This window comes from Vigna angularis, chromosome 11 (assembly GCF_016808095.1).
Source record: "Vigna angularis cultivar LongXiaoDou No.4 chromosome 11, ASM1680809v1, whole genome shotgun sequence".
Lineage (NCBI taxonomy): Eukaryota > Viridiplantae > Streptophyta > Magnoliopsida > Fabales > Fabaceae > Vigna > Vigna angularis.
The window spans coordinates 5,408,997-5,478,289 of record NC_068980.1 but is presented as its reverse complement, the minus strand read 5'-3'; the positions used below and the strand labels follow the sequence as shown (position 1 = coordinate 5,478,289).

Sequence of the window (69,293 nt, the reverse complement as noted above, 5' to 3'; positions counted from 1 at the left end):
ATTTATCCACATAAATCCTAACCCCATTATTTTGAAAAATGTTGGGATACAGAGCAGACCACATAGCACACGTGACAACGTTAATATGAACACTGGCACTGAAATTCTACGGTTATGTCAGAAATTACTATAATCCATGTATCATGCACAATTACTGTGAAAAGATTAAAATTGGAATCAAAATGACATAGTTAAAAAGAGGGGAATAATTTACCTTTTAGCAGGGAAATAGGGAAAGGAAAACGTGGTGACGAAACGAAACTGCGCGTTTCTTTGGGGTTTCTGGGAACGTCACGTTGATTTGAAACCTCAAGCACTATAACAAAGGATTTAGAGGGACACGCGTTTCTTCAGCTTCCGTTTCGTTTCTACTAAACTTTCCAATTTATAACTATTTCTCATTTTGCAGTAAAAAATAATTCTTATTCATTTTTCTTTGGGTTCTAAATCATTTGGTGGCACGGTCACACTATTATGTGCAATTATATATAAACAAATTATAGTGTAGAAATTAATAAACTTCATTTTATACATCATACAAAAGCCATTTTATTAATGTAGTGATTTCTTTTTCCATATCACATGCACTTCTTTATTTACAAAAGATAGTCTTATGTAAGAACATTCATGGTGAAAAATTTTATTGTGAGAATTTTATATATACACAAAATTTAAGCCCAAGATTTTTTCCGAAAAACAATATGAATATAATGACTACGAAAAGGTCAAGAATGATATAAAACAATTATATAATGCTTTTTCGGTCATTAACCTAACTAGTTTAATTGCTTAAATGATGAGTGAAAATTCACAAAATTACAAATATTCTTTTTGAGAGACAATAGTACGTAGATTTGATAAATAGTTTTGTATATATTTATTTAACATCCATGATAAATATAGATATACAAATATAAATTTGCAACAATATAAGTATATTTACATATTATAAAACGTATTTCTTTTAACTTCAAGAGTATAATTCTTTATCCATTGACAATCGACTGGAAATCATGGTACATATGATTTTTAAAGTGGCCAGAGTTAAAATGAAAAAAAAAAACAAAACTTATATATATATATATATATATATATATATATATATATATATATATATATATATATATATATATATATAATGATCACAATGTAATTCCAAGATATGCGACTACTATAGCATCAATGGTTCCCTTTTGGGGGACGTAAAATCGCTTTAAGGAGCATTTGGCTTTATTGAACTTGATTTCATTTTGTCAGTGGTTTTCTTCAGTGTGATATTTAAGCCATCCAAGCAAAGCCCCATTTTCTGGTTGAATGTTGCTGTTGTTTTCTCTGATTGGGAGTTTTATCAGCAGTTGCAGCTGTTAGGCAGATAGTTCCCTAATGGAAAAATTTATATAATGATCACATTGGTCTATGTTATGAACACAAGTAAAGTCAATCACATTATGGTGAGAAGATTATTAAGCAAATATGCAGTGAAAAGGCCGTTTTGATTAAATGTAAGTAAGTTACAGTGTTCATGTTTTGCAAAATAAAACCTGTATTTTTTCTATCTCTTAAATGAGTGACATTTGCCTTCTTGACAAAAATAAATTTACTATTTTTATCCAACTTGCAAACAATAATCAAGTTGTTTTTAAGATGAATAATTAATTTAAATCTTAAAAAGGGTAATCAATATGATTGCAATTTTTTTTTTCTGAAAATGAATATTATTGTAAGAGGAGCCGTGAGACTGTCATTGACAAATGTACAAAATTTCATCCACTACAGCATTGTCTGCAGGAGCAAAAGACAACAAAATGGTAAAGGTTATAACTCCCCTGTCTAAAAAGGCAGAGCAGTGATTCCCTAAAAAAAGCTTCTTATCAGCTAGCTAAGATCTCCTCCTAAGAAAACTAAAAAAAAAAGTATTTCACCTATACAGCGGCCCCCTAGATTCTTTAGCCTGAAATAGTTTGCATTATCTGCAATCCATGTCACCGCTATAGTTGCGATGCATTGGAACATCGTCTGATGCTTTATCGAAGCAGCACATCAAAACAGGTAAAGATGTATCAGATGTTGAAGCAACGACATTCTCAGGACGGTATATCAGATGTTGCAGGAGTGACATCCTCAGGTGGTTTATCAGATGTTGCAGGAGTGACATCCTCAGGTGGTTTATCGGATGTTGCAGGAGTGACATCCTCAGGTGGTTTATCAGATGTTGAAGGAGTGACATTCTCAGGTGGTTTATCAACTGTTTCAGAACTGAGTTCCTCCTGTGGTTTATCAGTTATTTTAGGAGTGACACTCTGTTTTTCGCCTTCTCCATTTGGATCTTCGCCGTCTCTCGAGGTAGAAGTAACATTTTCTGTTGGTTTATCAGTTTCTTTAGGAGTAGTGACACTCTCTGAAGTTTTATCAGCTGTTTTAGGAGTAATGTCACACTCTGAAGTTTTATCAGCTGTTTTAGGAGTAGTGAGACTCTCTAATTCTTGATACTCTGTTTTAGGAATGAGAAGAGGTCCAGATGTTGTTGGAGCAGTAGCACATGCGGGTATTGTCGTTTTTCCCGCACTCCCTAGCTTGAAAGTGCCAAGCGTAAGCTGATAGACCAAGAGAGGTTCAGAGTTAGTCTGATCATTTTCTCTAAGAGTGCACCAAAAAATATGCAGGAAGAGACAAGCACGAAGTTGAACCAGTGAAGGACATTTTATAAAGTGATTTTAAAATTGCACAACAATGGTTATAGCTTAAAATTTTTTAGATTTCTTTTTTGTTTTAGAAAGAAAAACACTTATCTGCCACAAAATATATATGTTCTATATATATATATATATATATATATATATATATATATATATATATATATATATATATATATATATATATATATATATATATATATATATATATATATATATATATATATATATATATCAAAGATCTGATCAATATATAATTGAATTAACCGTAATGATAAATATGTAAAAACCTTCTTACATAAACAGGGGAAGCCACAATCATTGGTCCCACAACAGAACCTCCAAAAACTGTTCCACGACAATCAGATATTGTAAGGTTACAGTAGTTATGTCCTCCATGCACATTCTCCTGACCAGGGCCAAAGGTATAGTTTCCAGATAGTGACAAAATATCAAAGCAACCCTGCATGTACATCATACAAAGATGAAACGCCCATTTCATCTTTCTATTTTGTGTATGTATATAACACGCACACAAAAAATAATAAACGAAGAAACACAAGAAAAGAAGAAACTAACACATGTAATTGTTTATACCTCCCACGTCACAGTATCAGTACTTGGAAGACCGGGCTTGCGAAAGACAACGCTCGATATGGAACCCACAGCAGAAAGTATGCAAACGGTTTGAGAGGATCTTTTAGCAATTCTTGATACCTTGTCTACCAAGTCCTGCTTGATAAGCAAAAGCACAATAAATTCCTAATTAAGGATTCTAAATACTACAGAAACATGTAATGTAACATAGTATGATGTTGGTCGTGTTATCTTATCTTAAAGCCATGCTATATATGATTTAGCTAATCTAGGTAGATCCTAACTGTCTAAAACCAACTCAATCTTATATCTGAAAGTTATTCATTGAGTATATGATCAATCACATGGAGTGCTTCTTAACAAATAGGCATGAAACATATGGAAAAAAACTGTAAATATAAACCCAAAAATTGTTTGATTTTACCTCCCCAATATTCACAGTGATCTGGTAAGCGACTAAGTCTGTTCCAGTCTCTGTTTGCATGTCCACCACCAAGCAAATCAAGTTTTGAAAAATCACAGACTGTGGTCAGATTCAAAATACCAAGCAAATAAACAACAGTGTGATCTCGTAGTGGTGATTAAAAACTATGATTTATTTCATATACAGCGACATAAAACTATTGTCTATATCAGAGGTTGAATTATTCACGGTTCATACCACCTTGTGCCTTTTTCTTGATTATGAACATTAGCAACCAAAGAAGAATGTGTCACTTAAAAACATCCAATCAACTGGGTAGAAAAACTTATTACAGATTACAAGATTTTACTTCTTCGGTAGGTTACTGCTTTAAATCATTCAATAAAAATGTTTTACTTATCAAATTGACCTTCTCTGTATTCTTTCAAATACATCCCTATGAATTTCCCAGCAATTCTTGCAAGACCTTTTTCACTGCTCATCGTTGAAACATTGATGTTGGGCTCGATAGAGTTTTACAAGAAGAAAACGCAATTCTTAAACAAATAACATAAAGAATCTAAGATGTAATGCCTGTTTTATCTTTTCTTAATCACGAATATTTGCAACCAATCAACTTACCCAAAAAACCAAATCTGAAAAACTTGTAACAAGAACACAAGATTTGACTTCTTTGTTAAATTTCTTCACTATATCATCAAAGAAAAGTTCTAAAAAAAAAACGAAAACACTGATCACTAACTTATTAAATTGTATTCCATCTATTAATCTGCATACAATTCTTGCAAGACCCTTTTCACAGTATGATAACTCAAATATTGAACAATTATATATATAAAAGATGCATATACAAAGTAAATTCATGTTACCAACGTTAGAAACTGTATTTGGTGGAACTCCGGAAGGGCCAGGAGAAGGAGAACATGCTCGAAATCCGGAAGGGCTAGGAGAAGGAGAACTTCCTCGAAATCCGGAAGGGCTAGGAGAAGGAGAACGTCCTCGACCTCGATTTGACTTCGACCCTGGAGGCCTACCCCTCTTCTTCATTTTTATATCTGAAGACAATGCTGGGATTTTGTTTTTGGAATTATCTCTCCCTGCCATGTTACAAATGCACAAAGAAACCGATGAAATTGTGACGGTGAGAACTACAAAGCTTCAGAATATAACGAAGCTTTCATATATTTATAGCCATAGAGTGATGTTATTACCAGTGAAAAACGAAGGAATATAATCGGATACGTTTGAGTGTGATAGTTGCTTCGCGCCATTATAACTAACTTTTACAACAGCTTTAGATTAAATTTTAACGCTTCTTTATTTAGTTTTAACTAAAAAATTAATTAAGTTAAATGTCATGTCAGAAAATAAGACAAAAAAACGGTTACAACCAACCTCTGAATAACTGTTACAAGAGGTTTTTGTTTCTGCACGAGACTTTTCAATGGGATATAGAATGACATCACTTAATAAAAATACAACTATTTGACAATTCAATACATTAATATTTGAATTATGTTTCTTTTATATTTTAATATAAATTATTAATTTATATTATTATATAGTTAGAATAGGTTGTAAAATAAATGTATTTTGTTTTATATGGTGTCAAAGTATAATTTTTGAAAAAAATATCTAAATTGATCTCTACTTAAAGAGGCAGTAGAAGATGATATTTAACAGGTTAATGGTATATTAGCAGTCACAAGTGTTTTTTAATATCAACATAATTATAATATTCCTAAGTTTTATTTTCTAAATACTAGTCAGGAATGCAGCATGGACGATTGCTAATTAAACTACTGATTTTTGTTTTCACCAAGGAAATGGCAGAGAAAAATCCTAACCATGCAAACAATGTTTAGGATCTTCATGTCCATTAACCTTATTTTTTCTTATGTATTGGGATCAATTGTAAATGAAAAATCTGTCAATTTATTAAGAGATTCAGATCGTCACCAGATCAATGTCTATTTTTTCGTAATTTTTCCAAACCATGTACGAGGTTTGAGGTTGGCTATTTCTAACAGTTTTATTGCCTGCTTTAATTTTAAATTCCTTAATCGCTTTTAAATTTTATTTTTTATTTTTTAATATTTGATTCAGTAAAATCGTAACAGTCTCATTGCCTGCTTTAATTTCAAATTCCTTTTTACTTCTAAACTTTGTTTTTTATTTTTTAATATTCGATTCAGTAAATCGTACTAGCAATCATGATCCAAACGAAATAACTTGGAGGGCAAGAAAGGAAACCAGAGAAACACACAGACAAGCTTATGAATAAGTAATTACTGAAGAATTATTTCCTTCCAAATTGGGATCGATTCATTTTCAATTACAAAATTGTTGAATTATTTACATAACACTGGACATGAAATTAGATTGACAAAGTAAGAAATATAATACAAATTTAATTTTAGAATCTACCCAAGTCCAAACATGAAGGGGGTTTCCCTTATTTTTCAACTTAAAATATCAAACAAAAGGGAAATAAGCCCCTCTATTTCCTCCCTTTCCACTCGTTCATAACAACAGCATATGTACCCAGTTGCAACAATGGCGTTGATCAAGATATCCACCAATCTTGATCTGGGTATGGAAATTGCGAGCCAAAGATGCATCTTCATGTTACAAGTCACATGCGCCTTGCAGTCACTAACTCTTGAGAACAAAAGAAGACCAGAGGGATAAAATATAGTGAAAGTGCCGATGCACCTAAGCAAGCAAAGATATTTGCACTGCTCGTTAGTCTAAGTAAAAAGCATCTTTAACTCCTCAATGCGCGCACTTCGAACCTCTTGATCAGTCAAGGCACCAGAAATCATTCGTTGTTTACGTGCTTGTACTGCTTCCATTCTCTCCTCGACGGTCCCCTGCAATGTTAAATGCAAAACAAATGCCACATTCAAGTCAAAAATAAGTTAATACTTGACACCATGGTAAAAATTCACAAAATTAATGGGCCTGGTAAAAGTATATAATAATACAACCATGAAATAAGCAAGCTTTTCCAAATCGGGCTATTAAGCATACCTTCACAATAAACCGTTTAATGGCCACCTTCTTTGTTTGTCCAATGCGATGAATACGCATAACAGCTTGTTCCTCAACAGCTGGATTCCACCATGGGTCCTGTCCAAAGCGAAGAAATTATCTATAATTCATAAAACTGGAAAACAAAAATACTTTCCAGATGGCAACAATAATAATGTCACTATTTATCCACTGGATTGGTTATCCATAAAACATTCGGATAAAACTTTCAGAATTCTATATAGATGAAATTATTTGCTCATACGAAAATAGATTAAATTTCCGTCTTCAACATACAAAAATAATTAACTAAAGTAGAATACAAAAAAATGTCATACACTTGTACAGAAACTAGTAAAGGTAATGGCTACAATAAGTTAAACTTGATGTCACGCTAAACATGACTTTTAAATCTTAAATATTTAAATGATAATGTGATGCAAATAGTTTGCTGTGAGTAATTTATCCTAAATGATAACTAAAGAAAATGTCATGTGTTGTGCTCCTAAAATTTTAAAATTCTGTATAAAGCAACAAAAATACATGTTAGGTAAGTTGTAAGGGTAATGGATAGTGGTTATTTTAATTTTAATAATATACGGACAACATATATTATACACTCACTAAATATCACCAGTTTTGGTCACTATTTTAATTTTTACATGTGCATTAAATGCTGGTAATAATAATTTTGTCAAGGATGTTCACAGCCAATTTAATCAAAAGCTCACATCATGCGGTCCAAATCCAAATTTATTACACTATCCACGAGTGATTTGGCTAAGAAAAAGTTTGTGCATACCATGACAAAAGCATTAGAAGCTGCAGTTAGATTTATACCCACTCCACCAGCTTTTAGTGACATTAACAACACCTGATGCATGCAAGAAATAGGTACTGATGGTCATAAATAGTCAATGCATTGACCCAGTCTCTCTACAATGTCAAGGTAAAAAAAATTGAGAGGAAGAAGCTCAGGACCAGAGTCGTGCTGTCCTCTGAAAATTGCTTGATTACTTTCTCCCGCTGCTGCAGATTCAGAGTTCCATCAAGACGAACAAATGAAATGTTATTCCTGTAGATGTGAGAATTCACAAAGAAAGAAACCTCCTTGGTATTTTCATCGCAAAAATGTATTAAACGAATAGAAGGGTAACTGTGCTCGTAGCAATCATCAAAGCTGACATCAACTTAGAAAGGACGATAATATTACAACACAACATAGAATTAACTGAGTTTCTGTCCCACAGGAAAGCATATTCCCAAGAATATGATAATATTCGACCAGCAATAAAAATCTTACCGAGCGAAGGGGATCTGCAAGAGGTCCAGAAAAGCAGTCCACTGGCTGAAAACAATGCTTTTGGAGCCTGATGAGCGAAGATTTTGAAGTTCATTCAAAAGAGCAGTTACCTTGCATGACTCTACCCAGTTCTTCTCAATATCCACCTGAAACCGATTCTCAGTAGGGGCAGTGATTAGATCCTGCCTGTTGACTGCTTTCCTGTAAATCATAAAATATGTACCATGACCAACATTCATCAGAAAAATACTGCAATAAAGACAATATTGAACTTCCTTCATTCAAAAGTTAAGAAGATATCCAAAATTCTAATAGAACAGCTTGACAATACCTACAAACAGGACATACGCCAGAAGTAGCATTTCGCAAACTTGCCAAGAGGCATTCCCTGCATAAGCGGTGAGCGCAAGGGGTCAACACTGCATCTTCAAATGCTTCAAGGCATATTGGACATTCTCCTTGCTCCCCTTTACGTAGCTCCTCCACGACTTCTTGAACATAAGCCCGTGAAGGTGCCTCTTTTACTTCACCATCCAAAGCATTATATGTTCCTCTAAGGAAGCGTTTAGCTAGTTTGTTTAGATCCGCGAAATCTTGAGTATCACCTCGACTAAACAAATCAATTGGTAAAATGACAATAAGCTAACTTCTAAGGATTAAACAACTTTATAATACAAGGGTCAAAGAAAACATAATCACAGGAGTGTTTTCCAATCACAAGCTTCCCAACAAACATCAAGCAATGGTAAGATAATCATCCTACGGCATGTCATGTTTTATGCAATCAAAGACATCAAACTAGTACAAACACTTTATACACATACATACATATTGGAATTGAAGAAAAAATGTGCAATAAATCTACAAATGAAATAACATTTTCCAAATACTTTAGAGCATTGCACTAGTATCGTAAGATTCTGTTAGGACGTGGAGGGTTTATGAAAGGAGAAAGAGAGTAGAAAAATAAGAAAGAGTACTTAGCTGTTGAGCAGTTAAAGGGGGTGGGAAAAGGTCTATATAAAGGACCTCTTTTGTAGTTTTAGTTAGTTAGTTACTACTTGCATTGTATAGACCGGTTTTGAACCTCGTGAGGGAGGTTAAGCTCTCGAATTCTGGATTGTATTCTTGGTTCATTTGCTGTGAATACCATATGTTTCTGTTAGATATATTATATCTTTTATCTTTTAGTTAGTTTGTTATTATTTCTCATTTGTATTTTGGGCTTAGCCCATATTTCTTCTATTATAAATAGAGAACCCTATGTGCGTATTTAACACAAGGAAGATTAATCTCAAATATAGTTTTTCACTATATTCAACATGGTATCAGAGCAGGTTCTCTGATCCTCTTCTAGTGGTCTCTGCTGTCTGCCGGCGGCCGGCCGCCATGGCCGCCGGCAGCCCCTACAGTTTCAGTCGGCAATCCATTTTCTCTTCTTCTCAGTGCAGCCAGTCGCCTCTGACGTCGACCATCGCCGCTTTCCGCTGCCGTGCTGCTATCGCTGTCGCCGCCACTTTCCGCGGCCAACCACCGTCGCCGCCGCCGGCCACCACCGCAGTTTTAGCCGGTGACCTGCGGATCTGGACCATCTCTTCGAGCGACGGCCAACCACGCCGGTTTCGAGAGCCAGTTCTCAGTCACGCGCCGCCACGCAGCGCTTCTTTTCGGCTAGTCCGTCGCCGGTCGCCGACCGCCGTCACAGTTTCGACCGGTGACCAGCAGATTTGAAGCGTCTCCTCGAGCGACGGCCAACCCCGCCGGAGACAAAGACCAGACTCCTCTTCACGCGCCTCCACGCGCCTCCTCTTTCCGTCAGATCTCGGGCGCGTGTTCTGCACGCGCTGCCTTCCCAGTGTCGGAGTTTCACTGCGACACCTCCATAGCTCTCGCCGGACCTCCCTCTCTCTGTTCAGACCTCAGAGCAGCCATTGTTGCCATCTTCGTCTGTCTTCGTAACCGCCATTGATGGTCCAGGCACCGTTTTTCGCTGTCCAGCCACTGTTTGCCGCCGTCCGCGCCGTCTGCCGCTGTCTGCGCCGTCTTCCGCTGTCCAGGCGACGTCTTCCGCTGTCCAGGCGACGTCTTCCGCTTTGCCGCTGTTCGGCACTGTTTGCCGCTGTTCGACACTGTTTGCCGCTGTTCGACACTGTTTGCCGCTGTTCGACACTGTTTGCCGTTGTTCGGCATCGTATGCCGTTGTCCAGGCGTCGTATGCTTCCAACAACTGTAGGCCCCCATCACCTCGTCAGTTAGTGATGGCAGTCCCTGTAGTTTTGTCGCTTCCAGCCACTACAGGCCCCATCAGTTAGTGATGGCAATTTAGTCCCTATAGTTTTATAGCACTCAACCGTCGCTGTAGTCGCTACTGCCTCAGACAGACGCAACTGCATCAGTTCTTCTTGGGCTAGAGTTAGCCCGATCTTCTTGTGATACACTACTAAGTATCACCACTTGGGAGTTGTCCAGCAAAGAATTTTGGATCTCCAACATGTCTTTGGATCTTTGATGCCTTTGTTTCAGCATTGTAGCTTAATATTTTGTTTTGTTTTAGTGGTCCAGCAACTGTGATATTTCACATTTCCGCCCTTCACACTAAGGGGGAGTACGTTTCCAAGACACTACAAGTCACATAAATATGGGTGTAGTCCCTGCAGTTTTGTAGATTTCAGCTACTACTGTTGATCCCGTCACCCATCCATCATTGATGAGGATTTAGTGTAGTCCCTGCAGTTTTGTAGCTCTTAGCTTTCAGATACTATTGTTGATCCTGTCACTCATCCATCATTGATTGGGAATCAGTCCTTGCAGTTTGTCGTTGTCCACCACTGCTCTCCTTCATCCACTCTTGAAGTTGAAGTTTCACAAGCTGCTGTTAGTCCATCTATGTTTGCCTCACACTCTTGAAGACAAATCATCTAGTTCAACACTGAGTTCATCTATTCCAAGCTTAGTTCATACAATTTGTATGCTCCAGCTTGAGGGGGAGTGTTAGATATATTATATCTTTTATCTTTTAGTTAGTTTGTTATTATTTCTCATTTGTATTTTGGGCTTAGCCCATATTTCTTCTATTATAAATAGAGAACCCTATGTGCGTATTTAACACAAGGGAGATTAATCTCAAATATAGTTTTTCACTATATTCAACAGTTTCTTTACTCATTCTTGTGTTGTGACTCTTGGAGTGTGTTAGAGAGTGAGCGTATTAGGCTTCTAACCCAGATTCCTAACAGATTCACGATACGTTATGTACAATACGATACAATTCATCCCCTGTGCAATACAAAACTAGGTGGAACTTACAACTACATGGGCTTCTCCATGCAGCACCCTATTATCTCAATCCTTAAATCTAAATTTGTCCTATTCTTTGTTTTCATTGACTTAGTTTTTATTGTGTTAGAAATCACTATGACAAAGATTTCAATCCGGATAGTGAGGTGCCATTGTTTTACTGAAACATTTCAATGAATGGTTTTGGATACAAGAACAAGAGTTACAATTGATAACAACTTGAAAAGTTCAAGGAATATAAGGGGCTTTTTGGAATGGACATGGCAATAGATACTAGAAATAACAAACAACCTGATAACTAAATTACTCTCATTACCATTCTTATTTGGTTTATAAATTTTTAATTACATAATAATTTAGTACTTGTTTGTTTTGATAGCTCTTTGGTGGGGAAACTATGGAGAAGGTAAAGAGTTACAAAAAGGTAGCCATGAAAATTTTGAGCCTCACATGTAGTGCGATGGAGCTTGAAAGGAATTGGAGCACATTTGACCAAATGCAAGAGAAGAAATAGATTGGAACAACAAAGATTAAATGCTAGAGTATGTGAAGTACAATCTTCAACTTCAGATGAGACAAAATAGTAGAGAAGAGAAGGGTGAAACTTATGATCCCATATGTTTGTGGGATATTTAATTGGATGATGAATGGATCAGTATAAAATAAAATCCTTGTTTGTTCATTGATTCCTCATGGACGGATGTACATGAGTGTTTTTATGAAGAGGGAGCTCCAATAAAAAAAAGGAATAGAGGTAAATATTTCTATTTAGAATTTTTAGAATTTAGAACTTCAAAGTTCAACAAACTAGAACTAACATTTATTTGTTTTTCTTTTTCTAATGTATGTCCTAGAAACTTAAATGCCAAGACCGATAAAAGTGGAACATAGTACGAAATGAGTAAGTTGAAGACATTGAAGAAGGAGAAGAACTTTCAATAGAAAATGAAGATAACATGAGTGATGTAGATCTTGGAGAGGAAAAGGATGAAATATGAATGATTAGGATAGAATCTTTTTTGTTTGTGGTTGTTTAGTGTGTATAAGCAACAACCATGGTCTGCGGTAATTATGCAGTAGCAGCAGCAACAACACTTATTTTTTGGATAGCTATAATGCAAAGTTTGTTCACTAGCATATATCCATAGTTATAGGAATCTTATGTAGCAACCACACTGTTTTTTTTATAACTTTGTTGCTGAAATTGGGTAGTAAATACATATATATACAACCACTCTTTTTTACTGAGGTTTTGTTATTGATGGTATATGTTACATTTTTTAAGGTTTATGAATCTTGTGATTCACGATACGAAATGATTCACTCTTCAAAACATAACGATTCACGCTTCAAAACATAAGCTGATACTTAGTTTGTATCTCGATTCAACTATCATGCTTTAGACAATTGAATAATGCAAATATTCAGGGGCCACCAAACAGAATGACTCATAAAAACAGACCACATGGTTCCAATCCTATTATGAACCAACGTATTCCACCCTAAAAAAACTGTCCTCACTACCTCCAAATATATTACAGGAAAAAAATATAAACCCTCCTAAATATTCTTCAGTTTCAGCATGCAAAGTCATAACGAAAATTTGACAATTACTATACAGTGTTTCCTTTACAGTTCTTAACATGATTTTCACACCTCTACTACAAAACTATATGTCATAGCTTTCACGTATTCAGCCATTTGGACATTTATTTTACTTTCAGAGCATGTTTCCATGCTACGTCAATTATATAAAAGGACTTCCTAGATATCATTTTTGCTTTCACTTTTCAGCCTCCACAACGCTACCATCATCCAGCATGCCATTATTGTATTATCGTTATGAACATTTTGTTTAGTGTGCTAAAGTTTTACTATTCTCAAATTCAACTTGGAAACTATAACTAGAATATAGTATATTTCAAAGATCAGTTTGAAAACTAAACAAACCTGAACAATAAACTCTTTATATTAGCTTATGAACGGTATGGAGTTGGCCAAAACATTTTAAAAAATTTGAACAGATTAATTGTTAGCACAACACGTCCTTAAAAATTAATTAATCAGACAAGATGCTTACAATAACAATAACTGGTGCTGGCAGCAAAATTACCTCATTACAAGAAATGGATGATCACAACATTGCCGAAGACGTAGAAGTAACTCCAATATTGAAGCGTAATTATGAAGAACACGTCCTTGCTCAACAAACTGATCAAACTTTACCTGCATAAATTTCATCAACAGGTTGGATCAGTGTGACTTGTTTCAATGCCAAATAATAAGGTAAAAATATTAAATTAGAAATTCAGAATACCTTAGATCTTTTGAATAGAGCTCCATAAAAGTCCTTTTCAGCTTTTGTCTGTTCACAGTAAATTACCTGCATATCAGCTGGAGGCAGAACTAAAATGGGCCTGCAAAAAATGATAAGTTAATAGAATAAACTACATGTTAAAATAGCAAAGGTCTTTAACTAGATCACTGACTTGCCCTCTCGATCTGTACTATGTTTAGTTCTCCTCAACATAATTGGCTTCAAAATTGATTGAACTAACTTGAGCCCTCTTTCATCACCACCCTCAAATGGTTTCTGAATAAGTTTGTTCCACCTGGATAGTCATATAAAGCAAATTTCCAGACAGTCCAGTAGTTCAGCCACATACCCACTTGAAAAGATTGAACAATCAAGATAATAAACAGAGTAGTGAAAGTGATAACTTCTAATAAAATGTTTTCCCACTATAAATTATTTGCCTTAGATGTGTTAGGTTTCTGCGTAAGAGACCTAACTATTCTCACAACACCCACTCACGCCAACGCCAATAACAAGAGAAAACAAAAGAAATGTGTATAAACACTGTAATCGTATGTATTCACTGTAACTGTAAAACGAAAACAATGACAACTAGGGAGCCTAATCCCCCTCAACAAGGTCCAAGACCTGTTTACAAAACGTAAGAAAATGATTGACTGCCTCAACAGAAATGGGGAATGTTTATTTATACTTTCTCTCTACCCCTAACCAACTTTCCCGCTCTTTATATTCCTCCTATCGTTCGGTATTAGTGTAGATACCGTTCGGTCCTTCACTCCTTCCTCCCACAGTTCAGTATTAGTGTAGATACAGTTCGATCCTTCACTCCTTCCTCCCACCGTTTGGTATTAATGTAGATACCGTTCGGTCCTTCACTCCTTCCTCCCACCGTTTGGTCCCTTACCGTTCGGTACTCTTCTTTTTCCTCCTTTCATAAACTTTCCACTTCCTAACAAGATGACTATGTTAACAATCGTGACATCCAACTTGGCTCATACTTCGAACTCCAGTTTAATTACACAAATTTAGACAAAGAAACATTACTTCCAAGGTGTGAAATGTTTCGTCCATAGATGCCATTGTAATCAACCAACACAAGTTTGAAAGGCTAAGTAAAAAAGGATGGTCAATCAGACCACTTGTCTTAAGCTTACACAAGATTTATAATAAAAAAATCATAAACTGCATGTACAAGTCTTGTTACCATTGTTATTTTTTCAATCCTTGAAAGAAATAGGTCCAACTTCTAGAACGTATAATATTCTAAAACTTCCAAATTTGAATCAAAACTTCAATTTAAACAATATTTAACCTCCCCCCACAAAAAAAAATCTAAATCTGGCACTATCCAAAATCAAAAGATGGCCTTCAGAAATAAAAGAATAAATAAACAGTTCAAAAAGCCTAATCATGAAGAGAAAAGAGGAGAAAAGTACAGAACATTGGACATAATAAAGACAAAAAAAAAGAATTTACCAGGCCCAATGACCCCATGGCTCTATTCTCAGAAACCGCAGAAGACTGTAAATATCCTCAAGGCTGTTCTGTATATTAAAAAGGGCTCATGTCAGGATCCATAAAAACTACATCTGTCATGAGACTCTGGACTACTCCAAAATAAGCCAATACAAACACATAGGCAGCAGGTCAGATGAAAACTTTGAAGTAGAGACTCATTTGGAAAAGAAATCCCAAAATTGATGTTTTAGCTTTACTGAAAAAGTTTTTCATACCCAAATCATTTGGAATTGAAAAAAGAATAAAGTATTCCAAAAACTAAGGGTTTGACAGCATTGTAAGGTATGTGTACTCCAGACCAAGGGTTATACTGTTTAAACACAATTCCAACAAACAGCGCTATAATAAAAACATTAATAATGATGGTACTAAGATGTCACAAAGATTTTAGAATTTCCAGCTCCACATCTCAGCACAAATGAGCAAACCCTCATCAACCAGGAAACTACAATGACATGGATAGAATCTAATTATACAACCCAAAGATGGAAACTGCAAGACATAGTCAAAGCTAAATAAAGATTTTATAAGTTTAACCATATGAAGCGGCCTTGGTGCCAATTAAAGGTTTATGGCATATCAAGTTGATGCATCACATAATTTAGGATCAGTATAAAAATGTTTATTCAGGGTAATTTAATTAGTTAATTAATCCACATATACAAAAAATAAATTAGTCAGCCGTAAGATAGAGAAAGACTCCATTATAATGCACCTGAATTGGGGTGCCTGTTAGACACCAACGTCTGTCAGCAATAAGAGCAGCAGCTGCAACAGAAACTTGGCTCTTAGAAGATTTTATGGTATGTGCTTCATCAAGAACAACTCTAAACCACCGAATTGAGAAGAGTCCACCATTATCATCTGCATTCTGTACATAGGACAGATATTCACTAGTTGAAAAGTCTCGAGAGATGAAGTAAATAGGCGCATCAGAGATAGTATACAGGTTTCAACTACCTCACTGGAAAATTCAGAGGCCAAAATTCCATATGTAGTAATTACAACATCATTATGAGCGAGACTTTTTGCATCTTTTGGCCTACTTTGTCCGTAGTGAACATATAGAGACAGAGATCCAAGGTGCACGTGAGTTTCAATCTCAGCCTGGATAAATTGAAATATGTTCAGAAATGGAAAGCATTTGACTTACTCTATACATCCCACATCTGAATATAACGTGAAATTACTTTGAAGTGGAGAAAAGCAACAACAGAGCTTCATATTATAGACAACACTAATACCTTCCATTGCCCAAGAAGAGTCATCGGACATATTATCAAGTTGCCACCACTTGTTAGAGAGTTCATTTGCTTTGTTGGCTTATCAAAACCCGAAAATTTGGTTGCTTTCTTGGGTATGTTTGAAAAAGTGTGCACATTATCACTAACTTCACCAACTTCAGTAAAGGACTTGGCTATGGGTTGATTGCCTACTGATTCACCCTTTCCTGAATGGGCAACTAGAAGGGATATGGTCATGATGGTCTTTCCAAGCCCCATAGCATCTGCCAAAATCTTCAAATTCACAACAAAATAAGACATCACAAACGTTGAACAATGTGAAAGCAAGAAAATTTCCAGGGTTAATTCCTGAAGAAACATACTCCTCCTCTGGCCATTTGAAGGGTGCTAGGAAATTCTATTGTAGCTTCACCAGAAAATGCATTCAAGTAAATGATAAGCTCCCTCCTAACAAGTACAAGAACAAATACTTCATCAAAACCACTCATTGATTTTTCTATGAGCACATTAAACACGATTTTAAATTGTGATCCACAACCGCGATTGTGGACTCATCTAATGCATGTCCATAATTTGGTACCCACAATGAAAACAGAATTTCAAACCATGATATTAAATAACCACTGGCATACTTGTCAGCAAGGTGATATGCCTCCCAACATGGATGGAGGGTTGTTGCAGTCTCATCCATGCATTTTCCCTTCTCCATCTGGATCATCCAATAAAGTGCCTGCTTTTGATAAGGTCGTAGATTGCACTGAAGATTAGCAGGGGGGTCCATTTCCTGAACAACACTAAATGGTTACATATTATTGCACCATTTATATGCATAAGTAAAACAGTTCATGTTATTCTAAGAATATAGCACCTCTAACTCTTCACTTGATCCAACACCAACAATATTCTCAACCTCAATTTCAGAAATAGATTCCTCATTGTCGTTTTCATTGCCATTTTGAGAAGGATGCTCAAACTTGGCACGTGGTAATGTTACCTGGAGAGAATATATCTAGTTAAAGAAAGGTACCATGCAAAAATGGCTGCAGAAATAGTCACAAACCAGTTATTTATGTAGTTTTGTACCTTTTCACTGAGAGGACGCTTGTTGGAATAGAAATCGCCTGGAGTTAACTCTGCCTAAAAATCAAGTAATGGAAGTCAATATTTGAGTACAATTCTTCAGAGTTACTTGATAGTTACCTTATCCAACAATACAAGCTAACTCTGCAGGCATTAAGAAAATATCACAACTTTCAACCAAATATACCAACGTTATAAAAGACGTTAACATGAAACAGAAACACAGGACCAACAATCACCTCTTTAAAAGGGTTTAAACCCAGCAACCGAAACAGTGTTGGCAGCGGATGAAACACAGATTCATCCGTCGAGTTGGCAGCATCCTTGAGAGAAACCTGGTGATGCTTAGCAAACATTGAACTATTGATAAATACACTGAAAAAAATCCCAGAAGAAGGCAGAAGTCAGTTCTCACCATCAAAAACATTAACAGCAAACATAAGGTTTAGAAATAAACTTTGTCATAAACACTCCTCCAGAAAATAAAAAATATAAGGAAACAATGAAATAAGCTTTCTGGTAATAGAGTGAACTTAAAGTTGCCTCATTAAGTTCTTCAAAATTTAATTTTTATCTTGCATACTAATTATAGCTTATGAAAAACTCATTTCACTATGTAGTAAATAGGTTTATCTAAACCTTCCTACAAAGTGGTGACAAAATAAGTTGTAATCTGTGACCTGGAATTTCACATTGAACATTACTTACCTTACTGACAAAATAATAGAGTCCATGATGCCCAAAACTTGAGGAGCAAATTTACAGTTTCCCTCAATCCTAACCTTATGATCTCGCACGAGAGGCAAAAGACACCGAGCCCATTCCTTTGGTATTCTACCAATCTGCCAAAACCAAAAAAAACCAGTTAATAAAAACAACAGCACAGATTAATATGATCAAACTCCACCACCTCCTACACAACACAACCTCCCCAGCTTGTTCAGTAGAAAACCGAACTATCTCCGAACACGCCGCAGCCCGTCCAAACCCCTTTCCTGTAAAGGGGGAGGATAATTTCTTTGTCGGAAACTTGAAAATCACAGTCTCACCGGAATTTATACTCCTCCCTTTACACGTGGACAAACCCGTCATTTCACCGCAATTCACCAACCACCAATCATCACTGTTATTATCAATGCGTTGTTCACTGAAGCTAGGCTTGGTGACGATAGGAGTGGAAGGGGAGGGTTTTGGAGGAGAGACTGAAAGTTGATTATTGGGGCGGGTGGGATTGAATCTTGGGGCGGTGTGAGTGTCCAAGATGATGTTGATGGCCGCATTGACGTCGTTTTTGGCCATGTGGAGGGCTCTGATGATTTCCATGTCGGAGAATTCTGAACCCACGATGGATCTCACGGTGGACAGGTGGTGGTCGCTGACCTTACTTCCCATCGGAACCCTAACCCTAGGTTCTTGATTTCGCAATAAAGAGTTTGAAAATTTGATAGAAAAAAGAAATGGAGAAAAAATACACAGTTCTAAACTCCAAAAGACGCGCCAGAACTGAGTGACGGTGAATAATGAAGGACTCTGTTATTATTTTGGCATTATTTGTCTTGCATTCCCGCCATATCTATTATCTCATTTTATAATGCTCATATTAATTACACCCTACTTCACACTTTATTTATCACATTTTTTTTGTTATTGCCTCAAGATATTTTATTTTAATTTTAATTTTAAATATAAAAAAAATGAAAAAAATTATAATATTTAAATTTGTGAACAAATATTATACAGTTGTCTTAAAAATATCAAATTAAGTTAAGTAAAGTTTGAATATAAAAGTAAAAAAGTATTCATGTCCTATGATTCACAAGAAGAAAAGTTCATTTTTGTACTGTATTTAGTATTAATATTTAATATTTAATATAAATTTGTTTACATCTAAATTAAAAGTATTTTAAGAGTTTTTCCAATTAAAAATATAAACTTTTTTAATTAAAAAAAAAAACTCTCAAAAATAGGTTTAATATTGTATGTTTCAAGTGTGTGTGTAAAAAAACATAAAGATATGTGTATTTTAATACATGTTTTTGTATTTGACCGTCAACTTTATGGCACAAAGGAAACCCTTTCTCGGAATAAAATTTAAAATAAAAACTCAAATTGTTTAAAAAATATTTTTTGTTATATTATTTGAAATACAAACATACATGAAATACGTGTTTTACTTTTATAGATGGTGAATAAAGTATTAATTTGAAATATATATTATAAATTTCCCCACTTTTTCTATCTACCTAATTTTGTTCTGGAATATATTAGAAAAGAACAAGTACAAATTAACTTTTGAAATTATTTAAAATACCAAAACTATTAGAAAACACAAATTCCACATGTTATGTAAATGATAAATAAACTATCTCAAGCAACAAACTCATATATAATTAAAAGAAAACAATGCATCCTTGAAGATTTTCTAACATTAAATATTTTCTTTCACCTTGTTTGTATATTCTAGAACATGCTACATGCAAATGATAAATAAATTAAATATATTTAAAAATATTTAAAATACCAACATTATTAGTAAAAAGTTACGGATCATATGAATTAAATATCCACAAGTAAATAAGTAGATATTTAGTATTTTTAAAACAGGTCATTCAATTCTGTTTGATTATCATGGATTAGTCATGTAATGAGTCAATCTAACTCGATTTTCTTAAAATATAAATAAAGTTCAATCCAAATATGTTAAACTCTACATATAATACAGTCTAAAATTATATTAAATTTCAAATACAATTTAAATAGAAATAGAAGAATGTCTCGCTCGTAAATTTATGACTCGTGTTGAATATAGTATCTGTTGTGAGCAGCAACAAAGTTATTATTCGCAAGTCCATAAGGAGTATGAGAGATAGGTTTAGAGCTATTGTGAAGGACGACTCAAACTACTTTATTTTGGTGAACATGTATTCTTTTTGGATGAGTATATTTTGTATGGTAGAGTATGAAGAACGACACGTGCTTTCGAATTGCTTGATTGTGATATGTTTTGGATGTAACTTATAATTAAGATGACCTTGTGTGATTTTGATAACATTAATACAATAATGATGTTTATTTTTTATTTTATTTTATTGGTTGATTATTCAAATACTTTATTTCTATTATTTGTGTATTGAAATGATTGTATAACTAGTGTTACTACACAGAAACATATTTTTACAGATTTGATGTAATGATTTTGATTTAATATTTGATAATTTTCAAAATTGAAATACATTTTGGCATTAAATAAATTAAGATTTTTATTACTTTAGTTTTCCGTGCAATGGTATTAAGTTTTGAATTAATTGCAAAATAGAATGTTTCATTTTTTTACTCGTGGCATGATAAGACGAGTGTTACACACATGACATGACGCGGTGACTGGCTCATATGCGTAACAGACTGTTGCCAACAGTGGTGGTGAGATGATTCAGTTTGTTTTAACTACATTGCAACTGCAAATATAACCTTTAACTAATTTTCGCAGTGTTCGCTTGAACAGATTTTACTATTCAGAGGCGAATGCGAGCGATGAATTGAGAGTGAGAAGGTGTTCGTTTGTACGGATTTGCGAGCGACGAAATGATATGATTTGCGAGATGGGGTTATTTTTTTCATCCCGCTGAAACGAGGAGATTTGTGCTGATTTCTTCACAAATTACGTGTGTGCCCTCGTGATTTTGTTAACTTCACACTTTTGGTGTGCAACGCTCTTAGCCCTGGCTGGCGAGATTCTCTGCCATTGACACAACCATTCAAGACGAAGAACGAGGTTGATTGCAGCTTGATGTTGAGGACAACTTGATGCATGAAGATGAAGTTTACTGAAGCAGCAACGCTTGAAGAAGAGGTGGTTCATGGGCATGTATTCGGTTCCACGAATTTGGTAACCGGTTACAGTGGTAAGATAACCGGTTACAATGGTAAGAAGAAAATGAAGATGAAGTTGTATTCGGTTTCATCACGCGTATCCGGTTCCACTCCTTCAAGAAATTGCAGAGAAGAACATACTCCTTCAAGAAATTGCAGAGAACAACGTATTCAGTTCCACGTTCTTGTATTCGGTTTCAGCTTTGAAGAATGCGTGTGCAGTAATCGGTTGCCCCAACATTCTTCCTCCGTCGTGCATGGCTGATGCGTGTTGCAGGCTGATGCGATTTTGATGATGGTGGAGGTTGGAAGGATATAGCGAGCATCCATGGTGGATGATGATGAAGACAAAACTGATAGGGATGGTGGAGGTTGGAAGGATATAGCGAGCATCCATGGTGGATGATGATGAAGACGAAGCTGATAGGGATGGTGGAGGTTGGAAGGATACAACGAGCATCTATGGTGGATGATGATGAAGACGAAGCTGATAGGGAAATGGGGACCCAACTCTTGAAGAAGACTTCAATGACCACTTATTTTTAGTACGTTTCATGATTCTAATACTACTAGAGTTTTCTTTTGGGAGAAAATCTTTGCCCGTGTTAGTATACTGGATACAGATGCAGTGAAAAATCCCTAATTATGATTTCAATGAAGAACATTGTGGGTTTCGGTGATTTAATTATATTTTAGATTATTTATTTAAAAAGTGATTTTGACATGATGTTTTTTAGATATTGTTAAAACAAAATCTTTCAAATATATAACTATACAAGAGGATATAGTTTTCTTATTTGATATTTGGTTGCTGAGAGAGTAACATAATGTTAAGTTAAATAATATTCATGTAAACACATACAAATCTCGGATTTACTCATTGCGAAAGGTAACAAAAATTATAATTTTTTTACTTTTTAAAAATTAATTTTAATAATTATTTTTAATTTTTTATTCTCTATAAAAAAATTTACAATTAAATATAACATTAACAAATATAATTTTATATTATTTTAATAATTAGGGGTATTTTGGTAATCGATTACAACTCATTGGTAAACAATTACACGAACAAAATCCTGAAGTCTTTTGAAACTTCTGCATCAAAAAATACACCTATAATCGTTTACAGATGCTTGGTAAACGATTACACGAACAAAATCCAAGATTTGTACAGAAACTTGTATTGGAGGACTCAGTTGTGGTAACTTGTCAAACCTTTCCCTAGACATGAACAACCAAATAATTTTTTCTTCTTCATAAACATTTTTACAATTAAATATAACATTACAAAATAACATTTTATAATACTTTTATAACTAGGGGCAATTTGGTCATCTTCCTTTTCTACCAATTAAACTAATTTTTAAAATTTATCACATCAATCAAATCCTACACTAATTCTCATAAACTTTACTTCCAAATTCACTCTCAATTACCCACAAATCCACTCAAAAAAACAACTAAAAAATTACCCTCAAATCCACTCAAATCCATTCAAATCATCTCCCCCAATTTAGACAAAAAAGAAGATTAGATTATATTAATTTTTAAAATTTAAAACAAAAACAAATAAAAAAATGGGCTATGTAAAAAAAATTGAAAATAGCTCAAATGATTAAATATTTAAAATATTATTCTTGCTATGTTATCTCATTTTCTAAAATAAATTGCTATATCTTTTTATACATGAGTTTAATTTTTTAAATTAAAGTTCGGAAGATATATAAATTATTTATAAAAAGTTTAAACAATCTACAGATTTTTAATATTTTTTATTATAGATTTAATTATAATATAATTTATATATTTTCAAATATTTTTGTTATAAGTTGTTATTATATAAAGTTGAAATAACAAACAAAAATTGAAAATAATAATAATTTATTTTTAAACGAAATTCAACAAACTTAGCAGTAGATTTTACCAGCAAGAATACGAAGAGAATGTGATTTGACGGAATACTAATACTAAAAGTTAAAATGGTTAAATAAATAAATGAATTACAGAACGTGCGTTTGACTCGTCCGAGTGAAATCGGCACACGGACCCGACGTGGGATAACCACAACAAACCTCTTTCCTGGAGGGTGTAACACCATCACTAGCAAAATTTCCCTCTCTGCTCTCCTCTTTTTCTTCTCACAACCCTAACATCTTTACCGCAATTCTCATCACTCACTTTCTCTACCACCTTCCACGTCGTTTCGTTCCATCCCAACAAACCCTAAACCTTTCGTCAAACACAGAAAACTCTGCAAAAAACAGCAGAGACGCTTCATTCTCCTTCTGATTCCACGATGGAGCCTCCCGTTGTGAGATCTAGAGGTCGCCCGCGTAAACGGAGAAGAGAAGAGGACGGAACTGTCGCCGGCGATCCGAAAACGTTTCCTGAGGCGAAGAAGGCGCCTCCGGTTGCACTGGTTGGTCGATACGTGCTGAAAGAGTTCCGCGGGAACACGGTTCTTCTCGGCAAAGTCGTCCGCTACGAGAGCGGGTTGTACAGAGTCGTGTACGAGAGTGGCGGATTCGAGGACTTAGATAGCATCGCGATTCGTAGGATACTTCTCCTTGATAGCTATTTCGACGATGATTTAATTCGGAGGAAAGGCGAATTGGAGGAGTCGGTGTTGCCGAAGATTGCGGAGGTACGGGAGAGAGGTTCGAGCGAATTGCACGGCGATTTATTGGTTGAGAGCGAAGAAGAACGAGATGAAACGGACGACGAGTCGTGCAGCGAGGCTAGGGATTTGAGTTCCGATTCCGAAACGCCGATACCGTCTGCACCCACGCTGCCGCCTTCTTCTGGAACAATTGGCGTTCCGGAATCTTGCGTTCTGAATCTCCTTTCAGTGTACGGATTCCTGCGGTCGTTTAGCATTCGTCTGTTTCTCAGTCCTTTTACTTTAGACGAGTTTGTCGGTGCTTTGAACTGTAAAGTTTCTAACACGTTGCTTGATGCAATTCACATTTCGCTGATGCGTGTTTTGAGACGTCACCTTGAAAACATTTCACCAGATGGTTCGCGGCGTGCAACAAAATGCCTTAGGTACTTAATTCTATTACTTTTTTTTTAGTTCGATTTTAGCAGTAGATTTAGTTTTAAGGCCAAACATGGATGCAGTTGCTTTTGGTACTGTTTTCTGATTAGAGTTAGAGGTTATTGATACTGTATAAATTGTTTTATGTTTTATGACTAGTATGTCACGTGCCAGTTTATTTTATTGGCGGTAAAACACGAAGTGTTCTGTTTATGTCATCAATTTTCATCCAAGGAGGCCTGGAGACCTACTTTTAGTGTGATGATATTTTTTTTAGTGAAATTGGTGTCATGTCCCATTCGGTTTGACTGATTGAAAACAACCGTTCCATTTATGTTCCCATTTTTGTTCTTTGATGGCTCGGCGGAGGACACAGCTACCTTTATTCTACTGGTTAACTTGTTTTCTTCTTGTGTAGATCCCAAAAACATTTGTAGGAATCTTATATTTTTTGACTGTTAGGCCAAAGTGTTGTACTAGAATTTCAAATAAACGAAAATGTCTTTGTTTGAACCATCGATTAATTTTATGCAGGACAATAAGTCTGTCATTCTTTTAATTTCTCAATACACACACCATTGTATATGCCCTAGTGTTCTATTTGTGAGATTTCTTATTTTAAAAAATATTAATTGGGACATGTATTTTATTTTTCAGGTGCATTGATTGGAGTCTCCTTGATGCTTTGACTTGGCCTGTTTTTACGTTTCAGTATTTAGCAATTTATGGTTACACAAAGGGACCTGAGTGGAAAGGATTTTATAATGAAATTTTTCATGGCGAGTACTATTTATTGTCTGCAAGTAGGAAACTGATGATTTTGCAAATTCTCTGTGATGATGTTCTGGCATCTGAGGAGTTTAAAGCTGAAATGAACATGCGTGAAGAATCAGAGGTTGGGATTGATTATGATAATGAAGATAGCCTTCCTACTGAAATTGGGCCCAGAAGAGTTCATCCAAGATATTCCAAAACTACTGCCTGCAAGGATAGTGAAACTAAGAAGTATGTTTCAGAATTGAATGCCGAGGATGTCGATGGCAATGGAGATGAATGCCGCTTGTGTGGCATGGATGGAACCTTACTTTGTTGTGATGGTTGTCCTGCAGTTTATCATTCAAGGTGTATTGGTGTGATGAAAATGCATATACCGGATGGGGAATGGTATTGTCCAGAGTGCAAAATAAATATGATTGGGCCTTCTATTGCACGGGGAACATCACTGAAAGGGGCTGAAGTATTTGGAAAGGATTTGTATGGGCAAGTTTTCATGGGCACATGCGACCACTTACTGGTGTATGTTACATCTTTTTTGTGTTTCTTTCATTCCATTTATTATGCTGGATGAGTCCTTGTCCTATTTTGAATTTGTGTTCTGGTTTTTTATTTATCTGTTTTACTTTTTGCTGTCATTCCCAGTTCTAGCTTTAGATGTACTTGCAAATTTGAGGTTAGATTTTGATATTATATTTTTGCAGACTCGATGTCAACCGTGATGAATTTTGTCTTAAGTACTACAATCAGAATGACATTCCTGAAGTTCTCCAAGTCCTTACTGCATCTGAGCAACTTAGACCTATATACAATGGCATTTGCATGGCAATGTTAGAGTATTGGAAAATTCCAGAAAACTTCTTATCCATTTGTGTCACAAGTGTACCGAAAGTAAACTTAACAAATTCAAATACAGACGTGTTACTTTCTCCCATGATTGAAGAAAAGAATCAAGCTGTAAGTTCAGTGAAGGCAGAATACAGTTTAACATTTTCAAATGGAATTTGTAGTGATAATTTGGAACCATCTCTTGATGCTTCTTTGGTTACAAGTTGTGGTCCTGCTCCTGGAAGCAGGTACAATACGAGAACTACTGTGAATTTGAAGCTTTGTGAGGAAACTGCAATGAATTCGACATTTTCAATTGTTAACCATCAGTTCAATCCCAAGTTTGAAAATTCTGTTAATAAGTCAACTGCAGTCAGCCCTGCTAAGTGCACCTTTGTAAACAACCAATTTAATAATTATGGGCACACAAATGACTCAAGGCTGCCTATGAATTTGTCTTTGCAATCTAAAGGTGACCAATCTGGTTTTGGAAAGTGCAAAGGCAGTTTGACTAAGGATTTTATGTACACTGGTTTCTCCTATAAACCACAGTCATATATTAATTGCTATATGCATGGTGATTTTGCGGCATCTGCTGCTGCTAACCTGGCCGTTCTTTCTTCTGAGGATTCCAGATCAGAGGGTCATGTGTCTGATAACTTGGGCAAAGCAACATCTGGAAACACTTATTTGCTTGCAAAAGCATTCTCCCAAACAGCTTCACGCTTCTTTTGGCCAAGTTCTGAAAAGAAGCTTATAGAGGTTCCAAGAGAGAGGTGTGGTTGGTGCCTTTCTTGTAAAGCCCTTATTTCGAGCAAGAAAGGATGCATGTTAAATCATGCTGCTCTAAGTGCCACCAAAAATGCAATGAAAATCCTTTCTGGTCTTGCTCCAGTAAGGATTGGAGAAGGAATCATCCCTAGCATTGCAACTTATGTTATATACATGGAGGAAAGTTTACGCGGTTTAATAGTTGGGCCCTTTATAAGTGAATGTTATAGAAGGCATTGGCGTAAACAAGTGGAACGGGCCACATCATTTAGTGATATAAAACCTCTTCTACTCAAAGTGAGTGATTGTTATTAATTTTTAATCAAGGAGATTCTTTAATTTTTAATGTCTGGACTCTAGATATATTGCCTGCATTTCTTTCACTTGTTAAATGTGCAGATTTATAAATCATTTGTTTTTGGTTGGTTAATGAAATTGTTCTTTTCAGCTCGAGGAGAACATTCGAACAATTGCTTTTTGTGGGGACTGGGTGAAGTTGATGGATGATTGGTTAGCTGAATTTTCTACAATCCAAAGTGCTGCAGTTACTCTTGGAACTACACAGAAAGGTGCAACATGTGGGAGGCGTAAGAAACAGTTATCTATCAACAAAGTTACAGCCGGTGCTTGTCCTCAAAATTTTGTTTGGTGGCATGGCGGGAAATTTTCCAAATCTGTATTCCAGAAAGCTGTTTTGCCAAAAACCATGGCCAGAAAAGCAGCCCGACAAGGTATTCTAGTATATATTATACCATTCTCAACAGGAAGTAAATTATTAGCTAAATTGGATTGTTGCATCTTCATTCAGTTATTGATTCACTATGAACTGAAATGGAAATCGTCTCAAGTGACCCTAATTGGTCATTTTCTTGTTAAAATTATATTATTGTGTTAAATTAAAAATTATACAATATTGTTCATTTCTAAATGTATTTCTATATATATATATATATATATATATATATATATATAATATTACATAATTAATATTGTCAACTCATAATTCGGGAGTTTAGAAATAGTGGCTGTCAAACTTGAATTTGCTATAATTGAGTTGCCAATTGCATTTGAAATAATTTTAATTTGTATGGGAATAAAAGCACTGATACTGACTGTTTTTGGTATCAGGTGGTTCGAGGAAAATTTCTGGCATATTATATGCTGATGGCTCTGAGATTCCTAAAAGAAGCAGACAGGTTGTTTGGAGAGCAGCAGTTCAAATTAGTAGGAATGCAACCCAGTTGGCCCTTCAGGTCTCCTCTGATTTATATATATATATATATACACACACACACACACACACACATATATATATATATATATATATATATATATAGTAGTTATTTTTTTTCGTTAACAATTCTTTTTTTTGCATCAGCATGTTGGATTTGTCAATAACTTAAATGATATTTTTTGATCATTTGCACCAGGTTCGATATCTAGATTTTCATATCAGATGGAATGATCTGATTCGTCCCGAGCACAACCTCCTAGATGTGAAAGGTCAAGATACTGAAGCATCTGCTTTTAGGAATGCAAATATTCATGAAAAAAGAATTGTGGAGGGCAAAATTTTGTATAGAGTAGCCTTTGGAAGCCAAAAACATCTTCCTTCTCGGGTAATGAAACATGTTGAAGTAGAGCGAGGTCCTGAAGGAAAGGAAAAGTTCTGGTTTTCTGAAAAACGGATTCCTTTATATTTGGTAAAAGAGTATGAAATGCGTAATGGAAAAATGCTATCTGATAAAGAGTACATGTACATTACATCTCAGTTGCACAAAAGGCAGTTGAAAGCTACTTACAAGGACATTTTTTTTTACCTTACCTGCAAGAGAGACAAATTGAACATGCTATCATGCTCTGTTTGTCAGCTGGGTGTTTTAATTGGGTAATTACGTTTAGTTGTTACTGTTTTATTCAGGTGTTTGTTTACGCTATTCCTTTTCTTTTACATTAATTTTTCTAACACCACAATTTGTCTCGGTTTTATTTCAGGAATGCTCTCAAGTGCAGTGCCTGTCAAGGTAAGCTCCTTGTGTCATCCATCATCGTTTCATTTATTTTAGTATGCTGTGATGAAGTTTTTATTTTATTTTTGAAGTGAAATTTTTTCTGTTTCTTATGAAACGAATTAGTGTTTTCCATTGAATAAACACATGAATACCATATTGCCCGTTTATTTTGTCTCTGCTTATTTAGTTTAATCTTTTATTTCATACGGGCACAGGTTATTGTCACACGGGTTGTTCAGTGAGTTCAACTGTCTCTACATGTGAAGAAGTTGAGTTCTTGGCCACATGCAAACAATGTCATCATGCCAAATTACTTACTCAAAAAGAGTCTTGTAATGAGTCTCCAACCAGTCCCTTACTCTTAGAAGGACAAGAACAAAGCACTTCAGCAGTTCTGAAGGGATCAGGGCCTAAATGTGATGGTCAAGAATTGATGTCTTCTAGGACAAAGAATAGTCGATCTGACACAAAACGATTTGCTTCTGATTTCTCTTTGGAAACAAAAGGCCGTAGCAGAAATTGTTCTTGGGGTATTATATGGAAAAAGAAGAACAACGAAGATACGGGCTTTGATTTCAGGCTCAAGAACATTCTTTTAAAAGGAGGTTCAGGCCTGCCTCAATTGGAACCTGTTTGTCGCTTGTGCCAAAAACCTTATAATTCTGATCTAATGTATATCTGTTGTGAAACATGTAAACGTAAGTTTTTTACCAAGGTAATAAGTGCTGACATTTTTACCTACTTTCCTTTATTTATCTAATTTCTGAGTTTTACAGATTGGTACCATGCTGAAGCTGTGGAACTTGAAGAGTCCAGACTGTTTGATGTGCTGGGCTTCAAATGTTGCAAGTGTCGCAGGATAAAGTCGCCTGTATGTCCTTTCTCTGATTTGAGTTACAGGACTCAAGAGGACAAGAGGTCTTCAAGGGCTTCAAAGAAAGATTACTTTGGGGGAGATTCTGATTCTGGTACACCTATTGACAGGAGCACATGTGAGCCTGCAACTCCTATCTGTCCTGCAGTGGATTTCTCTAGACAAGACAATGATCCTCTGCTGTTCTCCCTTTCAAGTGTTGAGCTTCTTGCAGAACCCGAGTTAGATGCAAATTGTGTGGGCAATACTGTCTCTGGGCCAGGACTTCCTAAGATATCTAAACGTGAGAGGGAGAATAATGGTTCTTTTAGAGGTAATCTTCACGCTGAGTTCTCAACCAGCAATGAGATGCTTTCCAAATCAGTAAAAGATTTATCCCCTTCTGTCGAAGATGCCTCTGCTAACTGCAGTCTTCTGAAGGACCCCGAAATTGTAAATTATCATGAGTTCGTGGATTTTGAACCTCATACCTACTTCTCACTGACTGAACTGCTCCACTCTGATGAGAATATTCAATCTGAGGAAGCTGACGCTTCTCGGGTCTTCTCGGGTTGTTTGAAAAATTCTTCTTGTGTTCCCGAAGGATGCGGAACTGTTAATTTAGCATCCAACTGTGAGCCTACAAATTTGTTACAAGGAAATGTTTATAGTTGTCAGCAATGTTCACAAAAGGAACCGCTCCCTGATCTCCATTGTGAGATTTGTAGGATTTGGATTCATAGGCAGTGTTCACCTTGGGTGGAATCACCATCTCGGCTTGCAAGTTGGAGATGTGGTGATTGCCGGGAATGGCGATAGCAGATTTTGTTTGTCATCCTTTCCAGTGAGAGTTCTATTGGGCGGTAATTGCCAGGAATGGCGCTAGCATACAAATTTTGACTGCCAATTTTAGTATTAGTCATACGAGCTGGGTCAGTATGTTTGTGTGCATTGATTTGTTCGGGTGTACACGAGTTGAATGAATTGCCGCGGGACTTCTTGTGCCACTTTAGAGTTTAATTCATCTACAGGTCACTATGGATTTTGTTACCTGCGACTGAGATGGTCCTTGAGTAATTTTGACATCCGATACATGTTTACAACCCGTGAACCATTCGGTTGAATGTTCTGGGAGCCATATCGGTTTAGATTACTCAATAATTCCATTTCCTCCCACTCACTTCTATTACTGGATTCATGGGAGATAAGCATGTTTTTGTGTTGCTTATCTGACAGGATTATTTGTATAGATTGGATTCTCATTTTTTTGGAGGTCGGTCAAAAAGTGAAGCCTTCTCCTCTTGATCTTTAAGCTCAAACCGTAAGATGCCTAGAGAGCTACCTTTCCCTGGCCTCATCAATAGTCATTCTTTATACACCCTCTGCACTGTACAATCGTTTTCATTCAGCTTCCCTAGGCGCTTTAGGATTTCATAACCTTTTCCAAGATTATGCTACTATACTAATCAAAGAAATATAGGCTTTGCAAATTTAGTGTTTATTGAGTTTATAATTGCATTCGTCTTCGTACTACCAGGGAATTTAAGATCGGTCATCATTTTGTTAGGAAAATCGAACATTTCATATACATTCAATATTAACTACTTTTTCGAAGACCTGATGAAATTCCAACCTTTCTAAATGACATTAACTATTTCGAATTTGTATTGACATTTTAAACAAATCGGCAAAATCTTAGTTATATTTTCATTTTAATCTCAACTTATATTTTCATTTATGATATTTCTTGATTACTACTTAAGTTTTCGCTATTTACATTATTAGGGATTAAAAAATGATAAACATCTATTCGAATTCCATTTAGCTTTTGAATTTTTAACTATAAAGCTACGATTAATCATACAAAGGAAACTTCAATACATTTACTCGTGTATTTTAATATAAACATAAAATCCTAATGCATCGATAGCAAAAATGAGCTAGTCCTTACTCCACAAGCTATTATTGTATACGTAATATCAAAATAACAATTTCAAACTTACAATTGTTTCTATCAAAGGCAATATCTTACACGATATCAGGTGCACCGCAAACAAATCCAGATAAACTGGGAAAGGGGAAAAATATGAGAAAACTAAAACCCTTGCCCAACCGATATATAATCTCGCTTAAAGGACAATCACTTTGTGCAGAAAGAATCTCAAAAATGCCCACCAACCCAGAAATCCCTGCTCAAACACTCAGCCGGTAAACAAGCTCACTCGTAATTCCGCCAGCCCTTGCATCGTGATTTCGTATATCCACCTCACTAGCTTGAGGGAAACAGGGTTAGGATGTGTAGATGAGGTTTACAAATTTGTAATGATTAATGAACGAACACCTTTATGTTGTCATAAAAGAGCAGCCAGCATTGCCCCAGGATCCGTCAAGGATGCGGGAGCACTGCTGGGTTGAGCCACTGGAGATGCTGGAGCTAGCTGTGTCGGACGAATTGCGATAGGAGTGGGAATGCTCACTAATTGGTCTTTGATGAACTCCTTCAGCCTGCAACCCAACATTCCAATCATCAGCAAAAGATGCATGCAGAATCAATCTATTGAAAGCATCTTGTAAAAAAGTAGAAAACAAATCACGTACTCAAATGTTAGTGTTGGGTCCCCTGAAGCAACTGTCATTCGCAGCTGGGTTCTGTCAGCTGGGTCTGTCTCAATTCTTATCTGTGCACATCATTCACAATAAAGCTTTAAAACTACCTCAAGGTTCAACTAATGTAATCACTAACTTAATTTAATCATGAATGTCTGGAATGAACCTAAAACAAACAAGTTGTAATAACGACTACACTATTTGTAGGGACTGCGAATTGCAATGCAAGATATGTAGTTCAACATATGTACTTACTAAACAAAGCATTGCCCTAGTACTTTCTGAATAAAATGTTGTACTCGCAACGAGATTGTTTGGATTGGGATCCTAAAGCAGATAGATAGCAGAAACAATGTAGATTAGTAGTTGTTAAGAATACCAATAAAGATAAATAAAGAAATAAAACGAGAAACTTCAATATCATACAAGGCCAGGGGAAACTGTTATGTGGTAACTGCTGAATAAGTTTGCCATTTCAGGCAGTGGAAGTGGCCTAACACCTCTAACCTGCAAAACCAACAGGAAAGATGAATTTAAGTTTGCATGACCATACATAACAAGCCGGCAAAGCTATTACAAATCTGCCACAAAATTAAGAATAATAATCAAATTGGTAAATGATATCCAAACTTTACGTAATGCAGAATACATACCACTTCTTGAAGTTTCAAAGGTGGTCCAGGAAGTGATCTCCATTGAGGGAAAAACTCTTCAGCAGTTACAGATATAGGTTGGAGAAATTTATTTAGGACAGCAGGTAGGCGAAGTTTGACATTGACCTACGAAGCAACATATAAATATAAATTAATTAAAATAGCATTTGGTTGGAGAGATATGGAGGGGATGAATTTTTGTAAACTTTTCTTGTTCTGTTCAAGATGAGGAGAGAGAAGAGAGACAAAATCCCTTTTCATCAGTTTTGAAGAGCTAAGTGATTAAATAAATGTTTAGAGGACTAATTTAATAATTAAAATATTAGGACCACATAAAGTGATGCAAAAGGACTAATGTGGCGACACATGTAACTTAGGAGCCAAATGTTGTTCGTTTTTCTCTATTTAACAATGAGGAACTAATAGATAAATTAAGAAAAAAAAACCCTAACAATTTGGCTCTTAAGTTACAAGTATATCTCTAGGAGAAAGGCTGCAACCAATGTTCATAAACCTAAACCTAGGTGCACATAAAAAGAGCTTCTAAAAACGCTGTACAACAAAATAATATCACCTATTTAACAACTCCTCAAACTAGATCATAAATATTGTATGCACTATGCTTGGAACATATAAACTGAATTCTACGCTCTCTTAAAGTCCCAGTTTGAATGTCTGCAAGTAGGTTATCAGTGTTGACACAGTACCAAGTTCCTTGGACGACAATTTATCCATGACAAAATGACAATCAATCTGTGTTTAGTTCCTCGGGAAGCGTACAAGAAAATATGGAGTTTATGTGAGAGTTAGTGCAAGTGTTTAATATTAATTTGCCTCTATGTAGATGACCTACTAGTTTGTGAAAGCAATGCAGTGTAGAAATTGACAAGTTCAAAGTAGAATTATGATTTGAAAAAAGAGATCTGGGTTTGCTATCCTATTTTTTTGGGACTGTAATTCTGTCCAAATACTAGTTGATTGCGGTATACAGTTACAGAAGGAAGAAAGTGACAAGATACTCAATGCAACTTGTTGTATAAACAGATCTAGGGTTCATCCAAGTATTTCTCATTATGGGTTGTTTTCAAAGGATGGTAGTAATATTTGATGAAGTATTTGGCTACAGACAGGGTATGTGTTTATGATGTGTGGAACACCTATTTCGTAGTGCTCTAAGAAGTCAGTGGTGGGATTGTCTTCATGCCATGCGGAATACATTGCAACCTCAATGGGAGCTTATCAAGCCTTGTGGCTTGAGAACTTGAAATGAAGATTAGAATATAAGAGAATAAGAAGATGCTAGTAGACAACAAATTAGCCATAGGCTTGGCCAGACATCCTATGGCTCATGGAAGGATCAAGCATATTGAGACAAGATTTCAATTCCTAAGGGATCAAGTCAGTAAAGGAAAGGTGGAGTTAAAATATTGCAGTACTACTAACAGGTGGCTGATATTTTAACAAAAGCCTCTTAAGGCTGACAGATTCAAGTTGATTAGAGAGATGATAGCAGTGCAGCCTATTGATAATAATCTGAACTAAGGGAGAATGTTGTAGATAATTCAGTTAGTCTTGTGTTAGGTAGTTAGTGGACTGTTAACTAACTGCTGTAATAGTACTATAAACAATAATGATATATTGCGGCATACGTGTGAGAAATACAATTTCAAATTTAGTACCAGTTTCCTTTCCTTCAGTTTTGTGAGAGTGTTCAGTGTGTTCTAACATAAGTAGTCAACTGTTATTTTTTTTCTGACTAGCCTTGGACGCAGATGATAAACTCAACTCCATCAGAATTTTTTAAACTAGACAAATGAACCACAGGTTAAAATTTGAGTACCCTATCGTTACCAAACATGTAGGAGAAATCAAGAACAGCGACATCCCTGCTTGGATGGAGATTAATGACCTCAAGTGGGCATTGCACCTATACAATCAAAAGAGGGAAAATGTAAATTAACAAAATAACAATATTTGAAAGAAACCAACAGTAACAAAAGGATTCTCACTTGTGCCCGGGGAGGTATGGTTTCTGGTACTAGAGAGAGCTCCATCTTCAAATGTGTGGGAGGCAATATTAAAGCTTGAACAGAGACAAGAGGAGAAGTGTTCTTGTTTCCCAAGAAAAGAACAAGATGTCCAAGGTGAGCTCTCCATTCTGCCTTAATACCAATCTGGGCACATAGATATTTTAATCTAAGAACACAAGTTTAAGCTGCAAATATACATGATCAAAATTAAAACAATAAATAGAGAACACTAGAAAATAAATGAAGCAAATACCTGAATGTAGGGATCCTCGTATAGAACACCACTATCCTTCACGCACAAAGCATGAAACCTTTCAGCAATATTTCCAATTGGCTGCATATACAAAAGGTGCAAGTTATATTCCAATGACCACCAGTTATTTTATCCTTCTAATGTCGAACAGTAGCAAACAGAGTCTAGTGAAAAAGTAATTGTTACATGGCCTAAATTTGCATTTGTACTAGAAAGTTTTGCAATGAGTGTGGTTCATCATCAACAATAATTAACGTAGAAAAATATAAGATGCAGAAAATATAATAAAAAACCATATCCAATGTTTTGCATTAGTATTCAGTTAGCACAGCCGGTTAAGCAAAAGACTAAATTAATAGTTAATGCAAGGTACCTGCACCGAATTGGTCTGTTCTCCAGCAGGTACTATGGCTGTGGCTTCAACCACAGTTCCTTCCAATCCTGAATTAGAGCTTGACCGAGTGTGGATATTGATACTGGGAGGGCCTTCAATAGCCAATGGACCCAAGAGATCACCAAGGAAATCTCCTGAAGGAGGTTGAGAATCTACTTTACTCAAAGTCCCATTTTCCTGGGATAATCTTCCATCTGCTGAGGTATCATCCTGTTTAGAAAATAACAGGTGTCAAACTAAGCAATAGGACGAACAATTATACAGTTAAAGATGAAATAATGTTGACCAAAATCATTTGTGAAGATACACAAAGCAGAGCGAACAACTAACCACATTACTGCTCATGCTGGGAATTTTTACAAGGCTAAGTTGGCCACCAGGAGGAGTTCCATTAGCATGACTTTGTTCTGTTACAACCAAAGCATTTGATGTTTGAGATAGCTGTTGAGCTCGTAACCTTATGGCACTTTGTTCTGCAGTGTCAACTTCAGTGTCTTCAGCCTTTTTAATCAAAGCAGACTGAATTTGAAAAAGAGTAGAAAATCCATGAGTGTATGTCATAAGTGATAATGCAAATTTCAAACAAGTTGTCTCTGAATCAATATTGCAAGAAAACCTGTCGTTCGGGGAATTTAGGCATTTCGGCCAATATGTCCATTAGAGCTGCACCTTTTCTACTCAATGCAAAATATTCGACAGCTCTTTGCTGTATTTCAACTTCAATTGAGCTTTCATATCTAAACATGAGCAAATGGGTTAGAAGAACCTATGGCCTCATGAAAAACCATAGTAATAAGAAATTGAGCACTGAAGAGGTCAATCTCACTTCTTAAATATTGTCCATATCTGATTTTGTAATTCAGGGTCTGGTGGTTGACTGTGCATCAGAATTTTAGCATATGTAGACAAAAGAATAGAAATAGTAGAAGTCCTGAATATAAAGCACATCCCTGTAAGGTATCTTGAAAAAAATGGATTTCAACTGAAAATTAAATGAAGTAGAGTGTGATTCTCCTTACGATACAGTAGGAAGCTTCTCATGTATAATGCCAAATATTTCCTTTGGACTGCATCCAGGTCGTCTGGCTAGAAGGTGTCCAAACTCTCCAAGGATGTATGCACTGACCTGTTGAAGTGTATTCACATGAGATAGAAATTAAATAAATACCTGCTTTCTCATAGTGAATAAATCAAGATATAAATTATTTAAAAACTTTGATTTGCAAACAAATCAATTTAAAGTAAAATACTACATAAAATCCAAAATAACAGCAAGAAACACTTATCAGCATTCATCATATTCTGTAAGAGATTATGGAAGTTCCAGTTAAAGGAACCACTTCACAAAAATGTCGCTGTTTTTCTCTAATATAATTAAATATTTCTTACCCATTTTACAATTTAAAAACCCTCTTCAACAAGTAGAACTATGCAAAAATATCGTCCATACAAACTAGTAACAGATAATTAAAGAATGGTAACAAAATACAAACCTTAACCATTGTCTCGTGTATAGCAGGTTTGTCAAGATACTCTCGCGCTTTTGCCGCAGCATAAGGCTGAAAAAGACATCAAATGCCCAGTGAATGTTTTGTATATTAGGGAGCAGTATCATAGTCACCACAAGTTCCAATCATACCTGTAAATCTTCATTGTTTGTAACAAACTGCACCACCCGAAACCATATATCATCACTAACAAAATCTCCAGCCTTGTCAATTAATTGAAGAATTACATCAACGTACCTGTATAAAAAGGATGGCATGATATCAATGTGCATATTACATCAACAATAAGATCTAAGATAACTACGGATTTTTTATTGAGGGAATGGGGTGACAGATTTACTGTTTCTATTCTACAAATACTGAACAAAATTATATAAACAAAGTCTTGCAATCACTTCACAGTTACAGAAAAATGTTGAGAAATTATTGATGTTCATCTCACATGTTCATAAAGAACGCAATCTAGCAGTTTCTCTAAGCTGTCCCTACTAATTTCTAAATTAATTGCCTATATTTGCATCAGAAAATTTTTGATTGAAATTAAACAGGTTGGCTATTATTTTGAATTTTATAGTTATATAGTCCTTTTCTCCAGTAGATTTTTCATGAAAAAAAAGTCAGGTGAAAAAGTTGAATACTGGTCATCCTCCAAAAAAAAACAGAAAACAAGCCACAAAAAGATGAAAGGACACATCAATGGATCCAAACAAAAGATAAGTAAACAAGTATATCTCTTCGATTATACTGAATTTTTAATTTTTGATAAAAAGAATCCATCACATGTATGATAATGAAACCACTCTCAATTAATCATGGGGTCACACGAAGACACTTGGGGACTTTGCACTCGAGCCTATTGGGGTATTTTCTTCAAGATCAGGGCAAACTATCTGTTTATTTGCCCATCTAAAATAGCTGAATTGTTGTCCTAGATTTATTAGTGATAAGAATAAGGAACTATATACTGCACTTTTTTTTTAAGAATTCATTTCATTATATGCTATTCCGTATGAAAGTAACCTTTACGAGCAACTCAGGAGTTACATATCAAGAGGATCAATGATGAGATTGTTTGCTACAGTAACAGCGCTATTCTTTACTTCTTTAGTAGGTTCAATTACATTACCATGAAAGGTCTGGTGCAAACTTCTCAGCTAGAATAGCCGCTTTAAGTGACAATTCCTCACGCATTGCAAACTCTGCTGTGCTGAGATACTACAAAAAATTTGAAATCGCAAACTAATAATTAAATGTACCCAGTTAATAGCTAGATCATTTCATTTGTTTATTGTATCATGAGGGGGCTGTTGAGAAGGTGGTAGAGTTTACATTACAATATATTTTCAAATTACATGAATTAGTTTGGACCTAGTTGCATACCTGCAGTAGTTCTTCAACTATATCCTTTGCATTTGAAACATCACACATGCCATAAAGCAAATCTAGAGCACGCCTCCGAATACTGCATGTAAATAGATGCAGTTAAAAAATCTAGATTTAATAAAAATTGGCATTGAGAATTAGGGAATATGCTTTGTATCAACTTTTCATCTTAATGCACTTGTAAATTTTAAGAGAAACTAGTTTCGTAAACAGTATCAACCTTCACGTACAGGTAGCATTTTTGCAAAACATAAAATAATATATAATCTACTCATTAACAGGAAAAGAAAAAAGTAAAACCAAGATCTTGAAAAGAAAGTGTTTTGATCTCAATTCATCTAAATTTTTAGGAAGGTCGGAAGGAATATAATCAGAGTGAATCGATGAATTGACATCTTATATTTAATTAGCCCACTTTATGTATACACGAAGACATATATGCTACCAATAAGTAAAGACTGGATTCCGAATGCAAATAATTCAGTGATGATATATACGGGAAAAATGATGTTAACATATAGGATAGCACATTTAACCTGATGTCAGGATCTTTCAATGAGGTAATAATCTGAGCTTGATGTCTTTTTATGATATCTTGTATATCAGTAACCATCAACATTCTAGTCATATTCTCCTGCACCGCAATAGCATATATTTTATGAACTGCAACATTACATTATGACAACCAACCAATACCACCAAAGCCTTCTAAAGTGTGATACAATGACATCTACCACAGAAAATTGGGCATGCAACTTTGGCCCCTCCTTTCAAACAGAAAAAAAGAAGAGAAATGTGCATTAAGCAAATGTGCGCCCCAACTTACCAAGCCAAGATACCGGATGTTTGGTTCACGGACAGCAATAAATTTTCCAAGAAGAGCCACGCATTGAGACATCATCTCTTTTTCGGCATCAAGATGCATCACCTGAAGAGGGAAATCAGAATAGAGACAATAACTACTACATCTCATTGTGAGAAAAAAAATCCTTTGCCTAAATTTGGAGGGGAGTAACCGCCACCAAATTCACTACATGAATCTCTATATGAAGAATTAAGGACAACTATAGAACCCCCAAATTCAAACTATAAGCATTCTTATAAAGATGTGCATGCAGATCTATGGATAGAAATGAAGACAACCAATCAAATATGGAGAAAGAGAAGAAAAAAGTATATACAACAAAAGTTGGGGCCAAGGCCTACTTTGCAATGGTTTCGGTTAACATTCATAATTATTGGAATATTATTTATAAATGCAGATTAATGCCATATACAGTGATCAGTTTAAAGAACAAAAATATGGTTTTTTCTTTAAAATATAGTATAGCACAATAAACATACCAGAGCAAGGGCTTCAAAAAGAACAGCATGGGATGCATTATTTTTGTTCACATTTTTTACAACATCAGTTCCCATCAGTATCCTTTGTAAGACCTGAAATGATAGATCAAGGCTCGGTAAAACTATTAACTAAACAAATGTTTTGGACAATTTCAATGTGATCTGACAAACCTCAAACAGTGACCTTCTGGCATTAGGATCTTCAATTGTAGGAAAATATTGAAGAGCCCTCATTGTTTTGACCTACATTAAGTAAAAATTAGTAAGAGAATAAAAGGTTTGTGTGCTGGATAAAACAAAAAAATTTACTTCAACACTTTTGGTTCTCGATGAAAGCAAACAAGCTGAAAGAATTTGAAAACCTTCCCTAAATCAAAGCCAATTGAAAAATACATATTTTAGGAAAAGAAAAATTCACAAACCTGAAGCCAGGGAGACGGGATACCATAGTAAGTGTATTCTTGAGGGATATCCAGGTTCCTAGCAAGCCGCTCTAAAATTTTGATACACTTGGGAAGACAACTCCAGTATGCCTCGTGGTTGTTTGATACCAATGCAACAAGAAGGCTCATAGAAGATGTCAAAACACCAAGATCTCGTTCATCCAAAAGTTGTGCCATCCGATCCGCCCTTAAGGCAGAAGATTGAGAAATAAGCTCTTTGAAGAAAAGCCATACAGAAAAAAGTGTATACTAGCATAATTACATTGAGATTTACCATCCATCTACATTAACAACATCAGGATTTTTCCTGTACAGACGTAGCAAACACAATGCAGCTTTTTTTCTGACGAGTGGTCTGCAACTGCTTGATATCTAGATCACAAATGCAGTTAAGATCAATATTTTCCAATAAATCCACCTATTTAATGATTAATGAAATACTTTCTTACCAGCAACTTTTGCACGTCAGGTGCTAAGGACTCAGCAAATTCTCTCCCACCAATATTTCCAACCTACAGGATAACCCTTTTGGTCACATACATTGAAACCATAATGGTAAAGAAAAAAGCATAAATAGTCATCTAATGTGAATACTTTATTGGTTTATAACTTATATAATCATTGAAGGTTCATATTAACAAGTAAAAGTTTTTAATGGAACATGATCAGCAGAAAATAGTAAAATAATTAGGTGAGAAAGTCCACCACAAATTGCAAAAAACTTGCTCAAAGACTTCTAGTTAATACCTTTTACGATACTAAAAGAAATGTTTGTTATCATTAAATGATTAACATGACGTGCAAGTCCAGGAAAGGTATTACCATACCATAGTCAATGCTAGACACTGGAAGGTTTCATTACGACCAATGATATCATTGCGCACTGTATTTATAGCCAACCTGAGAAAGTCATGATTTTCATTAAGCAAACTTGAAGTTACAATGTATCCGACCTGCAGTCATTTATGATGATATTAGAATTCCTTCTTCACAGTCTACAGATATTTTCTCTGCTAGGTAAACATGTAAATGAATTGAAACTGAAACAACGCTCTAAAACAATGGAGTAATCTATATGTTGAGAGAGTAACAAAACATTACAAAACGGCATCACGAAGGAGAACAAAATACCTGTTTTTCAGGATACTTTGGGGCAGATATAAGAGAAACAGCCTCCATGTGACCAAAATCCACATCATAGCCAAGCATGTATATATAAAGCATTTTCCAAACATATTTCTTTTTCTCGTATGGAGTCAAAGCCTAAAGCAGAACCAAAAGTAAAAAAATTAAATAGAGCCATTCACAAGTTGTTTCAAACAACAGCAAGAACAAATGGAACTTGAGTAATAGATGAGTAGATATATTTTACTTTCTGGAAAAACTGGAATAATATAAAGAAGCTAAATTATCAAGAAATGGTAAACAAACCAACGCAGTTAGATAAAGACAGCTTTGGAAAGGGAAAACAAAAATTTGAAAACCCTGCTTCTCTAAAAGAAGAAAGTCAACAAAATAAATAAAAATAAAGGATTTGAAAAATAAAAAAAAAAATTTGAGAAACTCACTTTTCTATAATTAAAAGGGTAGTTTAACAGATATATAAGGAAAAAATATTCAAAACAACAAATATAGAAGGAAGACCAAATAAAACAGATTTCAGGACACAATTTGGCTCCAGGAGTTGCAATTGTGACAGAGAAAGAAAGAATATCAATTAGTCGATAAATAGTTCCGAAACCCTCTGGTGTGAATTATATTTATGATACCATTTGAGCCAAAAAAAATGACAGTTTATTATAAAAACCATAGGCACCATTAGAGTGGTAAGTAAGAACAACGTTGGCAAGGACAAAAGTAAATCCCAAGAAGCAGTTGTGCAGCAAAGACAAAAGTCAAACAACAATCTTCTGCATCCAATACCACAGTCCAATTGCTAGAAGAGCTCTTTAATGTAAAAGGTTCCTCATATTTAAAAACAAGGTCATAACTCAGTGAAGGTGATGGTAAAGTGAAATTCCATCATTGGGTACTGTTCATAATAAATAATCAATATTACATGTTTTACTTTACTAGTCGGCAATGACATTGCAATGCTCAGAATCATAGACCATCAATTTCTACTACAAAAGTGGATTCAGGGCCCCACATTTCTGGAAACATACAGATATGCATGTGACTGTGAGTCAGCTGGAGAGAATCAAACAAACCATCTCCTTATCCAAAAATTAAGGAGCTATAGGCCTAGAAGGATTAGAGCACCAAAAATCCAAAAAAAAAAATCAGGAAAAATGACTCCCACCTAACATAAATGACATTTTATAGAGACTTGTCAAATAGGGAGCTTGCATAAACAGAATTTGTGCTTCATGTTAGAAGAAGACTGGAAAGTTCCAAGGGAAAAGTCACAATCAAAAATGATATAAATTTACAATTTTATTGTTTTCTTCCATTATTTATGATCGATAATTTTCTGTTAGAATGAAGACAGCTTGGTCTGAATGATGATTTATTTGGATTCCTTTGATTTAGTTTAAGTTTCTTTCTTTCTATTCAATTGAGTGCTAGAGTTAATGATACTGAATTGGCCATTTACAAACTTGTGGGTTGTTAGGAGAATGCAAAATTTATATATGACCTGCATAAGAACATGCAAAAATTACCATAATCATTAATTTTCTAAAAATAGTGTTGAGTGGGATTTTTTGTGAGTAACATAGACTCTATAAATCATCAATGTCTTCTTTATTCTTCTTAGAATTCAAGAAAAAAATAATTAGGTTTTAAAAACTAAAGAGAATTGATGTGGCAAGAATTGAGTATTAGTTAATCTAGGGAATCTCTCCATCCATCGATAGACTATATCTTAGTTAAGGTAGAATGCTAAAAGGTAGTAGGATAAACCAAATGAAATTGGGTTGCCAGTTCCAATGTTGAATATCTATTCTCTAACTAATTAACATGGAGAATACCGTATTTTCATTCTAGCTTTTCAGGATTTAGTTCCCGTATTGTATTCATCAGGAATTAAGTTACGGCTTAAACCCAAATTGTACAAATCATTGTGGAAACAACACCAGACTCATCCAACTTTCCACTTGATTTTATGCAGTAGCAAATTTTAACAATCTTCTAGATTGGAACTTCCTGAAATTAACTCAGAAAGATAGATGCACCTATAGAGTCTATAAAACACATAACAAACTCTGACCACAAATGTAATATAATAGTTGAACAAATTACAGCATATTTGTAGTCAATTCCTACCGTATGGATCCAAAGAGGAATTTTGTAATCTATCATTATATGACTTCTTTGCCAGAGTAACAAAATGGATACCAGAAGTTATTTCAGAAATAATCTATGCTACTTGCAATGTACTAGATCTACTAATCTGTGCAAACTGAAAAGATCTGGCCTTCTAGCATATAAATATCTACACATGAGCTAGTTCGGTACCAGCTGCCATTCTATGTCATCTTCAATGTTGTAGCCAAAGGGACATTATTAGAAGTAAACAGAACATAATAACCCCTATAATTTCAGCTTACTGCAAATATTTCCACATACTCATCCACCACTAAGCTATCAATCACGACAACCTTGGTTTTTCACATAACAGTAAACCAGTAAAAATGTCATGTCCAGACGTATCAAACCCACTAAAGTCCAACTCATTTCTACCTAATTTCCCTCTATCAATTTTAAACACCAATACCGACACTACTAAAGAGGTCATCAATATCAATTTTCTAGGTTTCCACTGCCTCAGAGTGATAACAACCAATTGAGTCAGGGAGACAAAACCTCGAGCAACAGAACCAGCCACCAGGAACTAAGCAGAAAAGCTGAAAGGAGAAAATAAACCCTAAGCGAACCTTCTCATTTTTGAAGCGCGTGCGTATGTTGCCGAGTTCCTTGTCCACGCGAAGCCTCTCCTGCTCCTTGTTCTGACAATTGCGAATATCGCTTATGAAAACGGAGAGCCCTCGCATCCCCGACATCGCCATCACCTATGGCGCTCACAGATCCCTCTCTTCTCTTCAGATCTCCAAACTCTATTCGGTTACAGATTCGATCCGATCCAACGCGAATTTTGAACGGTCGTTGATCTTCAGCTCCAAATTGCAGAAACACAAATGAAAAACCTGAGTAGGAGAAACAATTCAGTTGTATGTTACGGTTGATCTAGAGCCAAAAAACAGTTCCAAGGAGAGAGAAAGAGAGAGAGAAGGTGGACTGAAGGAAATTGAAAAAGCCTTCTAACACTGCTGAAACCACCTTTTATTTTCCATTTTCATACCATTTTACCAATTTCCTGTTCCATCATTTTCTGCTTTTTTTACCCTTGGACTTTTCTTTGTCATTAAATCATGACAATTATTAAAACATTTTCTAAACATATCTCTTAAATTAATTAAAATCTATTTTAAATGACCAAGTTTGTAGGTTACACAACCTATTCAAGGATCTTTTATCATTCCAATCCCAGATACACAGTTTTTAATCAATTTTAACTCTAGCTGTCAAAAACAAACAAATTAAAATTATTAAAAAGTGTTAGACCAGAGAGTTTTTAACATTATTAAATACCTTTGAGTTGAAATTTTTTTATTGTTTCCATTTAATTGAAATTTGAGTTTCAATTTTACATATATAATTGTGTTTAATAGTTATAAAAATAATACTATCATTCACAACTATTTTGCAGTGTGCTCACTTCACTCTTCAAATGTGATTTTTTAAGTTTAAAATAAAAATCAATAGTTATATATTTAATTATTCACACTATTATTTCATTTTTAACATAGTTTCCAAACAAGTTTCCAGTACCAACTTAGTTCTGTCTTTTGTTTCTTTCTTTTTCTCAACAAGAAAAAAATCATATGTTCAGTGTTTTATTTCATCATTTCCTTTAAGAAATTAGTTTTTTTTTTTCATGTGTTGTCTTGTTTTCTCCTTCATGATCATGATATTTATTCTCTCTCTTTTGCCTTTAGTGTGTAAGTCAATCATAGGTGGGAAGGGTCAAAAACCCAAAGTCATATTTGTCCTCCTACTATTGAAATTGGAATCATATGCTGTACCACATTTCCTAGGTACCTTATTCCAACTAGGTCACTAATTGAGTTAATACATTGTGTAATTCCTTTTAATTATGTCTTTTAATTCAGCATTACTTTATTTAATGTCTTGCTATTTTGATATTTTTGTACAATATTTTACTCATGGAGCATTCAGCTGTGTATCATTAAAATAAAATCAAGTTCTTTTTGTTTTTATTTCAATTATAGGTTTTCCTTTTCTATAAGACCACAATAAAATAAGTTAACAAAATGGTACACTTTCGTTATATAAAATCTCTTGGGTCTTTTATTTATACACTTTTTATAATAATAAAATATAAAAAAACATAATTAAAAAATTAAATATTATGAAAATTATTAAAATAAAAAATAATTATAAAATCAGTGATCAAACATGTATACTACAAAATAATTATTTTTTTTAAACTATAATAATTATGGACAAAATTCAAGTCAAATTAAAGCAAAAAACCATTTCATACGTGCACCAAAAATATAATTCATTATAACATTTTGAGAGTTTGTTTTTAATTTTATAAAATAACTTAAATTTTATTTAAAAAATAAGATATTATTTAATTACCTTACCTATGCATTAAAAAGTTTTAAAATAGACGTCTTCAATTAACAATGTGTTTGTATCTACTACATTATTATTGGAAAAAAAAAAGGAGATGGTAATTATTGTTTAGTTTATTTTTGTAGGTTTGAGTGGAAATTATGAGAGAAAAAAAGGATGAAATTTTTTTACTAATTAAGGTGAGGAAAAGAGGAAAAGATTGAGATTAACTATTTATTAATTTAAAAAAAAACATGGACCTATAATTTATAATATTTTAAATCTAAATTATTTAATGTCAAACAATTTAACTAGGTGAAATTGATTTTAAAAATTAAATTACAAAGTATGCACACATGTGCGCAAATATATATATATATATATATATATATATATATATTTTATAAATATAGTTTATAGTTAAAGATTAGGTGTAGAAAAAAAATAATGAGAAAAGTTTATTACACCTAGTGAGTATTATTGATCCAATTAAAAGTATCTATTTGTGAAAAATATTTGAACTAAAAAAATATAAATGTTTATTTCCTCTGACAAATTGTACTATTCAAATTGGATTAAGTTCCCAATTAAGTTCCCAGCTGTCAAACTTCACAATATTGTGTTTACAGCTGGAGTGGCCCCCTCAGAGTGTGTCTCTTATTGTTAATTTAATTTTCTTCTGCTAACATACAAAGGCATATTACGAGTTTGATTCTGTGCTGGGAAGTGTTTCTGAATTTATATTATCACCAAATAATTTGGATTCAAGTAACATTAAAAGAGACAGATATGATTTAATTAGTATAAAAAACTATTAAGTTATGCTGTTATTGATAAATTTTTAATTTAGAGACAGAGGTCATCATTCACCAATATAAAATTTAAATACCAAAACTAATATATCTCTTGACTTAATCTATATTATTTATATGTACTTGTTTAATTGTTTATAAAATGATAAAAATAGAAACTTCAAACATTATTATTGAGTTTCTTTTTCATTTTAAATAATTAGTTATTTAACTGATAGTAACCCTCATAATTTATAATTAACATATTAATATGAAAAGGTTTTGAGAACAAAGGGTAAGGATACATTTGTAAGAAAACTTGAAAAGTGGGACAATTATCTCCACGATTCTTCAATGAAACACTTTAATTTAATTTTATTGGTGAACTCATTTTTAATTTAGATTTTACATGTATAAGATAGTTTAAGTACATAAAAAATGTATCAAATTACACACAAAAATATCAAACTAAGAAAGTAATAAATACAAATGTCAGATTAAGAAAAAAAAACAAAAATGATAGCTTATTGTATATATAAGCAGGAGCAAAGGTTATATATAACCTTTCTACTTTCAAATAATAAATTTTTCATTTAAACCTTAATTTAATAAAAAAATTCAATTAAAATTTTCATGTATTTGTTGACCTTTTTCTATTTTATGTTTAAACAATAATAGTTCATCATCTTTTTGCCGGTGTAATTATTTGCTAGCAGACAAAAATTAATTGCATTAATGTATCAACTATCACCCGTAGGTCAGAGAATAATTGCTGATTGTATTTTGTGGCTAAAATTAATAGAAAAAAAATTATACAGTTGAATATTTTACTTCAAAATTTAAATGATTGAATTAATAAACTTAGATAATTAGTATGATATAATTTAACAAAATAAGTTAAATATTTTAATTTAAAAAATATATTTTACTTAAGCTGATGTTCTTAATTATTTATGATCAGTAAGAGACTAGCTACAAGTAAAATTATCTTAATATTACTAATTTCTTTACCTCCACAATAAAATAGAAGCTTCCTTCCTTGTAAGTATCACAATTAGTTGATAAACTCATTAATTTTATTCTAATGTTGAAGTGGTATAAAATTATCACCGTCCTAATTAATTTTAAAAAGTGTTTATTGGAAGATGAAGTTATAATAATATTGTCAAAAAGTTTGGATGAACTTTTAGAAAATGATTCATTTTAATAGAAAATATAAAATAAAGTATTTTTACAGATATTTTTTTGTATTTTTTAAGATTATTTTAATTCTTTGAAACTACATAATTTAAATTTAAAAAACAATTGTTTTCATGTTCCCTTCACTCTCACTATATGTTTATTATTCTGGTATTTTCTTTTCAGTTTATTTAAATGATGTTGGCAAATAATTTTTTAAGCTAACATTAGTAATTTATTTTTCAAAACATATTATCAAAATAATTTTTGACACAAAATATAATCACTATTTTTCTAATATTTCTTAGAAAATTTTGATTAGAACTTTTTACAAGAGAATCTCTTACGTATCTTAAAAAATTTACAAAAAAAATAATCCAAGTAATAAAATTATAAAATATTCTTAATAAATTTGAATTAAAATAAATATAAAAATAAGACAATAGATGCTTGCAGTTGCCATAGATTAACAATCATCATCTACTGATATTTTTAAATTGTTAAATATCATTTAACTTTAAAATAAATTTAATATTTTGTTGCAATTAAAATACTCTATCTAAACAACAAAATTAAAATTTAGTAATTTTAAATTGTAATATACAAAGAAAACATTTAAAAAATAAAACAATTTGTCTGGAAAATAATTTAAATTCAATACATTTTAATTTCTGTAAAATTATGAAATTCCCAAGCAATCCAACATTGATTATATTTTCCCAAAGGAAAGAGTTTGCTAGTTATAAGAAGTTGAATTGCCCTTAACATATCTGACACGACTAAGTTACATAACATAGGATGAGAATGAAAGTGAAAAAAAGTGTAAAGAAGAAAAAACAGGAAGAGAGGGTATGGTCCTATTTTAATGACAAGAAGATGTCCCAGCAGAAGAAAAAATGATGGGAGTTTCACTTCTTGGTTTGATAGTCTTTTTTCAGTTGTAGTCAACTTGGGACAAAACTTTGAAAAAGGTGAAATTGCAGAGTGTAGAGAGTCATTGTACACCACTCCTTTTTGCCCAGTCTACGAACTGCATGCCCCCATAGATGTTGTTGCCAAATCTTACACCCACAGTGAATGCCATTGCAACAAGAGGGACCCTCTTTGCCACCACAGATGCTTCAACAAGGCTTTCTAGTCCATTGATGATCTGGTAACGGGTGTTGGATGACACGGTAAGGAAGAATCCTGATAAAGAGAACCAAAACAAATAAACCAAATTACAAATCATCATCATCATCATCTTTTCAATCACTGTTGAAAAATATGAAAATGCCACTTTGTTGAAAATGATGCAACAAGCAAGCTCAAATGTCTATGTTCATCTTGGCAGCAAGGAAACAAGAAATGAAATGCTTTTTTGAGAATAATGGAGTCAGACGCTTAATAAGCAGAGCCAACCCAAGAAACTGAACCAAAAAAATGTAACAGACTAAATATAGAAAATTTAAATATTCAGGAGAAGACATACCCCAAAGAGCAGCACTTTGCAGAAGAGGAGGCACGGGTATGTCATCTTCAGATTTCTTAATGCTCCTGTTTAAAATATAAAAAAAAGTTACATAATTTATCAAAGCAAAAATGACACTGACACCCTCGTGAAACAAAATGCATTTGTGCATATGCATTTGCTCTCTTTATTTAAAGAAACAACAAAGTCAAGCATGTATTATAAATAACTTAGCCAAAAGAGGTAATGTTAATAAGAATTTTTATAATAAAGTAATACGACAGAACTCATCTTGGGTAGACATACCTTTTGGCATTCATGATCATGTTTGCAATTCCTTGACCAATAATACCACATCCAAAGCCAACCGATCCATACAATGCACCCTGAAAACAGAACGTCAGGTATTCCAAAGAATAAACTAATACCAGAAACCAAGTAAATATATATATATATATATATATATATATATATATATATATATATATATATATATAAAACAGTATAGCACCATATCTAATACTAAATTGTTCAATGCAGTGAGAGTTTGATTCTATTATTTTCTGGGTTTTGTATATAAGCTATATTCTGCCATAAATCAAATAGTTACTTAACATTTAAACTTTCAGAGCACCTTGTAGAAGTATGTAGCAATGCGCTGCATCACAGAGAATTTACATCCCGGTCTTTCAGCTTCAAAAACACTGCATTGAAATTGTAATTTAGTATCACATCCATAATTTCACATTCCTAGATCTCTGAAAACATTGGAGAAGCTTATAACAATATAAGCAATTTGAAGTCAACTAAAAATTTCCATCAGGCATTATAACAAATCATGAACATCTCACATTGAAACAGCAATAATGAATTCCCAAAATTCCATCCTTTTTCCAAACACTAACCTGCTAGGAAGAGCCGAACAAGCCTGTTGAATTTGTCCAAGTAAACCTTTTGACAGTGAAGGCTTGCCGATTCGAGCATAGGGTGCTAACATACCCACCAATGCAATGTCAACAACCACTCCAACCAGAAGATCAGCAGCATACAACTCAAATTCAGCCCAGAAATCCTTGCCCCTTTTTTGAACCTCTGCAAACGTTGCACAACAAGAATCTATAACAATCTGCACACGCCAAAACAAGGATAATCAGGTCACCACATATAATCCCGAAAAGACATTAAAAGTTCTTTCATTCTAAAAGAAACATTTTCTTCCTTCTTATGGTGCATTGAAGTTGACAAAAGAATTTTCCTAACTTATACTCAAACATAACCTTATTATATTTACACATGCATCTTCTCTTACAACTTACTTCCGTTCTATCTCTTTTTATTTATCACCATTAAGTCTATTATTTCCTGTCTCTATCTTCTAAATGTTTTTATCATTCTTCTTTCTACTCAATTAAAGAAAAAGTTATACATTTAAATTTTTGAGAAACAAACCTCGGTGCCAACTTTGAAAAGAAAAGAAGGGTCCGCGAGCATTCGATTTCTCAGCATGGAACAATGCTGCATCAGGAAAGACAGAGGCCAAGACGAACTCTGCAATAATAATAATAATAAGGCAAATTGAGAGCAATCAGGGAAGAAAAAACACTTTTTTGAACCCAAAAATTTAAACTTTAGAGAGAACCCACCTGCAACTCCAAGTAACGAAGAAGAAACATTTCGCGGATGCCCGTGACCCTGGCGGCCTCCACCATATCCGGAGGCAGCTTCACGCCACGTGCTTCCGATTCTCTCATTACCGCTTCAAAATTCAAAAGGGGTCCAAACTCTTCATCTCCTCCTCCGTCTCTGTCTCCGTCACCGCCACCACCATCGCCACCTGCGTCACCAACACCTCCGCCGCCGCCGCCAAAAGAGGGTTGATCGTGTGTGATCTTTGGCAACGGGAGGAGGGGTTCGGGGGGCACGCAGTGGATCCTGAAGGCGCCCACGTGGAGGAGGGATTGGCGGAGAATGATAGGTGATGAGCGGGAATTGTGGGGAGAGTTGAATTGAGGGAGTGACCATTTGGCGGCGCTGTTGCTGGAAATGGTGAAGGTTGGCATGCTGGTGTGGCGGCGCGTGATGTAACAAAACACTTGTGTAGGAGTGTTGTGTTTTGAGTTGTGCAGGAAACAAAAGTGACAGAGAAAGAGGCAGAAAAATGGGTTGCAATTGCAACAGGTTGAGCTCTACTCTGGGATTCAGGAGTGGAATGTAACCACCAATTCTATATAATAGTAATAAATTTCGAACAAAAATTAAAAAAGAAAATAAAAATAAAACTACAATAGCGTCGCCTGAGAGATTCGAACTCTCGCGGGGAAACCCCATGTACTTAGCAGGCACACGCCTTAACCACTCGGCCAAAGCGACACCGTTGGACTCTTTATGGAATAGTTTTATTATACTTTTATTATTTTACTACCCACTGCCACATTAGGTGAAACCGATTTTCTATTCTGATATTTTACATTTTAAAAAACTATTACTGATATGTTATTATCTCTATATATTATTTTTTTAGTTATAACAAGAACTAATATTTTTTAAGTGGGTAAACTATGATTTAATTAAAATTTTGTAACGATTTCTCATTTGGTTCCTACGTATGAAGATTTAATACATCGGTTTGCAAAACTTATCACTTTAGTATTTTGTTATTATTACTTTAAGTATTTCTACATTTGTATTTTTAATTTAGTTCTTATATAATATTTGTGTAGAGTAATCAAATTAAAAAAATGTTAATCATATACCAAATTGAAAACATAAAACACGTATACAAACCAAATTAGACATGTATAAAGAAATAACAATAACTGTTACCAAATCAGTAATATTTTGTGCAACAACAGTATATATGAGTTAACTCATTTTTAAATTTAAATTATTTTTGCATAAATTACTTTTATCAAATTACATAAAATTATGTTATTTTTCACACACAAAAAAACTAATTAATTTATAACATAAAAAGTATTTATTATACGCATTTGCAAGGATTAAAATGCCAATGTAAGGATTAAAACACTAGTTTCGTATATTTTGCAGTACTTGATGTGAAATCATACAGTTAAAACTACAATTGTGCATAATTGCATATTGAGATACTATTATAGTGAGTATTTTCAATTAATCAAAGTTTAATCAAAGCAAGAATTACAAGACATAATAAACTCTTTGTGCTTTGTAAAAATATTTGTCTTTTGTAAAGAAATTAAAAAACAGCATGAGTGACAGAGCATAAAAATATTTGCCTTTGTCCTTTGTAAAGAAATTACACTCTTTCACAACTATACAACATTTGTCATCTACAAAAGAAGGTCTGCTATAAGCACAACATTGTCTGTTACATTTGTTTGAGTTTTCCAACCTTTGTGCATCAGCTTTGCATCTGCACTAGGGAGAACATGGATGATTCTTTCTTCGATGACAATAATGTTCTTCACATATGGGTCTAAAACAACATCTTCCACTGTCAATATCTTCAGATGAAGAATAAATCTATACGGATAATAAATACAGGAGCTATTCCCCACAAACAGGACAATTTGTGAAATTGCCTACACAAGTTTACAGCCAACTTTAACACAAGGGAAAGAAATGGAAAATGTTCAAATATGAAAACTGATGAAATAAAAGGGCATAATGGATTTAGAAACATTTTCCTTCCCTTTCCCTCGTACAAAAAATTTAAAATCACACAACACTTCTATATGTATATAGAAAATTAAGAGGGATTATGGTTTCTTGATGCTCAAGTAAAACTTTCTGAGTGCTTGGACTTAAGGGAACGCCGTGCCCGTTCAATGGATGCTCTTGGCGTGGATCCGGTGCGGTTCAGGGATTCTGGTTGAGCATCTGAAGGCCGAGGAACGAGCTTACACCCAATTTTCCGGGCAACGAACCGAGGGGAGCTTCGGGAACTGTGACATTTGGTCACGCTTTTCATTTCTTGCTTTATTTTGCTGAACTCTTCTTCAAGTTCTCCAACTCTAGAACTCATCCTGTCCATATCCACCTTTAAAACCTGGTTTTCACGCACAACAGTCACCCATCCATCTCTTTGTACAATTTCACCGGCTGTTTCGCCTAAGGCGGCTATAGGAACAGGAGCTGCTGTGGCGATCTCACCATCCAATGCATTAAGGCATCCAGCTAATGCTGTTCTCAAATGCAGTTGTTCAAAGAACAGCACTTGAAGAACAACTCTGAGGGGTAACCTGTCATTTTGAGATGCATGAGCACAAGCATGGATTGAAAGTTTCTGGTAGTCAATGATGTTGCACAGTTCTTCCTTCTCTCTATCAGAGAGCCAAGAATGAGCCTGCACAATAGCATAAGTAGTCATCATTAAGCTAACAATCCATGACCACAAATAAGTCTTTATGTAGAAGTGTAGCTCAGAAAAATCAAACCTTGAAATATATGTCCAGTGCCCTGTAAAGCCCATCATGCAATAATCTTGATGACTCGGGGAGGGCGTCTGCAAGCAGGTGTATCTTTCCCGGTTTCAAATTAACATCTGAAGCAATTTCTGAGATGTAGCTATCTATCAACTTCGAAACCTTCCTCAAAGACTCAGTTGATGGTGATGCTGGTGTTTGCTGGTCATGTGATGAAGGAGAAAAGGCAGTTAAATTTGACTCTGTAGATACAAAATAATGGACTATCTGTTCAATACATTCAGTGTTATATAATGCATCTGAATCTGAATAGGTAGGAATTAGAAGACTATCCAAAGTTGCAAGTTCCAATTGCATCCCTATTCTCCTCTCCAAAGAATCCTTGCAGGTTTGGCTGACATTCAATATCAAAGCCACACGAAGAAGTCCCAGCAGGAAACGGCAATAAGATTTCCCCTTCTTGTCAGGAAGAAGTTTCTCAATGCTTTCCAACAGAACTCTTTGATCAACTGTGGCCGGCGTCAAGCTAAAGCTTGCAACTGTCCTGGTCTTGCCACCTTGACCACCCTGCCACCGACCAAGACCCGGCAAGTGCTTTCTAGAATAGTACATTATGGCACCTGCAAGGTTTTCAGGTCTTATACCTCTTGCTTGCATTGTCTTAATTAGCCTCTCAAACAAACTCACACTGAGATATGAGATGTCTTCAAACCACCAATCAGATTCTGAGCTCCGAATCCTGGCACCAGTGTTGATGCCATTCCAAAGAATGCTTCCACCAGGGCTCTGAAAACTCCCATACATCATCATGGGCCATCCAAACAAACTTGGGTCCGTACAAACCATCATAGACAGAGCATTCAAACACTTGCCCACTAACTGAAGCTTTTCAGCTCTAGGTAGAACTGACTCAGAACTTTGGAGAGCCAAAATACAATCTTTCCAGTTGCGCAATGTGTTTCTATGAAAAAAACTCTCTGATTTTGACAACAAGTTACCTTCTCCAAATTCATCTGTCATTTCAAGGTACTCTGCAGCACAGTGAACCGACACTACATTTCTGGCTGTCAGTTCCACACGGTACCCGTAACAGAATTTAGCTGCAATTAAGAAAGTGTCAGGACCACCAGGAAATTCTTCCAGCACCATTTTCAGAGTCTTCTTGTCTGTATCCTTGGACTCGTCATTTGCTTTAGCAAATTTTCCACTTTTTGATACAAGAGGAAACTGCAGTTCCATGACATAACTTATTTAAACTCCAATGCACTCAGTACACAAATAATTTACCAAAGGCGTAACAGTATAACTACCATAAAATTAAGCCTTGTGTAACAGAAACGCTCACTAGTTCATCACGTAATCATGCATGGAGTCCAAATTGAAAAAAGGGAAAAACAGAAATATCTCAAAGCTCTAACTTGTTCCTCTTACCCAAGAAAGCTAATTTAGATGAAACAAGAACAAGTGTTCATGACATGCCAAAGACCCCACCTAATCCAATTACTTCCACAACAGCAAATCAAGAGAGTAAAACGAGTCTGAGAAGTAGATAAATTTTTAGCTTCATCACTGACTGGGAAAGTTAAGCATTAGTAATGAAATATCTGCACCAATGGATATACATCACGAATAACATCCATAATTTAGAAGCAAAATTTGATAACCATCATCTTAAACAATACCAAATGAGCTGAAATACAATCCATTTATAATTAAAGCAGTCTTGTCCCTGCCCTATCTAACCTTAAGCTGAAGGAATTTTAAAGTCAAACTCCACAAAGAAAACCAGCAAGAACATCACAACCTTTGAGAACCATTCAAGTGGATTCCAGTTTAGGAATACAAGGCTGCCCACAAACTGGTGGAATTTTACTAAATTCTAATAAATAGATGAAATTTATGGTGAAACCGTGAAAGCTTTGCGGCCATTGTAGCATGTGGGACGGTATCTCTAGCAAGTCTAATCCAATTCCCTTATTTGAAGATTGATGCTTCGACAACAGAGATGAAAGAAACCAGAAGTAGAAGCAAAAGCCATGAATCACATTAACGCGGTTGGATCAAATTTCGAAAAATAAAAACACAAAGAGCAGTAGAACAAACCAGAACAACAAAAAAAGCCCCACAACTATTTCATCTATCAATAAACCAGAGAGAGAAGTGCAAATTTCTGAAAGGAAAGCAGGTACCTTATGAAGATGGAAAGTGACACCCTCGATGGAAACAGTGATATCACTTGGCAGTCCCCCATTGCAGAACCTATCAAGACCACAACCCAAAAAAATTAACTACATAAATCACATCAAAATCTTCTTTTTTTCGATATGCATGTCTGACTTGGACTCCACCCAGTAATCAGGTGAACAAAAGGAGTCATTTCCTCATCATTCCATTAAAAAAAAAAGAATTTTTACTTCAAAACAAAATTTTTTGAGAAGGAGAGTACCAATCACTGCCTTCTCGACGAAACCCGGAAAGCTTCCCAGTAGGAGCCATGGCTGAGGGAAGGAAAGACCCTCTTTTTCCCTACTTACTCTACCAACACAACATCATTGTTTTTTCCTAAATTGTTGCCTCTTCTTCTTAATTCTAGAAAGAAAAGGGGAAAAAGAGAAAGGCACAGATGTATCTTTTATATGAAAAAGAAAAAAAAAACTAACCAAAGTATGGTACAGAGAGCATAGCCCCTAGAAATAGAACAATTAAAGAATTGGAAATTGGAATTAAAAGAACAGAGAATGACACAGGATCACGACGGCAGAAACGGTCGAGGTAAAGTAAAGCAAGCTTCAATAAAAAAAATTGCAGCGCCAGTTTCGTAAGTTAAAAGCCTTGGTACAAAATAATATATAATAATATCACCACATATTTATATAATATTTTGTAGTCATAATAGTAATATTTAACTTTCTGTCAAAAGAATTACTTAAGTATACTCTTAATTTCTTAAATTTTCTATTTGGTGTTAAAATTTAAAAATAATTATTTTAGTTGTTTAACTTATCAAAAGTTTATTATAATTCCTTTACTTAAAAGTATTGTATTTAAACATTGTGAAAATAAATATTAAAAACTATATAGCTGGACAATTTATGATCTAGATCATAAAATCAGGATAGACCATGATATTAATGACGTGTAATTATTTAACATAACATATAAACAAAACTAATGTAAATTAAAATTTAGAAAATAAAATTTTAATACTAGAAGAACTTTTATCAGTTTAAATATCTCAATGGCATGAGTTGAATTTAACGATAACTTGTTTTATTTTTTATAATTTATATTATATTACACTTTTTATTTCTTTTATTTTCTTTAATATAAAAGTATTGTAATTTAATTCATATTTTATTTAATTATTAATAACAAAAATAAAGAAAATACATTTTTTATGATCTAGATGCTAAAACCTAAATGTTAGCATTGAATGTGTAAAATTTATTAAAATGTAAAGTATTAATCATTATATCACTTATCATTTATCAATGATGCATTGATATTTCAATTTAAGTTACATGTGTTCGACACCTATTTATTTATGTAATCCTTTTATTTGTATTTATTAATTAAGTATATAATTTATGACACAATAATATTCTTATGATGATAATTTATAATTTTTTATATTAATAACAATTAATACATATGATTTAAATTGTGATTCCTACGATAATAATTATATATTTATCATATTTTTAAGAATTATTATATATTTCTTAATGTATATATATCGTGTATTTTATTATATTCAAAATAAACCAATCCATATATATATATATATCCGATACACATAGTTTATCCGTACATTATAGTTTGTCATCTTAAAATCAATTTAATTTTTTTCTGATACAAATCTAACCCTTTAATTTAAATAAATTATTTTAAATTTAAAACATTTTTATTTTTCAATACTTTGAGATTAAATATAGTTTATACATTCATTTTTGCTTATATATTTTAAGTTTTTTTTAAAAGACAAGACTCTTTAAAATGAATAATATATATAATGATATTATTTCAACGAATTTTCCGTAAAAAATATATCAAATTTTAAAGTGAACCAGTCTTAAATATAATAAGATTAAGTAAAAATAGAATATAATTGAATAGTAGGTGAAGAATTGTAGTTTTTGAAGATAGAGTATTGAATATATTGTGTTAAAAATAACATGAAGTGAGTGAATGCGAATGAATGAATAAATGGGACGATAAGAAAGGGCATAGAGGAGCGTCGTCGGGGCCAAAGAGAACAATACAGGTCAATAAAATGACATGAAGTGTGATGTGAGGTGGAAATTAGGTTTTGTCTTTTTATTTGTTTTTTCCTTCTTCGTTTTCTTTCTCTTTCTTTTTTTAATATAAAGTTTTGTTTGGTTATTCTTTTGGGGTTGTGCTCAACAACTTTGCCTCCTGCAGAATCATGCCAATCACAACACGCGTGGCTTCGATTTCCTTGTTACCTTAATAAGAGCGAGTGGTTTCCACGCGTCCTCGTTGGGTGAGTGGGATCCACTGTCGCACAATCAAACATGGGTAGCATCGTTTTTTTGGAATGGTAACATGGGTGTCATTGTTCATGGTTTGTTTGGTTCAACAGAATTAGGAAAGGAGAAATATTAAAATTATTAATAATAATAATAATAATAATAATTTAATAACAGGTCATGAAATAAATGAGTGATTGTAGAAATAACATTAGTTGTAGAAGAGAAAACCGAAGGAAAATTGAATTTCGTTGAAGTCAATACTTTACTTGTATATAAATTATATATTTCTTAGTAATAAAATTAATTATCAGGGCTGTATATAAGAATAAGATTACTTCTATATTAAAATATCGTTTTTTAAAATCCTTTATCAACCGGATAAGTGGAGAAAAAAATGACTTTTGCTTCTCTTATATATGAATCCAAAATTCTAAGTTAACAAAATGCTGATTTATTTCGTTAAAATTTGTTAGCTAAACTTTAAGTTGATTTGTTTAAGTGAAAGAAATCAAAATTAATAAATATTTGATTAATAATTACATTGAGATATTACATTTTTGAAATATGAAATTCTTATTATGATTTTATTTTTAAAATACATTTCAAATTATTAGAGAGTATATATTCTCAAATGGTTTTCGACTTTGATTCCCAAACAAGTATCACGATAATTACAATGATACTTTTAACCTCAAAGCTAAACACTACTTTTCGTAAATATAATTAATAGTTTAAAAATATAGTTTTTTTTGCAAAAGTAATAATGAACTTAAGTAGTATTTTTAGCCGATGTAAAATTGTGTTTTTTTTTATGTATATTTAATTTAAATATAAAAGGAGTGCGTAGTATAGCGATGATCATTCTTACATATAATGATGCTTCGTCATTAATGTTTTTTTTTTCAGTATGGCAGTTAAAACAATATCACTAGTTCAAGTAATCTTCAGGACCACTCATTCCAATTTCAATATTTTTAAATCTCACACTTCTTGCTAAGATCGTTTGAGAGCCTTTATTATTATCACGTTCCTTTATGTTAACTTCGTATTCGTTTTTATGATTTTTCTTACAAGAACACTATTAGTTTTTATTAAAAAGAGACTACTTTTCGTTTGTAATTTAGAAGAAAACACAATTCAAAATATTTTTTATAATGTAATATTTGTATGATAAATAATTCACATTTATAATATTCAATGAAAGCTAACCGCTACCTTAAATTTTGTGAAGTCACACCTCCTCCTTCTATCAATTGCAGGAAGAAGACAGGAATGGCCCTCAACTTGTTTTTAAAAAGGATTATCTAATTTCAATTTGGACAATTTAGAATGTAATTTCATATTTGAAAGTGTATTAAGAATTGTACAGGTGACAATGGATGGGTCATCAGATCGACATGCAAATTCACAAGAAAAAATATAAGATAAATTGAGTAGTTTAACTAATTGGTTCACTTAGACTAATTGTACATGACTTGTAACCAATGTGAGTCAATGTTGAATTATCCTACATTTGACCACTATAACCCAAATTACTTAAATTTCTAAAATATAGCAATTTTAGCACAACACTTTAACATTTTGTGTATTTCTTAACTTGTTTATTTATTTATTCTTCAATCTACTTAAAAATAACTCGTTTATTCGTATTCCGTCAATTCAAAAACAGTTTCTTCATTTACATTTTTTTTCCTTGTTTCAATGTACTTCAAAATTATTTATATTTTTGATAAGCTTATACTTAAAAGTTATAAATTATAAAATTATAAATATTATTTTTAAAAAAAATAAACCTATATAAATTACTATTTTTACTGATTTAATTAAATAAAAATAAAATTATCAAATTTGGCTCACAAACTTATAGACCAAACGTTATATTAGCTAGCATTGATTTTATCAAGCTTTTTACCAATCAGGATGAAACTATCCGCATTTTCATCCCTAACGGATTGTTCAATCTAGATCTTAATTGTAATTTTTGGATTGAACAATGTATTCATCTATTGCTTTTTTTGTTTTTTCAATAAGTGTTGTTTTCATGTCTGGGTTCAAACGTGAATTTTTCCGAACTCTCCATCCTCCGGAATCAGCACAGCCTCCTCCCTCCCAATCACATGTAGCATTGCATCAGCTTTTCCCTACACCCCCATATACTTCATCTCCATTCTCCATTACAAAAAAAAACACTACCATTCACAGACAAAAACTAATCAGGACAAGACTCAAGGACCAAAACCAATCCAGAAAGGGGGAGGAAGAGTGAGTGGCAGAGGAAGGAGGGAAACGCAGCGGCTCCACGCGAACCAAATAAAGGGAGCACGACCGCGAGTTGGTGTGCAGAATCTTTCGTCTCAGGATCGAGGCAGAGTGGCGGTGACCCGCTTCGCCAACGAAGGCTCTGGTCTGAGGGGAGGCACGCGACGGTGGTTGTTCGCATGGAGTTACTCTCGCGCGAGAGAAAGAAATCGAAAGAGAAAGGGGGTGGAGGTCGTGGCGGCGCAAAGACGAATATGACCACCGAAGACCACCGTGTGAGGAAATGAGATGAAGGTGCACAATTTGTTAAGGGTGTGTTCACTTCGGATATTGGAATTGAGGGAGAGTGACCCGAGAGAATTTGAAGATGAATGAATTGTTATTTATTTGAATAAATTTGGAGGTAAATAAGAGTGAGGTTGTAAGTAAATTTTATAAGAATTAATGTAGGATTTGATTAATGTGATAGATAAAAAGAATTTGTTTGATGGATAGAAATTGAAGATTATAAAAATGTTTCTAGTTATTAAAGAAATGTAAAATGATAATTGTTAATGTTATATTTAATTGTAAAAATATTTATATAAAATGATAATATTAATTATTAAAATTAATTTTAATATTATACAAAAAAAATTATTTTAGTTAAATGAATTTATTTTTAATTGTAATATTTTTGTAATATTATTTATTTATGATTTTATTTGTTATTGAAGTGAAATTAAATATTTTTAAAGAAAAAAATAATTAAACAAAGTTAGAATATTACATGAGATAACAGTGCTATCAGTGCATTTCGACACTTCATGGCCTGTACTTGTCGTTCAAGAATTGTACATAGTCTTCTTCTTTCAGTGATTCTCTTTTTCAATTTATGAATGATTTTAGAATCCATCTAATTTGCAGTTCATTGACAAAAAATATAATTACTATTTTTCATAACATATTTACTATAATAGTCATCCATATACACTACTTTATTCATAATATCCTAACTCACTTATCTTCGTTCTCTCAAGAGTAATTAATTTTTTTCCTTGTTCACGTTCAAGAACTTAATAAGATTAAAGGTAAAAAGGATAAAAACTTATGAAACACCTTCCAATTCTTATCATTTTTCCACTTTAATGCCCAAATCTTTTAATTGATATTCATGTTGTAATATTCCTATATAATAAATCATATTCATAATTCTATAAGCATCTAACTTTCTTTAACAAGGTGCACTTTAGAATGAATATTTATTATTTTTTTAACATTACTATAGCACACATGCAGATATAAAATAATAAAAAGACCTTGTAACAAGAACTTTGGCATACTACTGACCAAGTTATGGTTTCTTAATACAAACTAGTATTATACTAATAATAATAGTACAAAGTAACAACAAAGGTGATGAAACGACGACGTAGATTCAGCGACGTATGTGTCCTGTTTTCGTTCTTCCACGATAATCTATCAATTACTTGCTCTGTAACGGAGAAGAGAGTCAATCCTTTGCAGCCTCAACTGCTTCTTGAACTTGTTGATGAAATCATCAGCTTTCGCGTCCACCTCCTCGTCTTCTCTACACGATGTCGCTTCAACCCTCACCGTTTGTGGTCTCCGTCTCTCCACCTCCTCTTCCTCTTCATGTTCTATCGAGCCCCTTCTCTTGCTCGCCGATTTCCGCATCTCCGCCTTACCCGACCCGCCACTCGGATTATCTCCCTGTATGGACTCCGATCTATACAAACGCGACAAGTTTATGGATTGTAGCCGCTGCAAGAGCGAGGGACTCCGAACCAGTTTCGGTGTCCACCATCGAACATCGCGCCTGTAGCTTCGTCGAACATGGCACCTGTAGCTTCGTCCAACATGGCGTCTGCACCTCCACCACCAAGCTTCGAAAGAAATGCTCCAAAGGAACCGAATAAGAAGACGTTGTAACCGAATCCAGTATGAAACGCAACCCCAAACATAGAAGGAACCGAATACCAACGTTTGGAACCGAATACACCTTTCTTGTGCAGAATGAGAACAAAATAACCCCAACTGGGAACCGAATACGGGGTTCCATATAAACTCTTCACACTCTTGGAATCGAATACGAGTGGAGGGAACCGAATACACCTCCAACAAATTTCATTTCAGTCGCCACACTTATTCATCTTCTGCAGCTTCAAACTCCTCTTCATCTTTACTGTGTGAGGCTTCTCTCAACCAATGAAGCTTAGCAGCTCAAGAATCTTTGCTGAAGCACGTGCATACTCGTGAGTCCACAGTGAAAGGGTAAATTAGAGATTGCACCGTAAATCCCTCCAAATCTCTTCGTTCTTGCGGGTGATAAAAAATTGATACATCCCGCAAATCGCAGCAATTTCCTCACATTTCGTCTGAAGTGAACACAAATACGCGTAAACAGGTGATCTGCTGAAGTGAACACAGCATAAGAGAAAGTGGATGCGGCACGGAGAAGAAAGGGGAAGATGAGGGACAAAACGCAATTAGGATTTTTAATGCACTGAGGGGTAAAAGTGGATTTATGAAAGTTTGGGTGCAAGGAAAAAAATGGGAGGTGCAAGAAGAAATTGCCCAAGTTGAGGTGTGAGGATAGCAAAATCAAAAATGGAATAAGAGAGCCCTAATATGAAATGAAGGTAGGCAGATCTTATAGATGACCACAAATTGATTTTATTCTAAAAATTCTAAAACCACGTGTGAACAGATTTTCTAAAAAAATTTTAAGAGAAAAAGTAAGTAAAAAATTTCTTTATTAAATAAAATTAGTTTATACATTAAGTAAATAAAATTACAAAGAGAGTTATATGTAAACTAATTTTAATTTATAAAAAGGTTTCGTGTAAAAATATCCCAAAGCTTTAATGTGTTCCTTTCTATAGCATATACCATTCTTTCTCGTTTCTAAATTTAGTATCATACATTATGTCTACACTTAGTATTATAATAAGTTTCTATTTTCGTTCAGAATCTCAAATAGGTCCCCTTCTTTTTTGACGTCTCAATTGTGTCTTTATTTTTGTAAAACTGATGCAAATAAAGACTTTCCGTCAAATTAATCAAACGGCGTTAATGATTCTGTCACCTGGCATGCTGACATTGTAGTTTTAACATACGTGTCATTAAAAACGTGTGTCAATTCTTTTATTTTAAATTTTGAATTAAAAAATTAAGTAAACAGAGTGGAAATTTAACTAAAGAAAGGGCAAAGTTGAGAATTCGTATTCTACTTTCTGCTGAAAGCCCCATTCTCTCTGCAATTGTGAAATCAAAATGAAATTGGGGAAATTTGAATTTTAGGGCTCGTCACTCATCCACAAAATCCTTGTTATTCGATCGGAAGCGCGAGTGTTGGTGGGTGAAGAACATCGACTTGAAATAACTGTGCATGAGCAACTGGAAATATCGTTGTCTTTTCTCAGCCACCTTCATTTACTGTTACTCATGGATTCTCATATTTGGATTCTTCTATCGCCAAACTATTGGCACAAAATATGTTCAATGATGTTGATTCTGTTTCCCAGTTCAGGAGAGGATTAGAGGAAGCTACCAAGCTTCTTCCTTCTGGCCCTAAGCCTGTAACTGGTCTCCATTCAAACGGTGAAGAATAGAAAAATAATTTTGGAAATCGTGGGTAGTGAACAAATGTTATAGATCGGGTGTTTCTGAGTATGGAAAACCTGGGTAATGAACACAATTCCTTGTAGAGTGGAGCAGTGAAAGGTGAGGAGCGAGATGGAGGGAAGGATCGATCAAAGAAAAAAGGGAGGAAGAAGGAAACTATGGATTTGAAGAATCTTCTACTGATGTATGCCAATGACATTAGAGCTACCACCGAATTACTAACGCAAATTCAACAACACTCTTCTCCCTTTGGAGATGCATCGCAGAAGGTAGCTCACTACTTCGCCAATGGTCTTGATGCACGCTTGGTTGGGGCTGATTCTGGCGGTCATGAACAATTTTCTTTCCTGAACTCTGAGAGGATTACTTAGGGATGACAATTTTACTCACGGGCACGGGTATCCGCGGCGGGTAGTAACTATCCGCAGATATTTACTACCCGCGGGTAACGGGTAGCGGGTATTTTAATACCCGCTTCTAAACGGGTCGGGTACGGGTAGTATACTACTCGCCCCGCGGGTACCTGCTACCAGCGAAAAAAAAAATAATTTATATATTTTTTAATTAAATTAATTAAAAATAAAATAAATTATATTTTATTAGGTTAAATTTAATTAAAATTAAATTTTAATTTATATTTAATTTATATTATATATATTTTTTGTAATTTTTTTTAAATTTTATTTTAAATATGTATTAAATATATTTTTTTTTATTTTTTGCGGGTATCCGCGGGTACCCGCGGGTTTTAAAATACCCGCGGGTATTTTTGAAACGGGTAGCGGGTCAGGTAACGGGTATAATTTTATCCGGCAGGTCGGGTTGCGGGTAGGCACTACCCGTGCCCGACCCGACCCGTTGCCATCCTTAGGATTACTGCTGCAGAGTACCTGAAGGCATATCAAGTGTTTCTATCTTCCACCCCTTTCAAAAAGTTTACATATTTCTTTGCAAACACAATGATTATGGAAGCTGCTGCAAAATCAGAAATCGTCCATATCATTAATTTTGGCATCCTATATGGTTTCCAGTGGCCAATTCTTATAAAGTTTTTATCGAACAGAAAGGGTGGTCCTCCCAAGCTGAGGATCACAGGGATAAAGTTTCCCCAACCAGGATTTCGTCCCTATGAAAGGATTGAAGAGACGGGTCACCGTCTTGCTAACTATTGTAAGCGTTACAATGTTCCCTTTGAATATCATGCCGTAGTATCAAGGAACCCTAGACCTCAACTTCTCCCAATTCGATTTTGATTTTGATTTCGCAGAAGAGAATGGAGCTTTCAGCACTTACTTTTAATTGATTTCCCAATTTTTCCCTTACTTATATTATATTTCCACTATGTACACTTCATTTTTAATTAAAAAATAAAATAAATACAATTAAGACATGTTTTAATCGCCACATAATTTAAAATTACACTGTCAGCATGCCACGTAACACTCTCTTAACGAACGTTTGATCAATTTGACGGCAGACCTCTAATTGCTTCAATTTTACAAGAAAAAGACCCAATTGAGACACCGAAAAAAAGGGACCTATTTGAGATTCACGCTGAAAATAAAGACCTACCGAGTCATTAAACGTATTATATTTCTAAATCCTAGAGTTTTTCTTACTGCACCCTCATTATTACTAGCAGCACCTCATGTTATTAAAAAGACTAACATACCCTTACGCTCCCACTAGTATCATCCTTATCGTCATCTACATATCCATTCTTCACCATACCTGACAGGAAGAAGAATAAAAAAAAAAAACTAAAACTCAGTTTTGAAAAGCTCGATAATGTGAAATCTGTAATATATTTTTTGAAATGTATTATTTATGTTTTCAAAAGTTTATTGTGAAAAATTTATTTCGAAAAAAACTTTTCAAAAACATATGTGATAAGTTTCAAAAAATATTCTAAAAATTCTGCTTTAAAAATCATAGAAATATTTTCAGGGAATAGGAACAAACCACAATTATTTTAAGTTAACAAAACATAATTAATTTTGATAACATTAATTTAAAATATTAAAAGTAATTATGATTTTGATAACCACACACACAAATGCAGTGTATTCGAAAATTCTAAAATCAGTAAAATTACGTGGGTAGATCTAGAATTTATCAAAATATACGAGATAGTGCAACAAAAATATTCCATTGAATAAATTAATGACAATAAATTTAGGAAGTATATGATAAAATGTTACAGCTGAATATTCTTTCCTCTTATGTTTCCCAGTGTGAAAATCACATCCCAACAGCACATATTGTCTTGGATAAGTTCTCATCACTTCATAAATATGTAATAAACAATATGGGTATGGGCTACCCAAACCAAAACCAAGGGGAAAATTACTATGTATGTAAAAAATAATCACTATGGGCTGAACACTCTTCCAAAAGCACTTCATCACCATACCAGTTTAACTTGCCACGGGCTTTGCGATCACTTTCTTTATGGCTTCAGCGTATGTTCTGTGCTGATAGGTGAGAGTTGATTCAAGCAGGTCCCAAAGTGAGGTCTTAGGATTCCAGCCTGAAATAACAGTCATACACCATTACCACATAAAACATCTTATGTTAATGATGTCAGGTTTTTCCTAAAGAAGACACTAGAGTAGAACAAGGAAACATACCAAGTTGCCTATTAATTATGGTCATGTCAGGAATTCTCTTGTCGCTGTCATCATATCCCTCGCCATAAAATTCTTTGGAGCTCACATCAATAGTAGGCTTTTCCAGAGGAGCTTCTCCACTTACCTTTGAATAAACCTGAAGAATGGAAGGAAAATAACTATTTCATGTCCCCAAACACCATGTCAAAAATCTAATAGGGTCAATCAAACAGTCAAACTCCATGCTTAACCTGAGACATCATTTCCGCAAGCTGCCTAACTGTAACCTCGTTGTTTGGGTTACCCACATTAAAAATCTGTCCATTGGCCCTGGCAGGATTTTCCTGTTAACAAGTTATTGTTCACATTTAGTGGAACAATCATCCAACAAGAATAACAGTTTAAAGATGAACTTCTGCAATCAGATAATCTGCACTTAAAATCAAAAAGTCTCATCAAAGATTGGATATGGGAGCCTACAATCATCAGCAAGACAGCTTCAATAGCATCCTTAATATACACAAAGGTTCTCTGGGATTGGCCACCATCCACAAGCTTGAGGGGCTCACCACGGAGGAGATTCTGCAGAAAATATTTAGAACAGTGATTCAAAAATATTGAGCAGCAACATTCAATGTTAAAGAAAGTCCTAAATCTCATAAGCTCACATTGCTAAAGCATGCCAGAACCCGAGGAACACCCTCACTTGGTCCATCAATGCCGGGAATGAAATCCATTCTTGGTCCAATCCAATTAAAAGGCCTCACAATTGTGAATTCCAATCCATTTTCAGCGCCTTCACCTGTCAACAACACCATCTCAGTGAGAAAAATCAATTCATGAAAATTTTAAGTCTTTACACAAAGAGTAAATAGAAAAGAGCTTACCATAAATCAGCCTCTCAATCAACTGCTTAGCACAGGCATATGACCATCTCTGCTTTTCAATCGAACCAAAAATACAAGGAGACTCATCCTCCTTCAGCACGTAGTATGCAGGATCCTAACACCACAAGGAAATAACATAGATTATAACTCCACACATAACCCAAGAAAAAACACTCAAACCATTGCATTGCTGAAATGCTGCTAGACACTTTTTCCATAAATAATATCTACAATCCACAAACTAAAATCAAATTATAGACACCATGTCATCTAATTTACCCAAAAGGTAAGATTGAAAAATTGGTTTTAGTTTATGAAAGAAAAACTCAATAGATTCCACTAGTTTATCTAAACAGTGTGTAAACAACAGTAAAAAACACACAATGATAGATAAAACTATTCATTGAAAAGATCTACCATTGCCAAACAAGAAATCAATGATGCAGTGTAAATTTGAAACCATAGTCGGTTAAGCACGGATCTACAGTAGTACGTCCAAGGAAAGTGAAAGGTTACCTGACGAAGTGCACTATCTTTGGGGAGAAAGCTTCCAATCGTTTTCCCATACACTTCACAGGTAGAGAAGTGAATGAGACGCTTATTGTTTTCCGAACAGTACTTCACCTGAACCCAAAACTCCAATCCTCAATTCCAACTTCCACACCCACACACAGAGTGAGAGAGAGAGAGAGAGTAAAAAACAAAACAACAGTAGCACGCACCACAGGAAGCGCGTCGATGAAGTTGCTGTAAATGGTGTCGAGAGGGCGCGTGTTGTAATCCGCGGGAGTGCATATAGCAGCCAGGTTAATGGTCTGAAACAAAACAACCCAATTGTGTCTCAAACAGAAAAGTTTACGGAAACGAAAAAAGATTGCATTTTTATGAGGGAACAGAGTGAAACCAGATCTGCAATCTTGATGAGGCCCTCAAGTCGAGAATCGTGCTTGATATTGAGGCGGTGGAATTGGATGCGACCAGCCCAGGGGAGCGTGTCGGGTTCCAGAAGGTGTTTGATCTTGTCGTTATAAACATCCAAAGCAAAAACCTTGTGAGGGGTTTCGTTCATGAGCTTCTCGCAGAGGTGGGACCCGATGAAGCCACCTGCACCTATCATGCAGATGGTGATTGGTTTTATGGGGTTCCCGTCCAGATCCAATCGCGCCGAAGCCATTGCTCAAGCTGAATGTGAGTCTCTCTGAGAAGAGAAAATGATAGAAAGAGCTGGTAGCTGTGGTAATATATAGAGAAGATGAGTGTTTCTTCTATTCTGTCCCTTCCACAGTGCTGTGTGGTTTTGGTTACTGTCACTGTTAGCGATCGAGTGATGTTAGGGAGTTGCAAGCAAGGTATATATATAAAAACTCTGTTTTTTTTTTACATCATTAGTTTAAACAATTTCTGACATTTGTTAAGGATGCTTAGATAGGAATTTTCACGAGAAGACAATAATTTGTGTTGCATGAGATAAAACTTTGGATTGATCCAAATCACACTTTTGCATAGTATTCTGCCTTTGAAGTACAGCTAGCTATGATTCTTCCACCACTTTACACACGCTTATCTTACCCACTCACAGCACATACACACACTAAATCTAATAAGCAAAACCTGTTTCTAATAAACAAATAATTCAAATGTAATAAAAAATTCAAATATGCATTTTCCTATATTTTTAAT

General features: G+C 34.4%; 9 protein-coding genes and 1 non-coding gene across 16 annotated transcripts in view; 1 reads left to right on the top strand and 9 right to left on the bottom strand.

Annotated features, from left to right (window-relative positions):
• LOC108333429 (uncharacterized) overlaps positions 1-342 on the bottom strand; it is a 3,329-nt gene extending 2,987 nt beyond the window's left edge. The window contains exon 1 of one of the 2 annotated variants that reach the window (XM_017568862.2): positions 215-342. The gene's annotated coding sequence lies outside the window, so the exon portion shown is untranslated. Of the gene's footprint in view, positions 185-214 lie in introns of those variants that run through there. The other variant, XM_052870167.1, reaches the window with a different exon arrangement.
• A 1,441-nt stretch (positions 343-1,783) lies between these two features.
• Positions 1,784-4,818, bottom strand: LOC128194754 (uncharacterized). The gene is made up of 6 exons (XM_052870789.1): positions 4,584-4,818; positions 4,336-4,424; positions 3,715-3,813; positions 3,291-3,425; positions 2,992-3,156; positions 1,784-2,594 (listed from the first exon to the last, which is right to left on the bottom strand). The coding sequence occupies exons 1-6, from the start codon at positions 4,816-4,818 to the stop codon at positions 2,085-2,087; spliced, it is 1,233 nt and encodes a 410-aa protein (XP_052726749.1). The 3' UTR covers positions 1,784-2,084.
• A 1,198-nt stretch (positions 4,819-6,016) lies between these two features.
• Positions 6,017-19,047, bottom strand: LOC108334331 (DNA repair protein RAD5A). The gene is made up of 20 exons (XM_017570111.2): positions 18,434-19,047; positions 18,215-18,348; positions 17,746-17,881; positions 17,510-17,563; positions 17,295-17,420; positions 17,059-17,210; positions 16,789-16,873; positions 16,427-16,699; positions 16,143-16,289; positions 15,898-16,053; positions 15,141-15,208; positions 13,837-13,959; positions 13,665-13,764; positions 13,461-13,573; positions 8,382-8,660; positions 8,051-8,251; positions 7,729-7,822; positions 7,550-7,621; positions 6,748-6,846; positions 6,017-6,587 (listed from the first exon to the last, which is right to left on the bottom strand). Exons 1-20 carry the CDS (start codon positions 18,896-18,898, stop codon positions 6,465-6,467), a joined length of 3,000 nt encoding a protein of 999 aa, XP_017425600.1. The 5' UTR covers positions 18,899-19,047; the 3' UTR covers positions 6,017-6,464.
• Positions 19,048-23,398: 4,351 nt separating this feature from the next.
• LOC108332913 (DDT domain-containing protein PTM) lies at positions 23,399-31,141 on the top strand. 3 transcript variants are annotated; one of them, XM_052870446.1, is made up of 9 exons: positions 23,399-24,424; positions 25,074-25,712; positions 25,895-27,086; positions 27,238-27,520; positions 27,918-28,042; positions 28,220-28,677; positions 28,785-28,813; positions 29,017-29,516; positions 29,578-29,814. In XM_052870446.1, exons 1-9 carry the CDS (start codon positions 23,676-23,678, stop codon positions 29,662-29,664), a joined length of 4,062 nt encoding a protein of 1,353 aa, XP_052726406.1. In that variant the 5' UTR covers positions 23,399-23,675; the 3' UTR covers positions 29,665-29,814. The 3 variants fall into 3 exon arrangements, with proteins under 3 accessions (XP_052726406.1, XP_052726404.1, XP_052726405.1); XM_052870444.1 differs by having other exon boundaries at positions 23,403-24,424; positions 29,017-29,499; positions 29,578-31,141; XM_052870445.1 differs by having other exon boundaries at positions 23,404-24,424; positions 26,654-27,086; positions 29,017-29,499; positions 29,578-31,141.
• Positions 31,142-31,581: 440 nt separating this feature from the next.
• LOC108333992 (AP-2 complex subunit alpha-1) lies at positions 31,582-44,538 on the bottom strand. Of its 3 annotated transcripts, XM_017569543.2 has the most exons (28): positions 44,148-44,538; positions 41,401-41,532; positions 41,097-41,222; positions 40,719-40,781; positions 40,544-40,641; positions 40,249-40,456; positions 39,998-40,069; positions 39,827-39,919; positions 39,309-39,410; positions 39,019-39,116; positions 38,480-38,561; positions 38,226-38,314; positions 37,231-37,336; positions 37,085-37,150; positions 36,611-36,717; positions 36,418-36,522; positions 36,208-36,328; positions 35,922-36,110; positions 35,571-35,801; positions 35,198-35,278; positions 34,924-35,088; positions 34,755-34,841; positions 32,915-33,040; positions 32,688-32,768; positions 32,517-32,588; positions 32,253-32,332; positions 31,996-32,159; positions 31,582-31,923 (listed from the first exon to the last, which is right to left on the bottom strand). In XM_017569543.2, exons 1-27 carry the CDS (start codon positions 44,277-44,279, stop codon positions 32,006-32,008), a joined length of 3,066 nt encoding a protein of 1,021 aa, XP_017425032.1. In that variant the 5' UTR covers positions 44,280-44,538; the 3' UTR covers positions 31,582-31,923; positions 31,996-32,005. The 3 variants fall into 3 exon arrangements, with proteins under 3 accessions (XP_017425032.1, XP_017425031.1, XP_052726540.1); XM_017569542.2 differs by having other exon boundaries at positions 31,582-32,159; XM_052870580.1 differs by lacking the exons at positions 40,719-40,781; positions 41,097-41,222; positions 41,401-41,532; positions 44,148-44,538 and having other exon boundaries at positions 31,582-32,159; positions 40,532-40,641.
• A 4,035-nt stretch (positions 44,539-48,573) lies between these two features.
• LOC108333206 (protein RETICULATA-RELATED 1, chloroplastic) lies at positions 48,574-51,559 on the bottom strand. Its single transcript, XM_017568581.2, has 7 exons — positions 50,979-51,559; positions 50,785-50,883; positions 50,241-50,461; positions 49,970-50,039; positions 49,642-49,721; positions 49,357-49,421; positions 48,574-49,073 (listed from the first exon to the last, which is right to left on the bottom strand). The coding sequence occupies exons 1-7, from the start codon at positions 51,393-51,395 to the stop codon at positions 48,880-48,882; spliced, it is 1,146 nt and encodes a 381-aa protein (XP_017424070.1). The 5' UTR covers positions 51,396-51,559; the 3' UTR covers positions 48,574-48,879.
• A 64-nt stretch (positions 51,560-51,623) lies between these two features.
• On the bottom strand, positions 51,624-51,705 carry TRNAS-GCU (transfer RNA serine (anticodon GCU)). Its single transcript has one exon. It is a non-coding gene; the product is annotated as a tRNA-Ser (tRNA).
• Positions 51,706-52,566: 861 nt separating this feature from the next.
• LOC108334258 (BTB/POZ domain-containing protein At3g44820) lies at positions 52,567-56,551 on the bottom strand. 2 transcript variants are annotated; one of them, XM_017570009.2, is made up of 4 exons: positions 56,185-56,551; positions 55,928-55,997; positions 53,751-54,965; positions 52,567-53,659 (listed from the first exon to the last, which is right to left on the bottom strand). In XM_017570009.2, the coding sequence occupies exons 1-4, from the start codon at positions 56,232-56,234 to the stop codon at positions 53,090-53,092; spliced, it is 1,905 nt and encodes a 634-aa protein (XP_017425498.1). In that variant the 5' UTR covers positions 56,235-56,551; the 3' UTR covers positions 52,567-53,089. The 2 variants fall into 2 exon arrangements, with proteins under 2 accessions (XP_017425498.1, XP_052726644.1); XM_052870684.1 differs by lacking the exons at positions 55,928-55,997; positions 56,185-56,551 and adding an exon at positions 55,170-55,342.
• Positions 56,552-61,914: 5,363 nt separating this feature from the next.
• LOC128194753 (uncharacterized) lies at positions 61,915-63,593 on the bottom strand. The gene is made up of 2 exons (XM_052870783.1): positions 63,579-63,593; positions 61,915-62,605 (listed from the first exon to the last, which is right to left on the bottom strand). Exons 1-2 carry the CDS (start codon positions 63,591-63,593, stop codon positions 61,952-61,954), a joined length of 669 nt encoding a protein of 222 aa, XP_052726743.1. The 3' UTR covers positions 61,915-61,951.
• A 2,654-nt stretch (positions 63,594-66,247) lies between these two features.
• On the bottom strand, positions 66,248-69,031 carry LOC108334491 (UDP-D-apiose/UDP-D-xylose synthase 2). The gene is made up of 9 exons (XM_017570363.2): positions 68,518-69,031; positions 68,336-68,428; positions 68,130-68,237; positions 67,614-67,728; positions 67,395-67,528; positions 67,207-67,308; positions 66,978-67,070; positions 66,748-66,883; positions 66,248-66,647 (listed from the first exon to the last, which is right to left on the bottom strand). The coding sequence occupies exons 1-9, from the start codon at positions 68,785-68,787 to the stop codon at positions 66,535-66,537; spliced, it is 1,164 nt and encodes a 387-aa protein (XP_017425852.1). The 5' UTR covers positions 68,788-69,031; the 3' UTR covers positions 66,248-66,534.
• Positions 69,032-69,293: the final 262 nt, after the last annotated feature.

Coding starts and splice junctions, on each gene's coding strand:
- LOC128194754 (XM_052870789.1), bottom strand. CDS start 4,818: ATGGCAGGGAGAGATAATTCCAAAAACAAAATCCCAGCATTGTCTTCA. Junction 3,814..4,335: donor TTTCAGATTTGGTTTTTTGG/GTAAGTTGATTG, acceptor ATCTGACCACAG/TCTGTGATTTTTCAAAACTT. Junction 3,426..3,714: donor TCACTGTGAATATTGGGGAG/GTAAAATCAAAC, acceptor CTTATCAAGCAG/GACTTGGTAGACAAGGTATC.
- LOC108334331 (XM_017570111.2), bottom strand. CDS start 18,898: ATGGGAAGTAAGGTCAGCGACCACCACCTGTCCACCGTGAGATCCATC. Junction 16,700..16,788: donor TTCAAATGGCCAGAGGAGGA/GTATGTTTCTTC, acceptor GTGAATTTGAAG/ATTTTGGCAGATGCTATGGG. Junction 6,588..6,747: donor TTAAACGGTTTATTGTGAAG/GTATGCTTAATA, acceptor TTAACATTGCAG/GGGACCGTCGAGGAGAGAAT.
- LOC108332913 (XM_052870444.1), top strand. CDS start 23,676: ATGGAGCCTCCCGTTGTGAGATCTAGAGGTCGCCCGCGTAAACGGAGA. Junction 27,521..27,917: donor CAGAAAAGCAGCCCGACAAG/GTATTCTAGTAT, acceptor TTTTGGTATCAG/GTGGTTCGAGGAAAATTTCT. Junction 29,500..29,577: donor CTGTTGTGAAACATGTAAAC/GTAAGTTTTTTA, acceptor TGAGTTTTACAG/ATTGGTACCATGCTGAAGCT.
- LOC108333992 (XM_017569542.2), bottom strand. CDS start 44,279: ATGGCGATGTCGGGGATGCGAGGGCTCTCCGTTTTCATAAGCGATATT. Junction 36,523..36,610: donor GAGAAGCTTCCTACTGTATC/GTAAGGAGAATC, acceptor CTTTATATTCAG/GACTTCTACTATTTCTATTC. Junction 36,329..36,417: donor ATATGGACAATATTTAAGAA/GTGAGATTGACC, acceptor GCTCATGTTTAG/ATATGAAAGCTCAATTGAAG.
- LOC108333206 (XM_017568581.2), bottom strand. CDS start 51,395: ATGCCAACCTTCACCATTTCCAGCAACAGCGCCGCCAAATGGTCACTC. Junction 50,462..50,784: donor TTTTCAAAGTTGGCACCGAG/GTTTGTTTCTCA, acceptor TGGCGTGTGCAG/ATTGTTATAGATTCTTGTTG. Junction 50,040..50,240: donor TGTTCGGCTCTTCCTAGCAG/GTTAGTGTTTGG, acceptor ATTTCAATGCAG/TGTTTTTGAAGCTGAAAGAC.
- LOC108334258 (XM_017570009.2), bottom strand. CDS start 56,234: ATGGCTCCTACTGGGAAGCTTTCCGGGTTTCGTCGAGAAGGCAGTGAT. Junction 54,966..55,927: donor TCACTTTCCATCTTCATAAG/GTACCTGCTTTC, acceptor ATGGAACTGCAG/TTTCCTCTTGTATCAAAAAG. Junction 53,660..53,750: donor CACTGGACATATATTTCAAG/GTTTGATTTTTC, acceptor GCTATTGTGCAG/GCTCATTCTTGGCTCTCTGA.
- LOC108334491 (XM_017570363.2), bottom strand. CDS start 68,787: ATGGCTTCGGCGCGATTGGATCTGGACGGGAACCCCATAAAACCAATC. Junction 67,729..68,129: donor AAGATAGTGCACTTCGTCAG/GTAACCTTTCAC, acceptor TTGTGGTGTTAG/GATCCTGCATACTACGTGCT. Junction 66,648..66,747: donor CATAATTAATAGGCAACTTG/GTATGTTTCCTT, acceptor CTGTTATTTCAG/GCTGGAATCCTAAGACCTCA.